General features: G+C 44.4%; 1 long non-coding RNA gene across 1 annotated transcript; it reads right to left on the bottom strand.

Annotated features, from left to right (window-relative positions):
• Positions 1-7,760: 7,760 nt before the first annotated feature.
• Positions 7,761-22,884, bottom strand: LOC115900859. The gene is made up of 3 exons (XR_004060509.1): positions 22,774-22,884; positions 14,978-15,121; positions 7,761-10,317 (listed from the first exon to the last, which is right to left on the bottom strand). It is a non-coding gene; the product is annotated as an uncharacterized LOC115900859 (long non-coding RNA).
• Between the last annotated feature and the right edge of the window lie 44,975 nt (positions 22,885-67,859).

Genomic DNA, 67,859 nt, shown 5'->3' with positions numbered 1-67,859 from the left:
AGGCAGCTGAGGCAGGAGAATAACCCAGAAGGCAGAGGTTATAGTGGGCCGAGATCGCACCACTGAACTCCAGTCTGGTAACACAGTGAGACTCTGTCTCAAAAACATAAAAAATAAAATTAAATTAAAAAATTCTGGTCAGGCATGTTGGCTCATGCTTATAATCCCAGTAGTTTGGGAGACCCAGAAATGAAGACTGTTTAAGCCCAGGAATTTGAGACCAGCCTGCACAACATGCCAAAAACACATGTCTAAAAAATTTTTTTTAATTAACTGAGCATGGTAGCCTGCACATTTATTACCAGTTATTCAGGAGGCTGAGGGAGGAAAATTGCATAAGCCCAGAAGTTGAGGCAGAGTTTGCATTTAGCAGAGATTGCACCACTGCACTCTAGCCTGGGCAACAGAGAAAGACACTGTCAAGAAAAAAAAAGCAAAAAGAAAAGAAATATATTGGCTTGGTTCAGAAAGGCGGGACAACTCAAAGCGGGTGACTTCCAGGTAAATTTAAATATTTTGTGGTTGACAATTGGTAGAATTTATCTGAAGACCTAGGATCAATGAAAAGGAAGGTTTAGGTTAAGGTAAAGGATTATGGAAACCAAGTTTTATTGTACAGAGGAATCTCTCAGATAGGTGACTTAAAAGAGAGAGCAGGTTGTAAAATGTTTCTTATCAGACCTAAACAGGTGCATGGCTCTTAGTTGATTATCTCCTGCATCTGCAAAAAGAAAAAGGAACATAAAGGGGGAAGGGGATTCTCTACAGAATGTTAATTTTTCCCAAAAGAGACTTTGCCAGGTAATTTCAAGGTATGGAAAGGAAATACATTTTGAGTTTAAATATTTTTTTCTTGTCTCATAATGTTATGCCAGAGTCAGACTGAAAAGTAAGTCCTGACACATAAGGTCAACTAAACCCCATCTGATGAGAATTTGTGGTTTGTAGGGCATGAATCCCTAGACCCCTTACATAAGAATCTGGGCAAAATAAAAAAATTAGAGGGCAGGCACGGTGGCTCACACCTGTAATCCCAGCACTTTGGGAGACTGAGGCAGGAAGATCACAAGGTCAGAAGTTCGAGAGCAGCCTGACCAACACGGAGAAACTCCATCTCTACTAAAATTACAAAAATTAGCCAAGTGTGGTGGCACACACCTGTAATCCCAGCTACTTAAGAGGCTGAGGCAGGAGAATCACTTGAACCCAGAGGCTGAGGTTGCAGTGAGCCAAGATTGTGCCACTGCACTCCAGCATGGCGACAGAGTGAGACTCCATCTCAAAAAAAAAAAAAGAAAAAAAAAAAAGAAAAAACAGAGCTTAGTCCTCAGTCCCTCTTCTTGGCCAAAAAGCATTCCACAGAATGCATATGCAGGCCAACAGCAGCAGGTCCCATGGCACTAGGAAGGGTTACTCCTAGAGTTGTCTGATCTGGTCATTAGGTGAGGTCCCACAATGCTAGGAAGGCTCAATCCTAGAGTAGTCTAGCTGGTGGTAATAGTTTTAAATATTAGCAATCTGGATAATGCAGGGAGCACATGGTATGACCTGATGTAACAGCCAATTGTTTAAGGGGTGAGATGGAGTCAGGTCAAGGGTATAATCAAAAACAAAAATAAAAGAAAAAAAATGCCAGATCAAATCTATTTTCTGAGCTATCATGATTCAGGTCTTTAATTCTGCCTTTCCTTCTGCTGTATCTGGCATGATATTTACAAGAAACATATAAAAAGATAGCAAGGATTAGGCAAACAAGATTATAGGTAGAGTCAGAGGGCAGTAAACAGCCTAACCAACCAAAAAACCACTGCATGCATCTTCATAGTTTTTGCTCAGACTCACAGTGCATTTACCCTTCTTATCAAGTTATTTGGATCTTGTGATAAATGTTGAGAATTGTAGGACCAACATTAAATTAGAATTGAATAAATTTAATCTCTTTTCCAGCCAATTTATCTCCATAGGTATAGCATCCTGAGGAGTGTATAAATTCAATGCAAGAAATGCCTGGTCCTTGGTGTCTAAATTGTTATAGACTTGTTAACAGTACACAAATATATTTTTCCCCCAACTTTTGTATTGCACAGTATACTGGTATTTGGGATAGAAAAGGTTTTGTCACAGGAGAAGTCATATAATTCTAGTGTCAGTTTTCCCTTGGCAAGATTCCCTATGGCTGAGGGCCTTAAGAGTCAAAAGACTTATAGCCAATTAAGTGTTCCAGGGCAGATAGGAATGGATGTAGACAGGCATTTTTTACTTCTTAAAGTTATTTTAAGTAAAATGTACAACGGCAAAACCAAAAGGAAAAGTTACAAGACTGACTTATATATTATTTTTCTTTTAGACAGAGCAGTGGCATGATCCCGGCTCACTGCAACCTCTGCCTCCCGGGTTCAAGCAATTCTTCTGCCTCAGCCTCCTGAGTAGCTGGGATTACAGGTGCCCGCCAACATGCAGGGCTAATTTTTATTTTTTTTAGTAGAGATGGGGTTTCACTATGTTGGTCAGGAGGTCTCGAACTCCTGACCTCATGATCCACCTGCCTCGGCCTCCCAAAGAGCTGGGATTACAGACGTGAGCCACCACGCCCAGCCACAACTTTTTGAATGTCTGATAGAATTGAGCTGTAAATGGATCTTGTCCTGAACTTTTCTTTTTGGCAATTTTTTTTTCTGAGTTTTGCTTTGTCACCCAGACTGGAGTGCAGTGGCACAATTTTGGCCTACTTCAACCTCCACTTCTTGGGTTTGATTTTCCTGCCTCAGCCTCATGAGTATCTGTTACTACAGACACAAACCACCGTGCATGGCTAATTTTTGTAGTTTTAGTAGAGACGGGGTTTTGCCATGCTGGCCAGGCTGGCCTGAAACTCTTGACCTCAGGTGATTCACCCACTTTGGCCTCTCAAAGTGCTGGGATTACAGGCATGAGCCACCATGCCTGTCCCCTTTACTCCTTTTTCTAAGCCTAGCTGTGAGAGACACTATCTCTTCTATTGGCTGGTACAATGTATTAGAGCCATCATCAAACCTATGAGCTGGGCCGAGATATATGTTACCAACGAACTTGTTGGCAGAAAGCACCCAGGAGAGTCACATCACCTGGATGCTGGGCCAATGATATGTAAATTTTTTCCCTGAGGGCTGTGGCAAGGCAGGGGAGTCACATCATCTGGGTTTACACCCAGTGGCATGTTACAATTTTTTCCTGAAAGTTATGCACATGCAGGAGAGACACATCACCTGGTGGCTGGTCCCTGCAGTGTGTCAAAATCTTTCCTGTGGGCAGAGTGCAGGCAGAAAAGTGTAGGGGTGGCCTGCCCCTCCACACTTGTGGGTCTTTCTCGTTAGGTGGAATGAGAGACTTGAGAAAAGAAATAAGACACAGAGACAAAGTATAGAGAAAGAAAAGCGGGGCCCAGGGGACCAGTGCTCAGCTTACAGAGGACCCACACCAGCACCGGCCTCTGAGTTCCCTTAGTATTTATTGATAATTATCTTTACCATCAAAAAGATAAGGGAGTGGCTGGACAATAGGATCATTGTAGGGAGGAAATCAGCAGTAAGACATATGAACAAAAATCCTTGTAACATGAATAAGTTTAAAGGAAAATGCTGTGCCTTGAGATGCATATGCAAACATCTCCATAAACCTTTAGCAGCATTGCTCCAGCAAGTCCCACCTTATTCCTAAAGGCGGTTTTCTCCTTGCTCAGTAAACAAAGCACACAATGGGTTTTTACCCGGATATGTTCCATTGCCCAGGGATGGGCAGGATTTTTAGCCAGCAAGCTTCCTTCAGGTACTTGTTTAACAAAGATACATCCTGCACAGCCCAATATCCATTAAACCTTGAGTCACCACAGCGCATGTTTCTTGCAAGGACAAGGTTGGGGGTAGGGTCACAGATTAACAGCATTTCAAATACAGAACTACATGGAGTCTCTTATGTCTACTTCCTTCTATATAGACACAGTAACAGGCTGATCTCTCTTTCTTTTCCCCACAGAAAAGGCATCATATCCTTTATGTAATGGATGCAGATACATATCACAAGAACACGTGTAGGCAGGGCTGAGGCAGGAGCCTCCCAATTTTTAAGTGTTTTGCCCACTGAAATGTCACAATATTCAGAATATGTGGTTGCTAGATAGAGGAGTCACATGACCTAAATTCTGGTTTCAGTGATATGTCACAATCTTTCTTTTTCACAGGGTTCAGGGAGGACAGAAGTCATATCACTGAGATGATGAACAAAAATAAATGTCCCAATAACCCCATGCTTGTGGTACATGTGAGAGAGCTGAATCACACATGTGTTGAACCCAGTGACATGTCAAAATATACAACTTATGCAGGGCCCAGGCAGGAGAAGACAGTATCTTCACCTAAGTGTCAAGCCCAGTGATACATCACAATACCTTCTGTGACAGAGTCCAAGCAGTGGGGAAAAGTCACATTACCTAGATGCTGAGTCCAAAAATATGTCACAAAAATCACTGAGGGGAGGGCCCAGACAGGATAGTCAAATTACCTAAATGAGGGGCTCAGAGATATGTTGCAATGACCTCTGTGGGTAGGACTCAGGAGAAACAGGAGAGTCACATTATCTAGGTGCTGAGTAAAGCTGTATGCCACAATCACCCAATTTGATAGACCCAGGCAAGAGAAGAGAGTCATATCACATAAGTGCCAGGCCAAGTGATGTGTCACATTCCTCATTATGGACAGTTCCTAGGAAGAAAAGGAGAATCGCATCATCTAGGTGATGGGCCTAGAGAAGTCACAATAAGTTGTATGAGCTGGGATCATGCAGAAAATTCGAATCACTTGTGTGTTGAGCCTAGTGATAAGTCACTCTCTTTTCTGTGGGCATGGGCCAGGCAGGGGAGGAGAGTCATAATACCTAGGTGCTGGGCCCAGAGATAGATCACAATCTCTACTACTGGTAAAGCCCAGGCAAAAAAGGAGAGTCACATCAAATAGTTCATGGGCCAAGAGATATGTCACAATGCCCCCAGTAGGCAGGGTTTAGGCAGGAGGCAAATTACATTGGTGCTGATCACTACTATATGTCACAATGTGTTTTAAGGGCAGGACCAGGCAAAATAACTTGCTGATGGGCGTAGTGATATGTCTTTTTTTTCTGGGCAAAATCTAGGAAAAAGAGACAAGTCACATCAGCTCTATGCTGAAACTAGCAATAGACATCATTATCCCACAGTGAACAAGGACCAGGCAGGTGAAAAGATTCACATCACCTAGGTGATTGGCACAAACATATGTCAAAATATCCCTGGAAGGCAGTGGCCAGGCAGGAGAGCTACAACACCTGGGTATTGAAATTAGCTATACTTTACCATAGCCTAACTAGACAGGGCACAGGTGGCAGAGTTCCATCAGGCAACTGTAGGTGCTGAGGCTGGGTGCTGAGCCCAAGGATATGTCACAATATTTCTGTGGGCAAGGCTCAGGCAGGAGAAAAAATTCTTCTTCCTCTTCTTCTTTTCTTAGATGTAGTCTTGCACTATCACCAGTCTGGAGTGCAAAGTCTCAATCTCAGCTCATTTGCATTTCCCAGGTTCAAATGATTCTCCTGCCTCAGCCTCCCGAGTAGCTGGGATTACAGCCACTTGCCACCACACCCAGCTACTTTTTGTGTTTTTAGTAGATACAAGGCTTCACCGTGTTGACCATGCTGGTCTTGAACTCCTGACCTCATAATCCATCTGCTTTGGCCTCCCAAAGCGCTGGAATTACAGGCATGAGCCACCTTACCTGGCCTGAGAGGAGAGTCACCTCTTTCTAGGTGATGAGGCAGGAAACATGCCACAAAGTCTCCTGTGGGCAGTGCCCGGGCAGGAGCCTCTCATCCCCTAGGTGTTGGGCCAAGAGATACGTCACAATACCCTTAATATTCTATGCCCTGGCAATAAAGGTGAGTTACATCACCTAAGTACTAGATCGAGGGATATGTCACAATTCCTCTTTCATGAAGGCCCAGGCATAAGTGGAGAGTCACAGCACCTGAGTGATGAATGAAAAGATACATCATCTTACCCCTGCAGGCAAAGCCCATGCAGGAGTTACATCACCTAGGTTTTGGCCCCAGTGATGTGTCAACATAAATAAAGTAAGCAGGGTTTAGGCAGGAGAAGAGTAGCATCACCTAGGATCCTGGCCAAGCAATACATCAAACTCTCTTTTTGGGTATATTTCAAGCAGTAGAGAGTCACATCACCTAGGTTCTCAGTCTAGCAATTATGTCACAGTGCCCCCTGTGAAAATGACTGAAGAATAAGAGAAGAGTAACATAACCTAGAAGCTAGGCCATGCTGTGTGTCACAATCACACCTGTGAGCAAGGCCTAGGCATGAGAGGAGTGTCACATCAAGTTAAGTACTGGGCCATGCGACATATCACAATCCCCATGTGGACAAGTTCCAGGAAGACATCACCTAGGTGCTGGGCCCAGGAACATGTGACTATGTCTCTTACAGGCAAATGCACGGTAGGAGAGGGGAGGGGATAATATCAAACATCTGATGGGCCGAGAGATGTGTTACAATGCCCCCTGTGGGCACAGTCCAGGCTGGAGACACATATCACCTTGGCGTTGGGTCCATGAATATGTGACAGTGCCTTCTGAGGTCAGGCCCAAGGTAAAAGAGTAACATTATGCTGCTGGGCCCAGCAGTTTGTTACAATCTCTGCTGCAGTTGAAACCTAGAAAGAAGAGAAGAGTCAGGCTGGGTGCAGTGGCTCATGCCTGTAATCCCAGTACTTTGGAAAGACAAGACGGAGGGATCACCTGAGGTTAGAATTTCGAAACCAGCATGGCCAACATGGCGAAACCCCGTCTCTACTATAAATACAAAAATTAGCCAGGCGTGGTGGCACATGCCTGTAATCCCAGCTACTTGGGAGGCTGAGGCAGAACAATTGCTTCAACCCAGGAGGCAGAGGCTGCAGTGAGCTGAAATCACGCCAGTGCACTCCAGCCTGGGTAACAGAGTGAGACTCCATCTCAAAAAAAAAAAAAAAAAAGAAAGAAAGAAAGAAAAATAAAAGAAGAGTTACACCAGCTAGGTGGTGTAATATGTCACATATTACACATGGGCCTAGCAATATGTCACAAGATGTTTTGTGAGAAGGAACTAGGCAGTAAAAGGGAGTCACATCACCTGGGTGATGAACACAGAGATATGTAACTCCTGCAGGCAGAACCCAAACAAGAGAGTTACATTACCTGGGTTTTAGACCCAGCAGTATGTTACAATGACCCATGTGGGCAAAACAGAGGCAGGAGAGTAACATAACATAGGGGGGATTGAAGGGGTGGCCTGCCCCTCCACACCTGTGGGTGCTTCTCGTTAGGTGGAACGAGAGACTTGAGAAAAGAAATAAGACACAGAGACAAAGTATAGAGAAAGAAAGGCGGGGCCTAGGGGACCGGTGCTGTGCTTACAGAGGACCCACACCGGCACCGGTCTCTGAGTTCCCTCAGTATTTATTGCTCAAAAGATAAGGGAGTAAATCAGCAGTAAGACATACATATACACGGAGATGTTCCATTTCCCAGGGACGGGCAGGAGACAGATGTTTTTCTTTTACTGAGATTTAAGAGAATGGTGATGGCCTTTAACCACAAGCAGCCTTTAGGCATTTGTTTAACAAAGCACATTCCTTACAGCCCAAAATCCTTTAAACCTTAAATCACCACAGCGATGTCTCTTGCAAGGACAAGGTTGGGGGTAGGGTCACAGATTAACAGCATCTCAAATACAGAGCCAAATGGAGTCTCTTAAATTTACTTCTTTCTATATAAACACAGTAACAGGCTGACCTTTCTTTTCCCCACAGGGGATGACAGCGGTATTTCACAATTCTCACTGTGGACAGCACCAAAGCAGGAGAGAAAACACCCATCACTTGGATGCAAGGTCCAGTGATATGTCACAATGTCCCATATGAAAACACAAAGGCAAGAAAATAGAGTCACATCACCTAGTTTCTGATCCAGCGATATGTCATGATTCCATCTTTGGTTTAAATCCAGACAGGAGAGTAAACTCACTCAGGTTCTACACAGAGGTATGTGTCACAGTCACACGTACAGGAAGGTCCAAGATGAAATTAACAATCCTGTACATATCCCGCTTCTGTGTGCAGCAGCAAGGCAGGAGAGGAGACTCACAATACCTGGGTACAAGGCTCTGAGATATGTTATAATGTCTTTTTCGGGTAGCACCCAAGGGAGAAGAATAGTTATATCACTTAGGTGCTGGGTTCAGCAGTATGGCACAATCCTATTTCTAGGCTGGGCCAATTCTGAAGAATCACATTACTCAGGTACTGGGCAGAAGTGTGTCAAAATCGCACCTGAAGGAAAGACCTGAGATGAGATTAACAATCCTATACACACCCTAATTCTTTGTATGAGAGTCAACACCTCCTGTATGTTGGATCTAAGTACACAAGTCACAATTTTTAGAACGAATTGAATCACTTAATGAGAAACTCAATCCCTCTTACTGGCTGTGTCACCTTAGTGGAATCAGACAAACAGGTGTGTTCAATCTTGGTCTGAAAGTCACCAACTTACCTTTGGACTGGATTCATTTACGAGAGTAAATTTTCCAACTTGCGACTGTCTCTGCATATGAGATTCAGAACCTCCAGTGGACTGTTCTTGTGAAAAAATGATAATCTTTACTGTCAGTTGGGTGTACATGAATGTCAAAACCTCAACTGTACACTGAGTCTAGTTAGAACACTCTCTGTACCAATCGAGGAATTTATAAGGTATGCATGAGAGTTGCAATCTTTTGTGACCGGGAGACATTTGTGCTGCTATGGACCCATGATCATACCTGTGGCTCTATGCCCAGATATGAGAGTTAACATCTCTGTAATGGCTGGGTCCAGATATGAGAGTTGTCACCTGCCTATAAGCTAGGCTTACTGAGTCACCACCTCATGTTACCTGATGTTCACATATGACAGTCACAATTTTAACTCTGCACTGCATCCACATGTAAGATTTAAGACCTCACCAGTGGCCTTTGTCCATGGATGAGGGTGACAATCTTAACAACTGGGAAACTGTGTGTATATAAAACAATCTCATCTGTTTTCTGGACCCTGTTACGACAGTCTCTGTACCACTTGAGGGCTTTATACAATATGTGAGAGAGTGTAATTTTCTTTGACCTTCCTGCAAAGGGGAGAGCCAGAATCTTACCCATTTTCCTAAGCCCAATATGAGAGATAGTATGTTTCCTGTTGACTGATTTCAAATATGAGAGTCAACATCGCACCTATAATCTGAACAAAGACATATGTCACAATCTCCCCTGTGGATAGGGAGAGAACAGAAGACTTATATCATCTGCGTAATAGGCCAGGTATATGTCACAATCTTCTCTGAGAACAGGCACAAGGCAGAAGAGTTAAAAACTGGGTGCTTAGTCAGGCACATAGATTTTCTCCTGAAACCAGGGCATAGACAGTAGAGTCACATCACCTGGGTGCTGAGACCAGTGATATGTCACAATGTTCCCTGTAAACAAAGCTCAGGCAGGAGAAACACATCACTTTTCTGTGCCAGAAGATAAGTCACAATCTCTCATATGAGGAAAGTCTTGGTATAAAAGGAGAGTCACATCAAATAGTTGATGCTCTTAAAGAAATGTCACAATGCTCTGTTGTTACGGTCCATACAGAAGACTCATGTCACCTTGTTGCTGGGCCCAGCAATATGTCACAATGCCTTTTCAAGTCCAGGCCAAGGCAAAACAGTGATGTCACATTGGTGTAGAGCTCCACAATATGTCTCAGTCTCCCTTGCCAGCAGAACTTATGATGGAAGAAGAATCACATTGTTTGGTACGGAGCCACATGATATATCACAAACTCCCCTGGTGAGCAGGCATCAGGTAGAAGACAGTCATATCATGAAGGTGAGGTGTGAAAATACATGTCACAATGCTCCTTGTGGGCAGTAGAGTTGCATTACCAAGGTGTTGGACCCAGCAATATGTCACAATTGCTTATGTGGTCAGAGGACAGGCAGGAGAGTCACAAAACCTGGGTGTGGGGCCCAGAGATATGTGACAATGCATTCTGTGGGCAGTACTGAGGCAGGGGAGGAGACTCTCATCACCTAAGTGCAAGGCCCAGCGATATGTCACAATGCCCCCTGTGAGCAGCACCAATGTAGAGAAATAGAGTCATATCCCCTCAGTTCTGGGTTCAGCAATATGTCACTATTCCATCTGTGGGCTGGTTTTAGGCAAGAGAGATCACTCAAGTGCTGGGCAGAGAAAAATGTTACAAGTAAACCTGTGAGAAGGTGCAGGGATGAAATTAACAATCCCACACATGTTCCAGTTTTAGGTATAGGTTAACCCTTCCTATATGTTGTATCTAAGGACAGGAGTTACAATCTCAATGGTGAACAAAATTTGTGCCTGACAGCCTATACTCCTGCTGTGGACTTTTTCTAATTAGTGAAGTCACAGTGTCATAGGTATGCTGATTCTTGCTCTGAGTGTCACCAACTCACCTGTGGACTGGATCCAAATATGAGAGTCAATTTTTCCACCTTTGACTTCCTCTATGTGTGAGATTCAGAACTCACAATGATGATGTGTACTGTTTGATGGGTGTTCATATAACAGTAAAAGTCTCCCCTGTGTGCTGGGTCTTGTTAAGTACACTTTTTTTTTTTTTTTTTTGAGACGTAGTCTCATACTGTTGTCTCTGCTGGAGTGCAGTGGTGCGACCTTGGCTCACTGCAACCTCTGCTTCCCGAGTTCAAGTGATTCTCCTGCCTCAGCCCTTTGAGCAGCTGAAATTACAGGCGCTTGTGAGGGATCAGTCAGAATAGTAAGAAAAACTATAAGGAAAGGACACAAACCTTCTGAAAGGTCAGAAGGTTCTGCAAAGCCCCAGGGGAGAATAGCTGAAGGCAGCTGTTCTATAACCGTGAGGCAGAGGGCCAGGAGTAGGTACAGCGGAGTGTAGGGGAATTTATCTTAAACAGGCTCGTTTACTTATATTGACCAGGAACTGACCTTTCATCATTCACGGGAGTGACATTCCCTGAAAGGGTAACAATAAATGTTAATTACCTACAGGTTGTGTTTGCTCCAGGTTTTTGGCATTGTGCCTGCACTGAATGAAACCAAGCAGCTCCAGCTTCTTGGGGCAGCTCTCTGGCCACTGGAGCCAGGCCATTATCTAGCTGCTGTTACACTGCATACCTGTGTCTGAGTACTAATTTTATCCATCGGCCAGGGCCTGCAGGACAGACCCAGCAGGCGGCCACCACCACGCCCAGCTAATTTTTTGTATTTTTAGTAGAGACAGGTTTTCACCATGTTGGCCAGGCTTATCTCAAACTCCTGACTCATGATCCACCTGCCTAAGCCTCCCAAAGTGCTGGAATAACAGGCGTGAGCCATGGCGCCCGGCTAGTACACTCTCTATACTATTCAAAGTCTTTATCCAGTATAAATAAGCGTCACAATTTACTCTAAAATCATGTTTGTAAGTACCTATGACCATACTTGTGGCTCTAAGCCCAGGTATCAGAGCCAACATCTCTCCAGTTGGTAGGGTTTGTATAGTAGAGTCCTCATCTGCTATGTTCTGAGTTTAGAAGTGTGTCACCATCTCAACTGTGGCTGGAGGCTCACATATGACAGTCACAATTCCAACTCTGGACAGTGTTTGCATTTGAGATTCAAGACCTCAGCAATGGGCTATTTTCATGTGTGAGGGTGATAATCCTAACGGCTGCTGAGGTACGCATATAAGAAACAATCTCACCTTTGTGCTGTGTGACCTGGGATAACACTCTTTGTAACACTCGAGGGCATTATATGATATGTTGGAGTGTGGCAATTCTTTATGACCTTCATAAAAAGAGAAGACCAAGAATGTGACTCGTTTTTCTAAGTCGAGCTATGAGAGACAGTATTTCTTCTAATAGCTGACTAGAGGTAATGAGAGTCATCATCACACTTATAAGCTGACTATAGTACATGTCTCCATTTAAACTGTAGGTAGGGAGTTAGCAGGAGAGTCACATCACCTGGGATTTCAGCCAAGGGTATCTCACGAGCTTCCCTGAGGGAAGCAACCAAGCAGGAGTGTCATATCACCTGAGTGTTCAGCCAGGGATATGTTACAATTCTCTCCCGAAAGCACAGCACAGGCAACAGTCACAACATCTAAGTGCTGAGCTCAGCATTATGTCACAATGCTCCCTGGGGGCAAGACAGAGGCAGAAGAGCCACATCACCTGGTGTCTCATTCCAGGGATATGTCACAATCTTTCCTGTGCAGGGCAGGTTGTAGGCAAGAAGTGTCACATCTTTTAGGTCATGGATGCAGATATATGTCACAAGGTCCCTGTGGGCAGAGCCCAGGCAGGAGCATACAATCCCATAAGTAGTGGGCCTAGTAATATTTACAATACCTATAATATGTGAGACCAAGGAGAAACCGGAGAATTGCATTACCTAGTTACTGGGTCCAGTGATATGCCACAATCCTCCCTTGCCCTCTGTGAAATGAGAATAGACTCACATTACCTAAATGCTGGGTCCAGCAATAAAGCACAATCCCATCTGTACATTGGGCTCAGGCAGGAAAGTCAAACTATTCAGATGCTAAAAAATGTGTATGTCACAAACACACCTGAATTAAGGTCGAGGTATGAGATTAACAATTTCACACATTTTTTAGTTCTAGCTATGAGACATAACACCCTCTGTATGTTCGGTGTAAGTACATGAGTGACAATCTCAATGATTCTCTGAATTTGTGTATGAGAACCTCAATCCCTCCTGCAAATTGTGTCATTTTACTGAAGTCAATGACTCACAGGAGTGTTGAATCTTGGTCTCAGAGACACTAACATCTCTATGGACTGAACTAACATATGAGATTAAATTTTCCAACTTTTGACTGCATCTGCATAAGAGCTTCAGAACCTCAATAATGAGCTGTGTTTATGTGGAAAGATGACAGTGTTTACTGTTGGCAGCTATGCATATGAGTGTCACAACCTCTCCTGTGTGCTGAGTTCTGTTAGGACATTCTCTGTACCTCTTGACAACTTTACACAGTATGTGAGAGAGTGTGAATTCTTTATGATCTTCATACAAAGAGGAGATCCAAGACATAACTCATTTTCCTGACCCTGGCTATGAGAGATAGTGTATCTGCTACTGGTTTTTTCGAAGTATGAGAATCATTATTGCACTTTTAAGTTTGGACAAGGTATGCATCACAATCCCACCAATGAAAAGGGACTGGCCAGTAGACTCACATCACCTGTGTTTTGGGGCAGTGATATGTCACAATATTCTTTGAGGACAGGGACAGGGCAGAAGTGTCACACCACCTGGGTGCTTGATTGGGGATATATTACAATCTCCTCCTGAAAGCAGAATACAGTCAGCAGAGGCACATCACCTGGATGCTAGGCCCAGTGATATGTTACTGTGGGCAAGGACCAGGCAGGAAAAACACATCACCTGATTGCTGAGAATAGTGATTCATCACAATCTTCCCAGTGGTCAGGGTGCAGGCACAAAAGGGGGGTTAAATCTCCAAGATAATGGATATAGAGATATGTCACAAGGCCACTTATGTGCTGGGCTCAGGCAGAAGCCTCCCATCTCATGTGTGTTGAACTCAGTGATACGTCACTATATCCAAAATATGTCAGAAACAAGAAAAATAAAAGGGTCACATCATCTAGGTGATGGAAAGGAGTTATGTCTTAATACATCTGTCGGCAGTTCCCATGCCATAAAGTTGTATCACCTAGGTGCTGAATCCAGGCATATGTCACAACACACAATGCATGCAGGGCTTAAGCAGAAGAGGATAGTCATAACACATAGGTGGTAAGTCCAGCAACACATCACAAATCCCTGCTTGGGCAAAGCCATAGAAAATAATCGCATCACCTATGTACTGGGCTCAGTAATATGTCACGCTACCCGCTTATGGGGAGGGCCCATGCAAGAGAGTCACATCACCTATGTAATGGGTTCAGCAATATGGCACAGTATCCATTCTGGTGCAAAAGAGTCACATCTTCTAAATTATGGGCAACAGAGCCAGACTCCATCTCAAAAAAAGTAGTCACATCACCTAATAAGGGGTCTCAGAGATAAGACACTATGGCCCTCATGGGTAGGGCTAAGGAAGAAGTGTGCAGTCACATAACCTTTGAGCTGGGCCCAGCTCTGTGTCAAAATTACTCCAGTGGGCAGGGCCCAGACCTAAGAAAAGAGTCCTATCATGTAGGTACTTGGCCAAGCAATATGTCACAATCCCCACTGTGGACAGGTTCCAGGAGAAGCGTCACACAATCTCAGCAATTGGCCCAGATATATCTTACAGTGACTTTTGGGAGCCAGCAGAAGAATACATCATCTGTATGCTAACCTCAGCAATAAGTTACTCTCTCTTCTGTGGGCGAGGCCCAGGCAGGAGAGGAGAGTCAAATCACCTTGGTGCTAGGCCCAAAGATATGTCACAATCTCTTTTTGGGCAATGTCCAGGTAAGAGAGAAGAGCCACATAAAATAGTCAAAAAGGGCCAAGTGAAATGGCTTACCCTGTAATCCCAGCACATTGGGAGGTTGAGTTGGGCAGATTGGCTGAGGTCAGGGGTTTGAGACCAGCCTGGCCAACATGGTGGTACCTTGTCTCTACTAAAACTTCAAAAATTAGCCAGGCATGGTGGTGCACACCTGTAGCCTCAGCTACTCAGGAGGCTGAGGCAGGAAAATCACTTGAACCCAGGAGGCAAAGGTTGAAGTGAGCTGAGATCACACCACTGCACTCCAGCCTGGGTGACAGAGTGAGACTCTGTCTCAAAAATAAAATTAAAATAAATAACATAAAATAAGTAAAATAGTCAAAGGCCCCAGATATGTTACAATATACCTTGTAAGCAGGATCCAGACAGGAGACTCATATCACATTTGTTCTGGGCCCAGAAATACGTCACCATGCCTTCTTCTGATGGCAGTGCCATGACAAGAGTAATGTCACCTTACTATTAGGCCTAGTGACATTTCACAATATCCCCTGCAGGCAAAACACAGGAAGAGGAGAAAAGTCACGTTAGTTAGGTGCTGAGCCCAGTGATACGTCACAATCCCTTCTCTGAGCAGGGGCCAGGCAGGAGAAGAGAGTCACATTACCTGTGTGATGGGTGCAGGGTTATGTCACAATGTCCTCTGTAGGCAGGACCCAGGCAGTAGAGTTACATCACCTGGGTGTTGGACCCAGCAGTATGTCACAATGGCCTACATGGACAGGGCACAGGCAGGAGACTCACATAACCTATGTGTGGGGCCCAGCGATATGACACAATGCCCCCTGTGGAAGAGCCAAGGCTGGAGAGAAGATTCACACCACCTGGGTACAAGACCCAGCGATATGTCACAATCCATCACTTTGGTGCTGGGTCCAGTGATATGTCACAATCCCTTCTGTAAGCTGGGCAGGAGCATCAGCTCACTCTGATGCTGGGTAAAGTCATATGTCATAACTACATTGTCAAAAATGTTCAAGGATGAGATTATACATCTGGACTGGGAAGAATCAACTCATCAAAAATATGACCAGACCACGCAGGGTGGCTCCTGCCTGTAATCCCAGCACTTTGGGAGGCCAAGGCAGGAGGATATCTGGAGCCCAGGAGTTTGAGACAATCCTTGGGGCCACATGGTGAGACAACACCTATATTAAAAAATAATAAAGTTAAATATATATATAAATATATATAAAGTTAAATATATATATATATATATATCCAGAGCCTGAAAAACATAGCAAGAACACGTCTCTGTCAAAAAAAAAAAAAAAAAAAAAACAGAAAAAAGAAAAAAAGATAGATGATTAATTGATAGACAGATAGATATAGATAGAACCAGTCATGGTGGCTCACACCTGTAAGCTCAGTAATTTGAGAGGTCGAGACCAGCAGATTGCTTGACCGCAGGAGTTTGAGATCAGCCTGGAAAACATGATGGAACCCTATCTCTACAAAAATAAAAAGTAAAATATACAAAATAAAGCGCCGGCGTGGTGGCGCACGCCTTTAGCCGCAGCTACTGGGAAGTGTGGTGTCTGAGACAGGAGGATCACCTGAGCCCAGGGAGGTCGAGGCTGCAGTGAGCTGTGATCATGCACCCACACTTTAGCCTGGGTGAAAGAAATTGAAAACAACAGCAACTGCAGTGTACAGGAAGGAGCACAAGAGAGAGCAAGAAGAAAAAAGAAAAAACCAACAGAACTCAATGTACTGTGAAAACAAATTCAAAGTGAGGCGAAAAAAAAAAAAAGAAAAGAAAGAAAAGAAAAAGAAACAGAAAGCTCCTGAGAGCCCCAGCTATTTGGGAGGCCAAAATAAGAGGATCACGTGGATGAGCCTAGGAAGGTGAAGAGCACAGTGAGCCATCACTTAACTCCTCTGCTGGACCTAAGCTGTACGGCCCCGGTGAGGGCCATCTGGTCCACCTTAAACATTTCCAGCTGGCGACCAAGTCCTACGCTCGTGGCCGACATCCTGTAGACCTGGCAGCCAGAAAGACAAGCCAGCCGGTGGTGGAGGCAGAAGCAGAAGCCCACCAGATCTACCCTACAGGCCATGTGTGGCGCTCGCGGCCTGAAGCTGTCCCCATTGGAACCTTATTACCGCCAAGGCGGCCCCCCTCGACAGTCAGCCTCTAAGTCCGCCGACCTTTCTTCCTAAGTTTTGAATCCCTGGTCCACCCAAACGAGAGGCCAGTAGCCACGACTACTGGCCACAGCTAGCCACCCACATCTGGTCACCTGGCGGCCTGACCGAGAAGCCACCGGATCCACCCTGCAGGCCATGTGTGGCGCTCGCCCCTGAAAATGTGCCTCTGGCGTCTAAGTGTGCGAGCTTCCCATCACTCCCTGGGCGACAGAGCGAGACTCCATCTCGGGGAAAAAAAAAAAAGAAGAAGAAGATAGAGAAGGAAGGGAAGGAGGGAGGGAGGGAGGGAGGAAAAGGAAGAATGAAAAGGAAAAAGAAGAAAATAAAAGAAGACAGAGTATGGTGGCTCCAACCTGTAATCCCAACACTTTGGGAAGCTGAAATGGGAGAATTGCTTGAGTATAGAAGTTTGACACCAGCCCCTGGAACACAGCAGAAGGAAAGGAGGGAGCAGAGAAGAAAGAAAGATAGGAAGGAAGGAAAAATAAAACCAAAAAAGTTCAGGGAACATCATTTGCACGGATGATCAAAGGTCAGTTCCTGGTAAATAAAAGTAAACAAGCCAGTTTAAGATAAATTCCCCTACACTGTTGTACCTACTCCTTGCCTTCTGCCTCAGGCTTATAGAACAGATGCCTTCAGCTAGTCTCCCTGGGGGCTTTGCAAAACCTTCCGACTAAAAATACAAAAATTAGGCGGGCCTCGAGGTGCCTGCTTGTAGTCCCAGCTACTAGGGAGGCTGTGGCAGGAGAATTGCTTGAATCTGGGAGACAGAGGTTGCAGTGAGCCGAGATCATGCCACTGTACTACAACCTGAGTAACAGAATGAGACCCTGGCTCATAAATAAATAAACAAATAACTTCTTACCTAAATCTAGATTCATCATATTTTACAAAATCTAGAAACAACCTCAGAACAATAACAACTCCATTTCCAGAAAGAGCCTCCCAACCCCACCTTTGTGCCAATCCCAACTGCATCTGCCTGTGGATTTCAAGGTTTTCAGGGCTTTGTGGCTTCTCTAAGTATAAAGTATAAAGGCTCTATCCATGGCTATTTTGAGCAGGCCACGACATCTGCAGGGGAGGCTCCTCAGGCAGGACGGCTGCTTTTTCAATGATCTCCACTTGCAGGCAAAACTATCCTTAGCTTCTAGTTCAGGCTTCTACTTCCCATTCAGGATTATTCACTTAGTTTGAAATAAGAAAATGACCAATGTATGGCCAGACGCAAAGGCACATGTCTGTAATCCCAGCACTTTGGAAGGCTGATGCAGGCGGATCACTTGAGGTCAGGAGTTCGAGACCAGCCTGGCCAATATGGTGAAACCCCATCTCTACTAAAAATACAAAAATTAGCCAGGCATGGTGGCATGCGCCATAATCCCAGCTTTTCAGAAGGCTGAGGCATGAGATTCCCTTAAATCTAGGAGGCACAGGTTTCAGTGAGCCAAGATTGTGCCAATGCACTCCAGCCTGGGCAATAGAGTGAGACTCAGTCTCAAAAATAAATAAACTAAAAAAAAAAAATGACCAATGTTTTAAAAAGTACAAAATCACTCCAACACACTGTTTATAGAATAGTGTAAGGAAATTATAAGACTTAAATTTTCTACTACAATATAAAAAGCTTAATTAAGGCTGGGCATGGTGGCTCGCACCTGTAATCCCAGCACTTTGGAAGGCCAAGGCAGGAGGATTGCCTGAGGTCAGGAGTTTGAAACCAGCCTGGCCAACACTGTGAAACCCATCTCCACTAAAAATACAAAACTTAGATGGGCATGGCAGTAGGCAACTGTAATACCAGCTACTAGGGAGGCTGAAGCAGGAGAATCACTTGAATTCAGGAGGCAGAGGTTGTACTGAGCCGAGACTGTGCCACTGCACTCCAGCCTGGGCAACAGAGCAAGACTCTATCTCCAAAAAAAAAAAAAGTATCTGTTCTTTTCAGATGATAAACATCTCATTTAAATATTTCCATGATAATTTAATAAACAATCATATGTGAACATTTCTAGATGTCAAGTTCCATCTCAAAATTTAGCATTAAACTTGGACAGCTAGACAACAGAATACAGAACAGAGATATCCACCATTACAAATTCTAGACTCCGCAAAAAAGAGGAGCTGATGGTTTGAGAAATATTTGCAATGCACCAAATAATCTATCACATTTGCTTGTGGAAATGATGTATTCGTTTTGTATAGCCATAATTAAAAAAAGATTTTTCCTATTTCTCTTCTCTGGTAGCATTCCCAAAGCAAAGCCCTGGGGTTCTATTTAAAATCATGCAACCAGGAAAAGCAGACATGAGAAATTTGCTACACTCACTCTGGAGAAGATAAAGGTAAATAAGAATCTTTAAGAAATAAAATATATAATATACCTTTCGTAGTCTGACTTTTTAAACATCTTTTAAACTCTTCTGATAGAATGTAATTTACAGTTATTAAAAAACTGAAATAGAAACAAGTGAAAAAATCTTTCCAAGGTGACAAACTCAGGAAGAAGCACATGTCACAATGCCTAATTTTTTGTATTTTTAGTAGAGACGGGGTTTCACCATGTTAGCCAGGCTGGAAATAATTTTTTACTCTGGGGATGGGCATGGTGGCTCACGCCTGTAATCCCAACTACTTGGGAGGCTGAGGTGAGAGAATTGCTTGAACCAGGGAGGTGGAGGTTGCAGTGAGCCGAGACTGCACCACTGCACTGTAGCCTGGGAAACAGAGCAAGACTCTTGACTCAAAAATATATATATACTCTGCACCAGCAGCATTAACACAAAAAGTTCTATTAAACCCTGACACCCATTCAAATGTCACCTCCTCTATAAAGCCCTCCTTGATTTTCCCACTGCTATGTCACTGGCAGAATTGATCACTATTACCATTCAGCTCCTCAATACTTTATCTTTTTATGTACAAGTATTGTTCTCCAGAATAAATTCATCATTTACACAGCTATCCATGCTAATGAACTATAAACTCCTATAGGGCAGGTATGTTGAACCCTGTTCATCTGTGTAATCCAAATGTCTGATACTTAATAGGTGTCATATACACATAAAATCAAAATGCTGTCAGGGAATTATTGGAAAAGCTACCAAATTATTTTAAGTTCAAGGGTATATGTGCAAGCTTTTTACACAGGTAAATGTGTGTCATGGGGGTTTGTTGTGCAGATTATTTCATCACCCAAGTATTAAGGCCTAGTACCCATTAAATACTTTTCCCGATATTCTTCCTCCTCCAGTAGGCCTCAGTATGTGTTCCCATTATTTGACTCTCACTTATAAGAGAGAATATGTAGTAGTTTGTTTTGTTTTGAGATGGAGATTCGCTCTTGTCATCCAGGCTGGAGTGCAGTGGCACTGTCTCAGCTCACTGCAACCTCCGCCTCCTGGGTTCAGGAGATTCTCCTGCCTCAGTCTCCTGAGTAGCTGGGATTACAGGCACCTACCACCATACCCGGCAATTTTTCTGTATTTTTAGTAGAGATGAGGTTTCACCATGTTGCTCAGGCTGGTATCATACTCCTGACCTCAGATGATCCACCTGCCTCGGCCTCCCAAAGTGCTGGAATTACAGCTGTGAGCCACCGCATCCAGCCAGTATTTAGTTTTCTATTCCTCTGTTAGTTTGCTAAGAATAATGTCTTATGGCTCTATCAATGTTCCTGCAGAGGACATGATCTCATTTTTTTTTTCATGGGTGCACAGTACTCCATGGTGTACATGTACTACACTTTCTTTATCCAGTCTATCATTAGTAGGCATTTAGGTTGATTCCATGTCTCTGCTATTTTGAATTGTGCTGCAATGCACATAAACATGCATGTGTCTTTATAATAGAATGATTCATACTGCTTTGGGTAAATACCCAATAATGGATTGCTGGGTCAAATGGTATTTTGTCTCTAGGTCTTCGAGGAGTTGCCACACTGTCTTCCATAACGGTTGAACTAATTTACACTCCTACCAACAGTGTATATGCGTTCCTTTGTGAAAAAATAATTTTAATTTTCTAAGAGGTTAGCTTTTTAAGACAAATGGTAAACAAGGAAACTGTCCACAGGCCTAGGCCATCCAGCTACTCTTCTGAGAGGCTACACTCTTACTCCTCAGGCTGTCCTCTAAGAGATGATCCAGGGGATAATATTCATTAGATATTCCAAGAGATACGGCCACTGTGGGCATCTTGGGTTATCTCAGATAGTTCTGAAAATCATGGACAAGAAAAGACTGGAGGTCTGCTGCAAAGGGCCCTGTAATTTCTCCAAGCAAAACTTCAACCAAAAGACATAAGGTGTGTGTGCCAGGGAACATAAAAGGAGGAGAGTCACAGAGATTTTTTTTCAACAGTGGAGTTCCAGAGGATTATTTTCTATTTTTTTCTCAGGTAAAATGTTTACAGACTTCGGAGGCTGAGGCGAGTGGATCACCTGAGGTCAGGAGTTCAAGACCACACTGGCCAACGTGACAAAACCCTGTCTCTCCTAAAAATACAAAAGTTAGCCCGGCATGGTGGTGGGGAGCTTGTAATCCCAGCTACCTGGGAGGCTGAGGCGGGAGAATCGCTTGAACCTGGGAGGCGGGCATTGCAGTGAGGTGAGATCACGCCACTGCACTCCAGCCTGGGCAAAAAGAGTGAAACTCCATCTCCAAAAAAAAAAAATTTTTTATACAGACAGAAAAACAATTCTTTTAAAATCTGCCATCCACTGCTGTGTAAAAACATGATTAACAAGTAAAACACTGTGTTTGAAATGTAAAACAAAGGACAAATAGTTGATAGTGTTGTAAATTGGAGAGAGGAAGTTGTCCTCATTTCCACATTGGAGAATGTAGGAACAAAGGTGGAAATGTATAATTTTACTGCAAGCCTGAGTTAAGCTAGGATAAAAGGGTAGTGGATTAGAAGTCCTGCTTGTCATACATTAGTAAGTCACGGAGAAAAACGAGTCCTCCTGTGGAGTGTTAATTAAAAAGCAGGAAATTAGACTGAAGGTGCTCTAGTGCCCTGTGTTCATAAGTAAAAAATGTAAAACCTGTCTCGAATTCATTTCTTTTAAATTATTTTAGGCAGAAACAAAATTCAGGTTTTAGCGACCATAAACCTGCAATCAACCTCTGATTACATAACCAGGAAATTTCCACCTGAATCATACAAATAAGGTGACTACATAACTGTAACCAATTCTTGAATTTGGTTTGCCTTCTCACACGCCCTTATAAAACCCTCCCCTTTTTGCCTTTCAGGTGACCCAAATATTATGGCTGGGTGCTTTCCATTTCACTAATCACTGCTCAAATGAACTCGTTAACGTTTTAACATTGAATCCCTTTACTTTTACAAGAGAAGAGGCTGGGCGCAGTGGCTCCTGCTTGTAATTTTAGCACTTTGAGAGGTCGTCAAGGGCAGATCAATTGAGGCCGGGAGTTCCAGATCAGCTTCCACCAAGGCGAAATCACTTCTCTACTAGAAATACAACAATCAGCCAGGCGTGGTGGTGCAGGTCGGTAATCCCAGCTTCTCGGGGAGCTTAGGCACAAGAATCGCTTGAACCTGGGAGGCGGAGGTTGCAGTGATCACGCCATTGCACTCCAGCCTGGGCGACAGAGCAAGACTTTGTCTCAAACAAAATGTTTAACAAAAGAGACTGTGAGCCCCACTGGCCACTGCTCTTCCTACGCACACGCGAGTCGGGATTCTGCCCTGATGACCCACCTGGCACCCCTGAACAATCTGGGAAATACTCGGGGCTGCGTGCAGAGTTGCCCAGAGAGCTCCAGACAGGGCGCGGCAGGGACTGGACGGGACGCGGGGATCCTGGCGGCGGGCCCAGCCACCATCTGGCGGCCAAAGGGACCTGGGGCGGAGCTGCGCCAACAGGGACTCAGGTCGGCAACCTAGGAGCTGTGAGGAGGCCAGTCCCGTCGGTTTCTCAGTCAGCTCTCCCCTCTCGGGATGCCCAACCCCGCACACTCACCCTTTCCCACCTTCCAGGATGTCTTTGGCATCTTAGCTGTGCATGTCCCAGGACCTGCAGATCACAGGGCAACAGAGGCTGTGACAGTCACGGGGTGGCGGGGGTGGCGGGGCCAGGGCAGGGGTGCAGTACTTTAAACAGCAGAAAGGGATCCCAAGCTTTGGCTGCACCAAGAGACAAATGCCCGACCAATGCCGGATGCCACGCCCACTTCTCCAACTGCACCACTGATTGGATAAAGCACCAGCACTCTCCCCGTACCACTCCCCCCACCCCCAGGAAATGAGGCTAAAGTAGGTAGGGTCAACCATAGGAAATTACAGCTAATTAAGAAGTAAACTGATACTTGAAGTGAACTAGATCTTTCCCTTACCTGGGTCTGCTTGTATAATGCATCTTATTTGCTACTTAAGGGTAAGAAAAAACATTTGGACTATTTTTGTTTGTTTTGAGACTGAGTTTTGCTCTTATTGCCCAGGCTTGAGCACAATGGTGTGATCTTGGCTCACTGCAACCTCTGCCTCCGGGGTTCAAGTGATTCTCCTGCCTCAGCCTCCCCAGTAGCTGGGATTACAGGCGCATGCCACCACGCCCGGCTACTTTTTGTATTTTTAGTACAGATGGGGTTTCGCCATGTTGGCCAGACTGATCTCGAACTCCTGACCTCAGGTGATGCACCCGCCTCAGCCTCCCAAAGTGCTGGGATTGCAGGCGTGAGCCACCATGTCTGGCCCGTTTGAACATATTTTAACAACTTTTTAATCATTTTGATAATGCAGGAAAGATCCTCCCATCCCTGAGCCTGTCTCTCACCATGCTGTACCACACTGCTGACCACATCGTAGGATGGTCATTAGGAATGGGGCAGGGGTGGGGGAAAGCGGTGGCTGAGAATGGTTAAGCAAAAATTATGTTACCCAAATTTGTTCATCTTAGAAATGTTCCTCAGTCATTCTGTATGAAGTGTGTATTCCAGGGTAATTGTGTCCTGACTGCACTGCATCTCAGTCTGACTTCTCTTTCGTAAAATCCCTGGATTACACTCACTAATGGGGTATTTTATTTTCTATTTTATTTCTATCTGAAAATGGCCAACTATCCTTTGTGAGTGTCCTGATTTGATTTGATGGTTTAGACCCTGGAGATGAGGGTGAGGAAATACGGGGCCACATCAGAATAACTATTCTCAAGTAGAGAATATATAGCAATTTTTTTTTTAAAGACGGAGTTTTGCTTTTGTCGTCCAGAAGGGAGTGAAATGATGTGATCTTGGCTCACTGCAACCTTCTTCTCCTGAGTTCAAGCGATTCTCCTGCCTCAACCTCCTGAGTAGCTGGGATTACAGGCTCCCACCACCATGCCCTGGGTCTGTCAGGGTTTCATCATATTGGCCAGGCTGGTCTTGAACTCCTGACCTCAGGTGATCCACCTGCCTCAGCCTCCCAAAGTGCTGGGAATAGTTATGAGCCACCACGCCCAGCCAGGAATTTCTTAGTAACATATAACAGTTTTCTCAATACTCATTATATATATATGTACACACACACACACACACATATATATACACACACACACATATATATATTTGCCCAGGCTGGAGTGCAATGGTGTGATCTCAGCTCACCTCAACCTCCACTTCCTGGGTTCAAGCGATTCTCCTGCCTCAGCCTCCCAGCCTTCTGAGTAGCTGGGATTATAGGCATGTGCCACCACACCCGGCTAATTTTGTATTTTTAGTAGAGATGGGGTTTCTCCATGTTGGTCAGGCTGGTCTTGAACTCCTGACCTCAGGTGATCTGCCCACCTTGGCCTCCCAAAGTTTTGGGATTACAGGCATGAGCCACCGCACCCAGCCAATACCATTATATCTAACAGTGATAGCTTACAGGGCAGGAAGGGGACACATAGGACACAACCTTAGAATTTTAATTTGGTCATAAGTTTTGTTTTGTTTTGTTTTGTTTTGTTTTTGGAGACAAGGTCTCACTCTGGTGCCTAGGCTGGAGTGCAATGGCACAACCATAGCTCATAACTTGGTTGTAACAGTTCCTTAAAGAATATTTTTGGCTGAGTTTGATGGCTAACACCTGTAATCCAAACACTTTGGAAGACCATGGTGGAATGATTGCTTAAGCCCAGGAGTTCAAGACCAATCTGAGCAATGTAGTGAGATTCAGTCTCAACAAAAATTTTAAAAATTGGCCTCGTATGGTATTGCATGCCTGTAGTCCCAGCTACTCGAAAGGCTGAGATGGAAGCATTACTGGAGGTTGAGGCTGCAGTGACCCATCATTCAGCCACTACACTCCAGCCTGGGTGACAGTGAGACCTCTATGTGTACACACACACGCACACATGCACAGAGACACATCCATATATATACACACACACATATATATGTATCCTATATATATAATCAATATGTATGTTGAAAGAAATGCAAGCACACAAGAAAAGTGAAAGACCCTGGTGGGGAATGTGGTAAAAGATGAGTATGGCTCTTACAGCTCAGTGAGATTTGTTTTTCCATCTTGAGGAACCGCCCTCCCACACTGAAACCACAACCCAGAACATGCCAGTTCTCACACTGTTTATACTTTGCTCAAAGGCAGCAGAAATAGGCCAACATCATGGTTTCCAACACGGAAGTCTATTCCCCACTGAGACCTTTTAAAAATGTTGTTGTCTCAAGCCCTCTTCCTTCTAAAAAAGTCTATACAAATACACACATAGAAGCCTGAAACTACTCTAAATAAAATATCAGATTTTTAAAATCCCATAAAGAAACAAGCAAACACAAAATCAACCACTTTGATTGAGGAGATAATGAGATGGAGGGGGTTAGAAGGCTGCCCGCATCACCTCCCGGCCCCATGTGGAGGAGGGGATGGAGTCTAGGGAAACCCTGGGGAGTCACTTGTTCTGACTGGGCTTTCTCCTAGCTTGACACTTTGCTAACCATTTCCTGGCAAGAGCTTAGGAAACTCCTGTCCTCTAGTGAGGAAGGGCCTCCCCTCAGGGTACTGGCAAGGAGGCATTCTGAGACTGTGACTGAGAAGCTAGCACAGTGCTTGACAAGTACCTGTGGGAACTGTCCTCCTCTGTAACCATCATGTGGCCTTGGAGTGTTCAGATGGCCTGGCCTGTACTGGGACTTGGCGGAGTTGTTTGAGGGTCAGCTGCTTTAGGTTCCCACTTTCTCCTCAATCAAAGTGGCTGTTTTTGTGTCTCTTTGTTTATTTATGGTTTTAAAAACTGGATATATAAATAGGAAGTGCAGCCAGAGGTGCCGAGGCTCAGTGTCTAGAACTTTGCTGCTTGGGCTTGCTTGCTGGCCTGTGGCCAGGTGAACTCTGGGTGTGAGGTGGTTCCCACCCTGGATCTACAATCCCCACCACCTCTCCCAGACCCTGAGTAACCAACACAAAGAAGTACTAAAGAGCGGGTGAGTGACAGGCATGAAGTCCATCAAGGAAGATTTGAATGCTATCTGGACTGGGGCTGTCAGGGGTAGGAACTATGGTGGCCTTGTCTTCTCATGGCCCCACCCACAGATGTGAGTGCCCTGTGCTGCTTCTCCAGCAGCCAGGTGTCCATGGCCCTGAGCCTGTCGTACCATGCTTGCTTCCTCATGCTGTTCATGTTTGGAAAAAAAAAAAAATTCTGAGATGGCGCTTTTGCATGTGAGTGCTGGAAATGGGGAGGTACCTTTGTCCTAGGGAATTAGGAGCTGACCAGATACCTCCTGAGTACCCCCCAGAACAAGTAGGGGGTGGTGCTGCACTAAGTGATGCCTGCCCCCCATCCAAAATGTATTTGCATTGGCTCAATGAATATACAATGCAGTGACTTAAATGAAGACACATGAATGGTGTATGTGGACATCAACTTGCAGCTGGGAAACAGGTGCCTCTCATTCTCCCTTGCAAGTGTGGAATGTGTCCATGCCCATGAGTGCATAGGTCTGTCCTCCTTAACTTGTTCACAACTCCAGATCAGTTCTAAGTGAATGATGTGCTGATGAGATTTCTTAGGTCATTTGTATGTTTGACATTGTGGCTGCTGCTTTTGCTTCCACTACCCCCAGGCCTAACCTGGCTTGAAGTCTAGGCTTTAGGTAAAAAAGATGAGGGGCTTCCTGTGCTCTGGGATGGGAAGTTGGAGATCTGTGGTAAGACTGGGGGTTGGGTTACACTTAAGTTTTGTGCACGATGACAGCTGCAGTGGTTTTATTAGTTGTGATTGACCTGGCCTGGTTTTAGCTCTGGGTGGAGGAAGGAATCAGCAGTGGTAGTTCCCCAGACATCCATGTGCTCAGCCCTGGCTTTCCTGCCCTCAGGCCCAGCAGTAAGCACCACCACACAGTCTGACTTGCCTCCCTACTCCCTAAACCCCCGATGGGAATACCTTGGAGGCTACAATCTGCTTGTGTTATTCTTTCTGCTTTAACCAGACCTGCCTAACACACAATGAGGGAGTGAAGGTAGGATGCGTGGGGGGCCTGGGGAGAACCAGAGTGGAATCATAAATCCTTTGAAAAAGTTAAAGATACAGAAGTGATGGTAACTTCTCCATGAAGCCCAGCTCCCTACCCCATTCTTGCCACACAGCCGCTTCTACAGTCACCAGCTCTGGGAGTGGTTGGGGATCCCTATAGGCCCGGGCTGCCCTCTGTACCCACCTGCCTGTGCTCCCTCTCTCTCTCTCTCTTTTTTTTTTGAGATAGTTTCACTTTTGCTATCCAGGCTGGAGTGCAATGGCACGATCTTGGCTCACTGCAACCTCCACTTTCTGGGTTCAAAGGATTCTCCTGTTTCAGCCTCAAGTAGCTGAGATTATAGGCTCATGCCACCATGCCCAGCTAATTTTTGTATTTTTAGCAGACAAGGGGTTTTGCCATGTTAACCAGGCTGTTCTCAAACTCCTGACCTCAGGTGATCCGCCCACTTCGGCCTCTCAAAGTGCTGGGATTACAAGCATATGCCATCATGCCCAGCCCCTGTGCTCCTTCTCTTTGCCTGATGTCAGGGCCCTAACATGGAGAAGGAGGCAGGCCCGCAGCCTCAGGTATGGCTGAATGCCGTTTGGAGTGTTTGAAGTATGCTTTATGTCTTCGAAATTCTAAAAAAGTAAGATGAATTCCAATTCTAATGTCCGTTAGCTTTCCTGAGCCAACTGGAAGAAAAGTTTTTTTCACCTGAAATTTTTAAGTGACACCCAAGGATAGCCACCAGTGTCTTGGCCAGGGAAGGCTCCGACGTGCTTCTTGCATCCAGTTTGATCTGCAACCTCATGATTGTGTTGTCCTGAACATACTTTCTTTGGTGAACATGGTTCACATGGTTAACATCACTTCATGAGAGGGGAGCATCATGTAGAGCTGAGAATGGATTGTCTTTAGTTACCATTGTGCCTCTTTGTCACCTGAGAGGCCCATTTTTCCTGGCTGATTCTTTAAATGTGTTACTGTGGTCAGACATCACTGGACAATTCAAATCACAAGGGGCTGTTGTTATATAAAGCAAGCAAAGGCTTTAGATGTGAAATACTTCTTTTCTTTTTCCCTTCTTTTAGGGGAAATACTTCAATTTATTTTTTAAGAGTAAAGAGTGGTATCTCAGCAGATTTAGTGTGAGAATTTGCAGGTGCTAGGTGGTGGTTTCAGTGTGGATGGGCACTTTCCCAAGATGGAGAACCAGGTCTTACTGAATTGCAGGAGCCACACTTCCTCTTTTTCACACCCCCCACCATGTGCACGTGTGTGTGTGTGTGTACACATGTAGGTCTCACTCTATCAACCAAGCTGGAGTGCAGTGCTGAATAATGGGTCACTGCAGCTTCAAACTTTTAGTCTTAAGCGATTCTCCAACCTCAGCCACCCCAGTATCTGGGACCATAGGCCTGCACCACCATGTCTGGCTCTTTTTTTTTTTTTTTTTTTTTTTTTTTTTTTGGTATTTTGTTAAAGTAGAGACAGAGTATTGCCACATTGCGTAGGCTGGTCTTGAACTCCTGAGCTCAAGTGATCCACATGCATTGGTCTCCCATCATGCTGCAATTATAGACATGAGCCACTGCACCCGGCCTAGTTTTATTATCTGATTACACAAGTGTATTTCTTCATAACAATTCACTGGGCTTTACATGAATGAATAATTTGTGAATGTATTTCTCTATGCTTGTTACATATCAATAAAAAGTTACATACTATATATTTGCCCGTAACGTGAGCTCAGTATCTCAAAATAACAGCAGCATTTTTATTTGTTTGTTTCATGGTGAAACACACTCAGAACATGATCATACATCTTTGCTATCATGACACCCTAACTTAGTTCACAGTTTTCTTACGGTTCTACAAAGAACAGAAATTAAAAAAAAAAAAAAAAAAAAAAAGCAGTCTTGGGCCGAGCGTGGTGACTCACACCTGTAACCCTAGAATTTTGGGAGGACGAGTCAGGAGGATCATGAGGTCAGGAGTTCAAGACCAGCCTGACCAACATGGTGAAACCCCCATCTCTACTAAAAATACAAAATTAGCCAGGTGTGGTGGTGTGCACCTGTAATTCTAGCTAGTTGGGAGGCTGAGGCAGGAGAACCATTTGAGTCCAGAGGGAGTGGTGGTTGCAGTAAGCTGAGGTCAAAGCACTGCACTCCAGCCTGTGCAACAGAGCAAGACTCCGTCTCAAAAAAAAACAAAGAAAAGAAATTTATTCCCCACAATAGGGATCTACAGAAGATATACTGTAAAGGCTATGGTTACACAATAGATTTTAAATGTACTTACTAAAGTGGTGTTAAATAATATTTCTTTTAATTACTTACTAGATGAACAGAGAAGTACTGTGAAGCTGTAGTTGCACATGGAGAAATACATGGGTAGATTCCCTGAGCCTACTCTGCATCCACAGAGATGCAATTGTGGAGGATTAATGAACAGTGTGTTTGGTTGAAATGAGTAGAGCACTTATCTAGCTAAATATTTGACCTATTTAATTTTGGTTGGTTGTTCATGGGGACCCTGGCTAAAAAGCATGCTTCAAACCCTTGGTATTATCTTCCTGATAGTCAAAATGGTAGTCTCCCTACTGTACTGTATTCTCTCAAAAGTTATAAATTTTTGCATGTGGTCATCTCTAGAATGTCAGGTGGCCTCTTTTTAACTGGAATGACAGAAACTCAAAGATGTATGTGACTATGAAGACACTGTAATCTATAAATGACATGACAAGGACAAAATTCCAAAATAGGCCAGGTGTGGTGACTGAGGCCTGTAATCCCAGAACTTTGGGAGACCGAGGTAGGTGGATCAAGAGATCAGGAGTTCAAGACAATCCTGGTCAACATAGTGAAACCCTGTTTCTACTGAAAATCCCAAAATTGGCCAGGCACAGTGGCTCATGCCTATTATCCCAGAACTTTGAGAGGCTGAGGCAGACTGATCACGAGGTCAGGAGATCAAGACCATCCTAGCTAACACGGTGAAACCCCGTCTCTACTAATACTACAAAAAATTAACCAGCTGTGGTGGCATGCACCTGTAGGCCAGCTACTCAGGAGGCTGAGGCAGGAGAAGCGCTTGAACCTGGGAGGCGGAAGTTGCAGTGAGCCCAGATTGAGCCACTGCACTCCAGCCTGGGTGACAGAGCGAGACTCAATTTAAAACAAGCAAACAAACAAAAATACCAAAATTAGTCATTAGCCAGGCGTGGCGGCATGCACCTGTAGTTCCAGCTAATCAGGAGGCTGAGGCAGGAGAATCATTTGAACCCAGGAGGCGAAGGTTGCAGTGAGCTGAGATAGTGCCACTTCACTCCAACCTGGGCGAGCGAGCAAGATTCAGACTAAAAGAAAAAATATATATATGGAAACAGAGTGGCACTAAGGCCCTGAGTTTTAATCACACTGTGACCTATGTGAGAACTTAAACAAATGGGGTAATTTTTTTTTTTAATTTAAAAGTAAACTTTAATGTCGAAAATGCAAACTTGGGGAGGGCAGAAAGATCACACACAAGGCTGTCACTTCACACTTGGAGGGTTGCACAGTGGCGGGGCAAAGGTGCTCCTCACTTCCCAGATGGTAGGGTGACCAGGCAGAGGTGCTCCTCACTTCCCAGACAATGGGATGGCAGAGCAGAGGCGCTCCTCACTTCCCAAATTGGGTAAATTTTTTAAGCAAAATTATTTATGGCCATCACTCCGGACTGAGCATGTGCACTCATCCCAGACAGAACAAAGCAAAACAAAATGAGTCACTCATGCTAAATGTGAGATAATCAAACCTAAAATTTAAGAAAATACGCAGATCTTAAAACAGACCAGTTTTTCTTTGGGAGGCCAAGGCAGGAGGATCACCTGAAGCCGGGAGTTTGAGACCAGCCTGACCAACATAGAGAAACACTGTCTCTTTGAAAAATACAAAATTAGCTGGCCATGGTGGTGCATGCCTGTAATCCCAGCTACTCAGGAGGCGAAGGCAGAAGGATCACTTGAACCCGGGAGGCGGAGGTTGCAGTAAGCCGAGATCACGCCATTGCACTCCAGCCTGGGCAACAAGAGCAAAACTCCTACTAAAATAAACAAACAAACAAATAAATAAATAAAACAGACCAGTTTTTGTTTTCTTCTGTAAAGAACAGATTTCAAAACAGGGAGATCCCCTGTACTCTAACCCTTTAAAAATATTAATAGTAGCCGGGCATGGTGGCTCATGCCTGTAATTCTAGCACTTTGGAAGGCCGAAGTGAGTGGATCAGGAGGTCAGGAGATGAGACCATCCTGGTTAACACGGTGAAACTCCGTCTCCACTAAAAATGCAAAAAATTAGCCAGGCATGGAGGCACACCCCTGTAGTCCCAGCTACTCTGGAGGCTGAGGCAGGAGAATCGCTTGAAACTGGGAAGCAGAGGAGGTTGCAGCGAGTCGGGATCGCACCACTGCACTCCAGCCTGAATGACAGAGTGAGACTCTGTCTCAAAATAATAATAATTATAGTAATAAAATAACAACCCGAAGTTCTTGTTTCCATTTAACAAACCCCACAGTTCTGCTATGTCACAGTGAGATTTGAGACTACGTAAGTACATTTCGGATGGTGACAGAGTGATATCAATGTCTAAAGTTTTGGTCTATTTCTGCCAGGGGCAGTGGCTCATGCCTGTAATCCCAGCACTTTGGAAGGCTGAGGCGAGTGAATCACCTGAGGGCAGGAGTTCGAGACCAGCCTGGGCAACACAGTGAAACCCCGTCTCTACTAAAAATACAAAAATTATCCGGGCATGGTGTTGCACACCTATAGTCTCAGCTACTCAGGTGGCTGAGGCAGGAGAATTGCTTGAACCTGGGGAATGGAAGTTGCAGTGAGCCGAGATCCTGCCACTGCACTTCAGCCTGGGTGACGGAGCAAAACTCTGTCTCAAAAAAACAAACAAACAAACAAACAAACAAAAAAACAAAAAGGTTTGGTCTATCTCTCAAAATTGAGAAGACGACCAATAGGGAGAAATTGTTAAATTAATTATACCCTAAAGCTGCCCCCTTTCCTGTTTAATTTAGTCAACGGTTTTTGCTTTTTTGTTTGTTTACACAGTAAACTGAAACCTAACTGGATATGTAAATGGACTGTACCCATTCTTGTACCAATCGCTGTGGTTTGGCCAATAATAGGATGTCAACTCTTCAAACCATGTTCAAATAAGGCGAACCCCAAGCTGTGATCAATCTGGCTGTTTCTGTACTTCATTTCCATTTTCTGTATGTCACTTTGCTTTTTCTGTCCATATGTCTTTTTCCACCACGTGGCTATGCTGAAGTCTCCCTGAGCCTACTCTAGATTCACAGGCTACTCAATTTGGAAATCACTCTTTGCTCAATTAAACTTTGTTGTATTTAATTTCTCTAATTATTTTTATTTTTTAAAATTTCCTCAAATTTTTTCTATCATTAAAAATGAATAATATGTCCTTGAGGTTTGATTTTCTAAACTCATCCCTCAGCTATTTTCCCAAATTATTTTGTCCTTTCAAAACGCTTCTGCAATTTTTTTTTTTTTTTTTTTTTTTTTGTTTGTTTGTTTGTTTTTGAGACAGAGTCTCTCTGTTTCTGTTGCCCAAGCTGGAGTGCAGTGGTGTGATCCCAGCTCACTGCAACCTCCGCCTCCCAGGTTCAAGCGATTCTCCTGCCTCAGCCTCCCAAGTGGCTGGGACTACAGGTGCATGCCACCATGCCTAGCTAATTGTTTGTATTTTTAAAGACAGGGTTTCACCATGTTAGCCAGGATGGTTTCGATCTCCTGATCTCGTGACCAACCTGCCTCAACCTCCCAAAGTGCTGGAATTACAGGCATGAGCCATTGCACCAGGCCTGCAATTTTTTATTTTATGACACAGAGTCTTTCTCTGTCACCCAGGCTGGAGTGCAGTGGCATGATCTTGGCTCACTGCGACCTCTGTCTCTCAGGTTCAAGAGATTCTCCTTCTTCAGCTTCTCAAGTAGCTGGGACTACAGGCATGCACAACCATGCCTGGCTAATTTTTGTATTTTTAGTAGCGATGGGGGTTTCACCATGTTAGCCAGGCTGGTCTTGAATTCCTAGCCTCAAGTCATCTGCCTGCCTCAGACTCCCAAAGTGCTGGAATTACAGTAAATTTTTTTTCTTAAGACAATGTCTCACTCTATTACCGTGGCTGGAGTGTAGTGATGTAACAAATCATGATTCCCTGCAGCCTTAACCTTCCAGGCTCAAGCAATCCTCCTGCCCCAGCCACCTGAGTAGATGCCACTAGAGGCATGAAACATCATGCCTGGCATATTTTTTCATTTTTATATTTCATAATGAAAGGATTTTACTATATTGCCCAGGCTGCACTTAAACTCCAAGCTCAAGTAGTTCTTTCATCTCAGCCTCTCAAAGTGCTAGAATTATGGGTGTGAGCCACTGTGTGCTTCTGCAGTTTTTCAAGAGAATTATTCCCAATAATAAACTGTACTATGTGTGGGCACAAATCTAAAAGAAATCTGGCTTCTACTGTAGAATTGTCACTCTCCAGGATTTCAAGGATCTGTGGTGTCTACTTTAGTATTATAGTTTGATATATGGAGGTGCATGGGAGTTGGGGTCAGAGAGAGTTGATCCTGAGTCTCAGCCTCACCATTTAGCAGTTGTGGGTCTTTAAAACAGTTTTGTTTTTGTTTTTGTTTTTTTGAGAGGGAGTCTCACTCTGTTGCCCAGGCTGGAGTACAGTGGCGTGAACTCGGCTCATTGCAGCCTTCGCCTCTCAGGTTCAAGCAATTCTGCCTCAGCCTCCTGAGTAGCTGGGATTACAGGCATGCGCCACCATGCCCAGCTAATTTTTTGTGTGTTTTGAGTAGAGACGGGGTTTCACCATATTGGCCGGGCTGGTCGCGAACTCCTGATCTTGTGATCCACCCTCCTCAGCCTCCCAAAATGCTTGAATTACAAGTGTGAGCCACTGTTCCTAGTTGAACAAGTTTCTTGATGTGAAATAGTTGTATAAACCGCATATGCAAAATGCCAGAATGATAGTGATTTCAAAAATCGTAACAATTGTTGTTATTGTTGAGACAGAGTTTTACTCTTGTTGCCCAGGCTGGGGTACAGTGGAGCGATCTTAGCTCACTGCAACCTCTGCCTCCCAGGTTCAAGTGATTCTCCTGCCTCAGCCTCCTGAATAGCTGGGATTACAAACTCCCACCACCATGCCCAGCCAATTTTTTGTATTTTTAGTAGAGACGGGGTTTCACCATGTTGGCCAGGCTGGTCTCAAAATCCTAATCTCAAGTCATCCACCCACCTCAGAGTCCCAAAATGCTGTGATTACAGGCATGAGCCACTCTGCCTGGCCTCATTTTTTTTAACCTCTTTTATATTGATTTCCACATGCTTTCACAGCTCTTCTCATTGAAATACAGAATCTGGTTTCCAAACCCTATATCTGGCTGGCCTTATTTGCTCAGGGCAATGGAAATGTGAACATGAAAGTGGGCTAGTTTGGGGTCTAGGTTCAAAAGGTTTTGAATGCTTCTGTTTTTCTTTCAGAATGCTGCCATCTCATTGTGTAAAGCCCATGTTAGCCAGATGGAGGATAAGATAACATGGGGAGGAGAAGCAAGGTGACAGTCCCAGAAGAAGACTCTTACCTTCAGAAGCACAGCTACCTAGTCAACAAACAGCTGATGATAAATGTCTGAAGGAGCTCAGCTGAGGCCAAAAGAATGGTCCTACTGAGCCTAGCATAAATGGCTGACAATCTCAGTTATGAGCTAAAAAGTTTTTGGCTGGGCGCGGTGGCTCAAGCCTGTAATCCCAGCACTTTGGGAGGCCGAGATGGGCGGATCACGAGGTCAGAAGATTGAGACCATCCTGGCTAACCCGGAGAAACCCCGTCTCTACTAAAAAATACAAAAAAAACTAGCTGGGCGAGGTGGCGGGCGCCTGTAGTCCCAGCTACTGGGGAGGCTGAGGCAGGAGAATGGCGTAAACCTGGGAGGCGGAGCTTGCAGTGAGCCAAGATCCGGTCACTGCACTCCAGCCTGGGCGATAGAGCGAGACTCCGTCTCAAAAAAAAAAAAAAAAAAAAAAAGTTTTGGATGGTTTGTTGTGTTGCAGTTCCTAACTAATACATGCACCCAGTGCAGACAGGATGACAGGATTCAATGACAGGTTGATTATTAACTTCTAACAATGGGCACCCTAAAAGTATGGATTTTTTTCCTCTAAAGTTGGATGACTTGTGAAATAACATTGAGTAATGAAAATATATATGCAGATGTGTATGCATGTAATTGGTCCTTATACTCACATAGTCACTCACTCCACAGGAGAAAACAGATAACCACAGTCTGACAATTAGGGCCAAGGCCAAATAGCAAAATAAGTTTGCCTTAACCTATTTTCTTCATATCTGAACACTGGAAATCAAGACTGTGGACAGATCTGAAAACAAAGAGTTTTCTCTTCTTTGGCCCCAGCATTTATTTTTATTTTTATCTATTTATTTATTTTTTTGTTCACTGGAAGAAAGGTGGGCAACAAGTGACCAGCAGTGGTGCACCTGTGGTTATTTTATTCTTGCTACCTTCTGCTCTTTCTATGGCCACTATCTGTTTCACCTTGGTAACTGAAGAAGTTGGTAGGGAGAGGCTTCACCTGTGGCAGAAAAGGGACATTCAGGCTCTTCACCTCCACTGACATTGGAGCTGTACTTCATTGTGGCAGCTATTGGCCATTTGTGGCTACTGGGTGCCTGGAATGTTCCTGCTTTGAACTGCAATATGCTAAAAAGGTAAAATACAGAGTTGGTTTTGAAGATTTAGTTCCAAATATATACACTTCATTGCTCATATATTAAAATAACAATATTTTGGGGGCCAGGCGTGGTGGTTCACACCTGTAATTCTAGCACTTTGGGAGGCAGAGGTGGGTGGATCATCTGAAGTCAGGAGTTCAAGACCAGCTTGGCCAACATGGTGAAACACTGTCCCTGCTAAAAATACAAAAAAATTAGCCAGGCATGGAGGCGGGCACCTGTAATCCCAGCTATTCAGGAGGCTGAGGCAGGAGAATTGCTTGAACCCAGAAGTGGAGGTTCCAGCAAGCCTAGATTACGCCATCACCCTCCAGCCTGGGCAACAAAAGCGAAACTCCGTCTCCTAAATAAATAAAATTTTGGATATGTTGGGTTAAATTGTTAACAATCAATTTCACCTGTTTCTTGATTCATTTAAAAGTTTGGCTACAATTGATGGGTGCTGACGAGTTGATGGGTGCAGCACACCAACATGGCATAAGTATACATATGTAACAAACCTGCACGTTATGCACATGTACCCTAGAACTTAAAGTATAACAAAAAAAATAAAATAAAATTAAAAAAAAAAAAAAAAAAAGTTTGGCTACTAGAAAATTTAAAACTGTGGCTCACACTTTACTTCAGAGGCCTGCCTCCTTTTTTAAAATCTCGGGATCTGGATCACTATCAAAATCACTATCAAAAAGCTCGAAGGTCCAGAAACCAGGACGGTCATAAAAGCTAAAATTTTTAAATAATTGTTATAATATATATTTTTATTTTGGAATACCCATAAAGTATATTATTTAAAATGCATATGATCTCACAAACAAGGTTAAATGCAAATACCCTCTTGGGTGGGCCTGGTTAAGCTCAGGGAGGTAGTCCTGTCTGAAAAAGCTGCAGCTTAGATCTTTAGTCTTCTTTCAGCTCAGTTACCTATCACATCTTCTGTCACTCAGGTCCTGAGGGGGCGGGGCTTTAATCATTATCCACTCAGGGACCCTGTGCTGCAAACTGACCAATCAGGCTTCCGAGTTTGGCGGGACCTTTGTCTCTGGCTGCAGCCGCAGCTCCAGGTCTTCTCATTGCTGTGTCCTCTGCTCCTAGAGGCCCAGTCTCTGTGGCCCTGTGACCTGTAGGTGTTGGAAGATCCATAGCTAAGACGCCAGGACCCCCGGAAGCCTAGAAATGGTGAGAGTGCTGGGTCCAACATTTCGAGAGAAGGAAGGGGCTGGTTGGAAGGGGTGAGAAGTAGCTGTGGCGGGATTCAGGCCTCCCTGCAGTCAGCTCCACAGTCTGCGCCCCGAGTTCTCCTTGCCCAACTCGGCCTCATTACCCTTCATCCATACGTTGGCGGCTGCACCGACACCTGGGTCCCTGGGCGTTCTGTCTCCTCCCTGTGCAGTGACCGGGCCTGGAGCCCTATCTGCGCAGCTCTGCACCTGCAGCGCCGCATCTCTCCCAGATTGTTCAGGGACCACTGGAGGGTCTTCAGGGGAGAATCCTTACGGGTGCTGGGTTCATGAATGGGAAGACTTTGTTTCGTGGCGCTCCCAGATTTTCTTCCCTTTTATTAAAAATTTATGGGAGTCAAGGCCGGGCGTGGTGGCTCACTCCTGTAATTCCAGCACTTTGAGAGGCCGAGACGGTCGGATCACGAGGTCAGGAGTTCGAGACCAGCCTGGCCAACATAGTGAAACCCCGTCTCTACTAAAAATACAAAAATTAGCCAGGCGTGGTGGTGGGTGCCTGTAATCCCAGCTACTCCAGAGGTTGAGGCGGGAGAATCGCTTGAAACCGGGAGATGGCGGTTGCAGTGAGCCGAGTTCACTCCAGGATACTCCAGCCTGGACAATAGAGTGAGACTCCGTCTCAAAAAAAAAAAAAAAAAAAAAAGGGAGTCACTCATAAGTGCATGCTTGTAATTTCAGCTACTCAGAGGCTGAGGCCGGAGAATTGCTTGAACCCAGGAGGTGGATGTTGCAGTGAGCTGAAATCACACCATTGCATTCCAGCCTGGGTGACAAGAGTGAAAACACTGGAGCAAAATCCTGGCATTCTAAAGGGATAGACGTCCAGCAGAACCCAGGGAGTCTAACAGTAGAGACACCTGGGCAACCCAGGCATCATAATGGGAGAGACACCTGGCCAACCCCAGGCAGTCTAATAATAAAGACACCTGGAAGATCCCAGGTATTCTAATGGCAGAGACTCCGGGCCACCACCAGACATTCTAAAGGAAGACACTCCTGATCGACCACAGGCAGTGTAAAGATAGAGACATCTGGGCCACTGCTGGAAATCTAACGGAAGAACCTTCAGGCCGACCTCAGGCAGTCTGATGATAGAGATACCTGGGCGACCCCAGGAATTCTAATGGGAAAGACTTCTGGTGGACCACAGCCAGACTAATTACAAAGACACATGGACGACCCCAGGGATTCTGATGGGACAGACTTTCCGCTGACCTTTGGAATTCTCCTAAAAGAGACTTCACACTGACCGCAGAGAATCTAATGTTAGAGACAACTAGGGGACCCCTGCATTCTAATGGGAGAGGCTCCCAGTCAATCCCCAGTTGAATGATAGAGACACCTGGGCGATCCCAGGCATTCTAATGAGAGAGATGCCCGGCCAACCCCAGGCATTCAAATGAGGGAATCACCTGGGCGACCACAGGCGTTTTAAAGGGATAGCCTCCCAGGCGACCCCAGGCAGTCTAATGATAAAGACACCTGAGCGCCCCCAGGGATTTTAATGGGAGACACTCCCACCCGACCCCAGGCATGCTAACGATAGAGACAACCTTGACAACCACAGGCATTCCAGTGATAGAGACACCTGTACTACTCCAGGCATTCTAATGGGAGAGACTCCTTGCAGACCCAGGGCAGTCTAATGATAAAGACACATGGGTGACCCCAGGCATTCTGATGGGAAAGTTTCTCGGCCGACTCCAGGCAGTCTAATGATAGAGACACCTGGGCAACCCCTGACATTCTAATCAGAGAGAATCCCAGCCAACCCCAGTCATTCTAATGGGAGAGACTCCTGGTCCACCCTAGATAGTCAAACACCAGGGTGACACCAGGCATTTTAATGGGAGAGACTCTTGGCTGACCATAAACAGTCTAATTATAAAGACGTGGGTGACCCCAGGCATTATAATGGGAAAGACTCCTGGCCAACCTCAGGCAGTCTAAATGTAGAGACATCTGGGTGACCCAAGGGATTTGGGAGGAACCCCTGCCATTCCCAGGCAGTCTAATGATAGAGACACCTGGGCGTCCCCAGGCATTTTAATGGTAGAGATTCCTCTCCGACCCCAGTTTAAATATAGAAACACCTGGAAGACTGCAGGCGTTCTAATGGTAAATGTCCCCAGCCCCCCAACCACAGGCAGTGTGAGGATAGAGATTCCAGGGCAACCCCAGGCATTCTAATTGGATAAACTTTTGGCCAACCCCAGGCAGTCTAATTATAAAGACACCTGTGCAACGACAGGCATTCTAATGGGAGAGACAACCAGCTGATCCTTGGCATTCTAATGATAGAGACACCTGGGCAACTCTAGGCATTCTAATGGGAGGGACTCGTGGCCCACCACAGGCATTGTAATGGGAGTGACACCTGGCTGACCCCAGGCGGTCTAATGACAAACACCTGGGGGACCCCAGGCATTCTAATGGGAGAGACTCCCACGGAACCCAGGCAGTCTCATGATAGCAGGCATTCTAATGGAAGAGAATCCCGGCTGACTTAAGGCAGTCTAATGATAGATACACCTTGGTGACCCCAGGCATTCTAATGGGAGAGACTCCCACGGAACCCAGGCAGTCTCATGATAGCAGGCATTCTAATGGGAGAGACTCCCGGCTGACTTAAGGCAGTCTAATGATAGATACACCTTGGTGACCCCAGGCATTCTAATGGGAGAGACTCCCGGCCGACCCTAGACAGTCTAATGATAGATACACCTTGGTGACCCCAGGCATTCTAATGGGAGAGACTCCCGGCCGACCCTAGACAGTCTAATGATAGAGACACTTAGGTGACCCCAAATATTATAATGGTACTCCTGGCCAACAAAAGGCAGCCTAATAATAGAGACACCTGGGCAACCCCAGGCATTCTAATGGGAGAGAATCCCAAGCGACCTCAGGAAGTCTAATGATAGAGAAACCTGGTCGACCCCAGGCATTTTAATGGGAGAAACTCCCAGCTGACCACAGGCAATCTAATAATAGAGACACCTGGGTGTGCAAAGGCATTCTAATTGGAGAGACTCACAGCCAACCCCAGCCAGTCTAATGATAGAGACACCTGGGCGACAACAGGCATTCTAATGTGAGAGACTCCCGACCAACCCCAGGCAGTCTTATTGTAAAGACCCCTGGGCGACCCCAGGCATTTTAATGGGAGAGACTCCTGGGCGACCCCAGGAAGTCTAATGATAGACTTGGTAACCTTAGGCATTCTAATGGGAGTGACTCCAAGCCAACCGCAGGCAATCTAATGATAGAGACATCTGACAAATCCCAGACATTCTAATTACAGAGACACTTGAGCCACCCCTGGCACTCTAATGGGAGAGAATTTCAACTGACCACAAGTAGTTTAATGATAGAGACACCGGGCCTACGCCAGGCGTTCTAATAACAGAGATTCATGGCTGGCCCAAGGCAGTCTAATGATAGAGACACCCGGGTGACACCAGGCATTCTAATGGGAGAGACCTTGGCGGACCCTAGGCATTCTAACAGAAGAGAATCCTGGCCTACACTAGGCAGGCTAATGATAGAGGCACCTGGGAAACCCCAAGCAACACATTGGGAGAAATGCATGGCCAACTCCAGTCTACTGATAGAGACACATGGGCCATCCCAGGTATTCTAATGAAAGAGACTACTGGCAGGCCAGAGTTTTTAGTTTGTTTATTTGTTTTGTGAAAAATATTTATTCTGAGAATCTAAAATCTGGACAAAGAATATTGAACTTTAGAAAAAGCCTACACAAAATTATCTTATTTCTTCCCTAATACATTAATAATCTAATAATGAGGTGAAAAAAAAGTCCTTTAAAAATAACATTGCTCCAGTTTGCAAGTTTGTGATTTAAAATGTCCCTGTGCCATTGAGGTATAGGCTGCAAACTTTGGTAAAATTAGAAAAATACAAAAACAAAAACAACCAAATGCTAACATCTTTCTTGATACACATACAGTAACTACAAAAACTTAATTTAGAAAACTTGTTTATTAAAAATCCCTCTTGTAAGTTCTCAATTGCAGAGTTAAAAAATTGAATTTAAATTATCTATAAGACTCAAACTGTTCCCAAGCACCGACCCAGTTTCAGGAAGAACTGAACACAGTTTCTAGAATCTGGTTGGCATTTTTAATAATTCAGTGCTAACAACAAAGACTGTCATCTTTACAAAGAAGGAAGGCCAGGTGCGGTGGCTCACGCCTGTAATCCCAGCAATTTGGGAGGCCGAGGCGGGTGGATCATGAGGTCAGGAGATCAAGACCATCTTGGCTAACACAGTGAAACCCCATCTCTACTAAAAATACAAAAAAATTAGCTGGGCATGGTGGCAGGTGCCTGTAGTCCCAGCTACTTGGGAGGCTGAGGCAGGAGAATGGCATGAACCCAGGATGCAGAGCTTTCAGTGAGCCGAGATCATGCCACTACACTCCAGCCTGGGCGACAGAGCGAGACACCATCTCAAAAACAAACAAACAAAAAAAAAAAAAAAAGGAAGGAAGCAAAGGCATTTGAGCATGGCTTCATGTGCTGGTGTTCATCCGTGGCCACCTTCATCAGACAGCATCAGCCACGTACCTGGCCCCAAGTGAAGCAGAGTGCAGAGTCCCCTTGACGCCATTTCTGCCTCTAATAATAGAGACACCTGGGGACCCTAGGCATTTTAATGGGAGAGAATCCCAAGAGACTCCAGGAAGTCTAATGGTAGAGAAACCTGGTCGACCCCAGGCATTTTAATGGGAGAAACTCCCAGCTGACCCCAGGCAATCTAATGATACAGACACCTGAGAGCACCAAGGCATTCCAATGGAAGAAACTCCTGCCAAACCCAAGCAGTCTAATAGAAACGTTCTGGCAAAAGTTTGGCATTCAAATGAAAGAGATTCCCAGCTACCCCAGGCAGTCTAATAATAGAGATACTTGGATGAACCAGGCATCATAATGGAAGAGAAACCTGGCCGAACAGAGGCAGTCTAATGATGGAGACAGCTGGGTGACCCCAGGCATTCTACTGGGTGAGACTCCTGGCCTACCCTGGGCAGCCTAATGATAGAGACAGATGGGGCATCCCAAATATTCTATTGGAAGAAACTTCTGGCCACCCCAGGCCATCTAATGATAGAGACACCTGGGAGACCCCAGATATTCTAATGGGAAAGACTCCTGGCCACCCTAGACAGACTAATTATAAAGACATGGGAAACACCAGGCATTCTAATGGGAGAGACTTTTAGCTGATGCTAGGAATTCTGATACAAGAAACTCCTGGCTGACCCCAGGAAGTCTAAAGATACAGACACCTGGGCCAACCCAGGCATCTTAATGGGAGAGACTACTGGCCAACAGCAGGCAGTCTAATAACAGAGACACCTCGGCTACCCCTGGCATTTTAATGGGAGAGACTCCCGGCTGACTCCAGGCAGTCTAATGATTCACTCAGGCAATCCCAGGCATTCTAATAAGAGAGACTCCAGGCTGACCCCAGGCATTTAAAAAATAAAAACACTTGGGCAACCACAGGCATTCTAAAGAAAGAGACTGCTGGGCGACCCTAGGCAGTCTAATAATAAAGACACATGGGCCACCTTAGGCATTCTAATGGGAAAGACTCCCAGCTGACCCCTGGCATTGTAATGACAGGGACACCTGGGTGACCTCAGGCGTTCTAATGATAGAGACACCTGGGTGACCTCAGGCATTTCAATGGGAGAAATTTCTGGCTGACTCTAGGCAGTGATGATAGAGACACTTGGGCCACACCAGGCATTCTAATGAAAGAGACTCCTGGCTGATGCCAGGCATTCTAATGGGAGAGACTCCTGGCAGACCCTGGCAATCTAAGAATAGAGACACCTAAGGAATCCCAGGCATTTTAATAGGAGAGACTCATGGCTATCAGCAAACAGTAATGATAGAGATAACTGGGCAATAACAATGCCTGGGCAACGCCAGACGTTTTAATGAAGGAGACTCCTGGCCAACCCGAGGCTTTCTAATGGGAGAGATTCCAGCCCAACCCCAGGCATTATAATTGGAGAGACTCCTGGGTGACACCAGGCAGTCTAAAAATAGAGACTCAGTGGTGACCCAGGCATTCTAATATTAAAGACTCCCGGCCGACCACAGGCATTCTACCTGGGCGACCACAGGAATTCTAATGAGACTTTTTGCCAACCTCAGGCATTCTAATAGGAAAGACTCCTGGCCAAACCCAGGTAGTCAAAAGATAGAGAAACCTGGGTGACACCAGGCATTCTATTTTTTGTTGTTGTTGTTGTTGTTATTATACTTTAAGTTCTAGGGTACATGTGCACAACGTGCAAGTTTGTTACATATGTATACATGTGCCATGTTGGTGTACTGCACCAATTAACTCATCATTTACATTAAGTGTATCTCCTAATGCTATCCCTTGCCCTTCTCCCCTCCCCACAGTAAGCCTCGGTGTGTGATGTTCCCTTCCTGTGTCCAAGTGATCTCATTGTTCAATTCCCACCTATGAGTGAGAACATGCAGTGTTTGGTTTTCTGTTCTTGCAATAGTGTACTGAGAATGATGGTTTCCAGCTGCATCCATGTCCCTACCAAGGACATGAACTCATCCTTTTTTATGACGGCATAGTATTCCATGGTGTATATGTGCCACATTTTCTTAATCTAGTCTGTCACTGATGGACATTTGGGTTGATTCCAAGTCTTTGCTATTGTGAATAGTGCCTCAATAAACATATGTGTGCATGTCTTTATAGCAGCATGATTTATAATCCTTTGGGTATATACCCAGTAATGGGATGGCTGGGTCAAATAGCATTTCTAATCCTAGATCCTTGAGGAATCGCCACACTGTTTTCCACAATGGTTGAACAAGTTTACAATCCCACCAACAGTGTAAAAGTGTTCCTATTTCTCCACATCCTCTCCAGCACCTGTTGGTTCCTGATTTTGTAATGATTGCCATTCTAACTGGTGTGAGATGGTATCTTATTGTGGTTTTGATTCGCATTTCTCTGATGGCGACAATGATGAGCATTTTTTCATGTGTCTGTTGGCTGTATGAATGTCTTCTTTTTTTTTTTTTTTTTTTTTTTTTTTTTTTGAGACGGAGTCTCACTCTGTCACCGGGGCTGGAGTGCAGTGGCCGGATCTCAGCTCACTGCAAGCTCCGCCTCCCGGGTTCACGCCATTCTCCTGCCTCAGCCTCCCGAGCAGCTGGGACTACAGGTGCCCGCCACCTCGCCCGGCTAGTTTTTTGTATTTTTTAGTAGAGACAGGGTTTCACCGTGTTAGCCAGGATGGTCTCGATCTCCTGACCTTGTGATCCGCCCGTCTCGGCCTCCCAAAGTGCTGGGATTACAGGCTTGAGCCACCGCGCCCGGCCATTGAATGTCTTCTTTTCAGAAGTGTCTGTTCATATCCTTTGCCCACTTTTTGATGGGGTTGTTTGTTTTTTTCTTGTAAATTTGTCTGAGTTCTTTGTAGGTTCTGAATATTAGCCCTTTTCAGATGAGTAGGTTGCAATCTAGCAAAAATTTTCTCCCATTCTGTAGGTTGCCTGTTCACCCTGATGGTAGTTTCTTTTGCTGTGCAGAAGCTCTTTAGTTTAGATTCCATTTGTCAATTTTGGCTTTTGTTGCTGTTGCTTTTGGTGTTTTAGACATGAAGTCCTTGTCCATGCCTATGTCCTGAGTGGTATTACCTAGGTTTTCTTCTAGGGCTTTAATGGTTTTAAGTCTAACATTTAAGTCTCTAATCCATCTTGAATTAATTTTCGTATAAGGAGTAAGGAAAGGATCCAGTTTCAGCTTTCTATTTATGGCTAGCCAATTTTCCTAGCACCATTTATTAAATAGGGAATCCTTTCCCCATTTCTTGTTTTTGTCAGGTTTGTCAAAGATCAGATGGCTGTAGATGTGTGATATTATTTCTGAGGGCTCTGTTCTGTTCCATTGGTCTATATCTCTGTTTTGGTACCAGTACCACGCTGTTTTGATTACTGTAGCCTTGTAGTATAGTTTGAAGTCAGGTAGTGTGATGCCTCCAACTTTGTTCTTTTGTCTTAGGATTGTCTTGGCAATGTGAGGTCTTTTTTAGTTCCATATGAACTTTAAAGCAGTTTTTTCCAATTCTGTGAAGAAAGTCATTGGTAGCTTAATGGGGATGGCATTGAATCTATAAATTACCTTGGGCAGTATGGCCATTTTCATGATATTGATTCTTCCTATCCATGAGCATGGAATATTATTCCATTTGTTTGTGTCCTCTTTTATTTCACTGAGCAGTGATTGTTGGTTCTCCTTGAAGAGGTCCTTTACATACCTTGTAAGTTGGAGTCCTAGGTATTTTATTCTCTTTGAAGCTATTGTGAATGGGACTTCATTCATGATTTGGCTCTCTCTTTGTCTGTTATTGGTGTATAAGAATGCTTGTGATTTTTGCACATTGATTTTGTATCCTGAGACTTTGCTGAAGTTGCTTATCAGCTTAACGAGATTTTCGACTGAGACGAAGGGGTTTTCTAAATATACAATCATGTCATCTGCAAGCAGGGACAATTTGACTTCTTCTTTTCCTAACTAAATACCCTTTATTTCTTTCTCTTGCCTGATTACCATAGCCAGAACTTCCAAGACTATGTTGAATAGGAGTGGTGAGAGAGGGCATCCCTGTCTTGTGCCAGTTTTCAAAAGGAAAGCTTCCAGTTTTTGCCCATTCGGTATGATATTGGCTGTGGGTTTGTCATAAATAGCTCTTATTATTTTGAGATACGTTCCATCAATACCAAATTTATTTAGAGTTTTTAGCAGGAAGGGCTGTTGAATTTTGTTAAAGGCCTTCTCTTCATCTATTGAGATAATCATGTGGTTTTTGTCTTTGGTTCTGTTTACATGCTGGATTTCATTTATTGATTTGTGTATGTTGAACCAGCCTTGCATCCCAGGGATGAAGCCCATTTGATCATGGTGGATAAGTTTTTTGATATGCTGCTGGATTCGATTTGCCAGTATTTTATTGAGGATTTTTGCATTGATGTTCATCATGGATATTGATTTAAAATTCTCTTTGTTGTGACTCTGCCAGTCTTTGATATCAGGATGATGTTGACCTCATAAAATGAGTTAGGGAGGATTCCCTCTTTTTCTATTGATTGGAATAGTTTCAGAAGGAATGGTACCAGCTCCTCCTTGTACCTCTGGTAGAATTTGGCTGTGAATCCGTCTGCTCCTGGATTTTTTTGTTGGTAGGCTATTAATTATTGCCTCAATTTCAGAGCCTGCTATTGGTCTATTCAGAGATTCAATTTCTTCCTCGTTTAGTCTTGGGAGAGTGTAAGTGTCCAGGAAATTATCCATTTCTTCTAGTTTTTCTAGTTTATTTGCATAGAGGTGTTTATAGTATTCTCTGATGGTAGTTTGTATGTCTGTGGGGTCAGTGGTGATATCCCCTTTATCATTTTTTTATTGCTTCTATTTGATTCTTTTGATGAATGATGTTTCCAGCTGCATCCATGTCCCTACAATACGTGTCCACTGTAGGGACCTACAGAATGGGAGAAAATTTTTACAATCGATCCATCTGACTAAAAGGCTAATATCCAGAATCTACAAATAACTTAAACAAATTTATTAGAAAAATAAAACAATCCCATCAAAAAGTGGGCAAAGGATATGAGCAGACACTTCTCAAAAGAAGACATTTACGCAGCCAACAGACATATGAAAAAATGCTCATTATCACTGGTCCTCAGAGAAATGCAAATCAAAACCACAATGAGATACCATCTCACGCCAGCTAGAATGGTGATCATTAAAAAGTCAGGAAGAAGGGGACGCCCAAGACGGCCGAATAGAAACAGCTCCAGCCTCCAGCTCCCAGCATGAGCGACACAGAAGATGGGTGATTTCTGCATTTTCAACTGAGGTATGGGGTTCATCCACTGGGGTGTGCTGGCCAGCGAGTGCAGCCTGACCAGCAATAGCTGAAGTAGGGCAAGGCATTGCCTCACCTAGGAAGCTCAAGGGGTGTGGGGAAAAGAAAGAGAGATCAGCCTGTTACTGTGTCTATATAGAAGGAAGTAGACATAAGAGACTCCATTTAGTTCTGTATTTGAAATGCTGTTAATCTGTGACCCTATCCCCAACCTTGTCCTTGCAAGAAATATGCGCTGTGGTGACTCAAGGTTTAATGGATATTGGGCTGTGCAGGATGTGTCTTTGTTAAACAAGTACCTGAAGGCAGCTTGCTGGTTAAAAATCCTGCCCGTCCCTGGGCAATGGAGATGTGCTTTGTTTACTGAGCAGGGAGAAAACCGCCTTTAGGAATAAGGTGTGGCTTGCTGCAGCAATACTGCTAAAAGGCTTATGGAGACGTTCGCATATGCATCTCAAGGCACAGCATTTTCCTTTAAACTTATTCATGTTACAAGGATTTTTGTTCATATGTCTTACTGCTGATTTCCTCCCTACAATGATCCTATTGTCCAGCCACTCCCTTATCTTTTCAGTGGTAAAGATAATTATCAATAAATACTAAGGAAACTCAGAGGCCGGTGCCGGTGTGGGTCCTCTGTAAGCTGAGCACTGGTCCCCTGGGCCCTGCTTTTCTTTCTCTATACTTTGTCTCTGTGTCTTATTCCTTTTCTCAAGTCTCTTGTTCCACCGAACGAGAAACACCCACAAGTGTGGAGGGGCAGGCCTCCCCATCATCTGGTGCCCTACGTGGAAGCTTTTCCCTAAGGTGAAGGTATGCTGGAGTGTGGTCATTGAGGACAAGTCCACGAGAGACTCCCGAGTATGTCTACAGTCAGCCTTGCGGTAAGCTTTTGTGCTCGGAAGAACCTAGGGTAACAATGGGGCAAACTAAAAGTAAATATGCCTCTTATCACAGCTTTATAAAAATTCTCTTAAAAAGAGGGGGAGTTAAAGTGTCTACCAAAAATCTAATTACGCTCTTTCAAACAATAGAACAGTTTTGTCCGTGGTTTCCAGAACAGGGAACTTTAGATCTAAAAGATTGGGAAAAAATTGGCAAAGAATTAAAACAAGCAAGTAGGGAAGGTAAAATCATCCCACTTACAGTATGGAATGATTGGGTCATTATTAAAGTAGCTTTAGAACCGTTGCAAACAGAAGAAGATAGCATTCCAGTTTCCGATGTCCCTAAAAGCTGTGCAGTAGATTGTGGAAAAGAGGCAGGGATAGAATCCCGGGAAGGAAAGGAAAGTTCACACTGTAAATGTGTAGCAGAGCCGGTAATGGCTCGGTCAACGCAAAATGTTGACAATAATCAATTATAGGAGGTAATATATCCTGAAACGTTAAAATTAGAGGAAAAAGATCCAGAATTAGCAGAGCCATCAGAGTCTAAACCACGATGGCCAACTCCTCTTACAACAGCTCAGATGCCTGCAACCTTACAACCTCAAATGCAGGTTAAACAAGTACAAACTCCAAAAGAAGATCAAATAGAAAAAGATAGAGTCTCTGCCATGGCAATGCCAATCCAAATACAGTGTCCACAATATCAGCAGGTAGAAAATAAGACCCAGCCACCAGTAGCCTATCAATACTGGCCACCAGCTGAACTGCAGTATCGGCAGCCCCCAGAAAATCCGTATGGAGAGCCAGGAACATTTCCAGTGCCACAGGGCAGGGCGCCATATCCTCAGCCACCCACCATGAGACTTAATCCTACAGCACTGCCTAGTACACAGGGTAGTGCAATACATAAAATTATTGATGAGGCAAGAAAACAGGGAGATATTGAGGCGTGGCAATTCCCAGTAATATTAGAAGCAAGACCACCTGGAGAAGGGGCCCAAGAGGGAGAGCCTCCCGTAGCTGAAGCCAGATATCAGTCCTTTTCTATAAAAATGCTAAAAGAGATGAAAGAGGGAGTAAAACAGTATGGACTCAACTCTCCTTACATGAGAACATTATTAGATTCCATTGCTCATGGACATAGACTCATTCCTTATGATTGGGAGATTCTGGCAAAATCCTCACTTTCACCCTCTCAATTTTTACAATTTAAGACTTGGTGGATTGATGGGGCACAAGTGCAGGTCTGAAGAAATAGGACTGCCAATCCTCCAATTAACATAGATGCAGATCAACTATTAGGAATAGGTCAAAATTGGAGCACTGTTGACCAACAAGCAATAATGCCAAATGAGGCCATTGAGCAAATCAGGGCTATCTGCCTTAGGGCCTGGGAGAAAATCCAAGACCCAGGAACCGCCTGCCCCTCCTTTAATACAATAAGACAAGGCTCTAAAGAGCCCTACCCTGATTTTGTAGCAAGACTTCAAGATGCTGCTCAAAAGTCAATTACCGATGAGAATGCCCATAAGGTCATAGTGGAAGTTGATGGCATATGAAAATGCCAATCCTGATTGTCAATCAGCCATTAAGCCATTAAAAGGAAGGTTTCCCACAGGATTAGTTGTAATCTCAGAGTATGTTAAAGCCTGCGATGGAATTGGAGGAGCTATGCATAAAGCTATGCTTATGGCTCAAGCAATCACAGGAGTTGCTTTAGGAGGACAAGTGAAAACATTTGGGGGAAAATGTTATAATTGTGGTCAAATTGGTCATCTAAAAAAGAATTGCCTATTCACAAATAAACAAAATGTAACTACTCAAGCTACTACAACAACAGATAAAGGGCCACCTGGCCTATGTCCAAAATGTAAAAAGGGAAAACATTGAAGTATTCAATGTCGTTCTAAATTTGATAAAAATGGGCAACCACTGTTGGGAAATGAGAGGAGGGGCCAGCCTCAGGCCCCACAACAAACTGGGGCATTCAAAATTCAACCCTTCGTTCCTCAGGGTTTTCAGGAACAACAACCCCCACTGTCGCAAGTGTCTCAGGGAATAAGCCAGTTATCACAATACAGCAATTATCCCCCGCCACTAGTGGCAGTGCAGCAGTAAATCTATGTGTTTTACAAGCAGTCTGTCTGCTTCCAGGGGAGCCTCCACAAAAAATCCCCACAGGGTGTACAGCCCATTGCCTGAGGAGACTGTAGGACTAATCTTAGGAAGATCAAGTTTAAATGTAAAAAGAGTTCAAATTCATACTGGTGTGGTTGATTCAGACTATGAAGGCAAAATTCAATTGGTTATGAGTTCCTCAATTCCTTGGAGTGCCAGTCCAGGAGACAGGATTGCTCAATTATTACTCCTACCTTATATTAAAGTTGGAAACAGTGACATAAAAAGAACAGGAGAGTTTGGAAGCACTGATCTGGCAGGAAAGGCTGCATGGGCAAGTCTGGTCTCTGAGAGCAGACCTGTGTGTAAGGCCATTATTCAAGGAAAACAGTTTGAAGGGTTGGTAGACACAGGAGTGGATATCTCTCTCATTGCTTTAAATCAGTGGCCAAAAAATTGGCCTAAACAAAAGGCTGTTACAAGACTTGTCGGCGTAGGCATGAGATAGAAAGCCCCTAAGGGAAAAATTCTAAACATACATACATGCATGTGACCACCCCCCGGGCTTACACAAACAACTTATCTAGAAAACCCCTAGCCGTTTGAGGCTGCAACATATATGCATGTGACCACCCCCCAGGCTTACACAAACAACTTATCTGGAAAACCCCCAGCCGTTTGAGGTTGCAAAAAAGGTGGGAACCAACCAGAAACTGCCGAATGTTCAAATTTAAATGTTAACCAATAATAAGCTTGTAACTACTGTTTCTCTGTGACTTGTTTGTATCTCGCTATAAAAGAAACCCTAAAACAGCAGCCGGGGCCTCTCTCTTTACCTGCCATTGTATAAAGCAGAGAGGTCCGGGTTCGAGCTCGTAATAAAGCGACCCCGGCTATTTGGCTTTGACTCTGGACTCTGGTGGTCACTTACTGGGGTCTCGCGACTTCGGGCACAACATTTGGGGGCTCGTCCGGGATTCCCCTAAGCCCACCAGACCCCAGGTCAACGGGTCGTCGCTGTGTGCAGATTCGGTAAGTCGGCCAGCTTGAGTCTCTGTGTTGTCTGTAGTCTCTGTGTCGTCTGGAAAAATCCCGCGGGGTCTTTATCGGTGGTCGGCATAGTCTTGGTGGATGCGCTACAAGACAGCCACCGGGGGTCGGTGGGAGACGTCCCCCGGCACCCGTCTGGGGCTCTGTATTTATTAGCCCATCTGGTTCTGATTGGGAGCTAAACCCAAGATGTGCTGGCGACTATTGTTATGTTAATTACTTAACTTACTTTCATTTATCAGGACCTACTTGGCAGGAAAAAAAAAAGAGTACAATACTTCTGGTTTTACTCTTTTCTCTATCTCTCTTTTCTATATATCTCTTTTCTCTATCTCTAGGATTCTACTACCATGGGTAATAGCCAGAGTACTCCACTCTCCATTCTTATAAATAACTTTAAAGATGTTAAGGCAAGGGGCCATGACCTTAGCATAGAACTCAGAAAAGGGAAATTGGTAACTTTCTGCCGCTCTGAATGGCCCACCTTCGGTGTAGGGTGGCCAGCTGAGGGGACCTTCTGTCTCCCCATTATCATTAAGGTAAAATCAAAAATTTTCCTGCCGGGGCGGTCAGGACATCCTGATCAGATCCCTTACATCCTGGTGTGGCAAGACCTTGTGGAAAACCCACCCCCTTGGCTAACTCCTTTTGTGCTGATGCCAGAGCCATGTAGGGCTCTGGTCGTACAGTCGACAGAACACCCCCATAGGCCAAAAACACCGTCCGCTCCCCCACCCCCTGTGTTAGAAGACAGTCAGGATCCCCTGCTTTTAGAACCCCCGCCTTAACATCCCCCTCCTGGCCCTCAGCCCCCAGCCCCCCCAGGGGACCTCGAAGAGCAGGAAGCAGCAGCAGCTGCTGCAGCCAGGGCCGTCGAAAGTGAAAGTAACTCTGGGGGGCTGGCGGGGCGGACGCGCAGACGCGCTCAACGGGAAATAAGCTCGCGCTCCCCTGATTCCACTGTGGCTCTCCCCCTGAGGGAAATAGGACCCCCCAATGACACGGGCAATCCTAGACTCCAGTACTGGCCATTCTCCACTAGTGACCTGTACAATTGGAAAACCCAGAATGCTCGGTTTTCTGATAACCCTAAAGATTTAACAGCTCTTTTAGACAGTGTTATGTTTACCCATCAACCAACCTGGGATGATTGTCAACAACTCCTCAGAATTTTGTTCACAACAGAGGAATGAGAAAGAATACAGGTAGAGGCCAGAAAACTGGTTCCGGGAGATGACGGCCAACCTACCGCCAACTCTGACCTCATTAATGCTGCCTTTCCCTTGACCAGACCTGCATGGGACTACAACACGGCAGAAGGTAGGGGAAGGCTACTCGTTTATCACCAGACTCTAATGGCGGGTCTTCGGGCTGCCACTCGCAAGCCCACCAATTTGGCCAAGGTATATTCCGTGTTACAGGGAAAAACAGAAAGCCCAGCTACCTATCTAGAAAGATTGATGGAAGCCTTTAGACAGTTTACCCCCATGGACCTGGAGGCACCCGAAAACCAGGCAGCTGTTGTCATGTCTTTTGTAAATCAGGCAGCTCTGGACATTAAAAAGAAACTCCAAAAATTAGAAGATCTAGAGGGAAAACAAGTCCAGGACCTCCTCCGAATTGCCCAAAAAATATACAATAATAGAGATCTCCCAGAAGAGAGACAGATTAAGGCCACTGAAAAAATGACCAAAGTCTTAGCCGCAGTAGTTCAGAAAGAACAGTTACAGTCAAAGGGCGTCCAACCCAAGCGTACTCCTAGACACAACTTAAAGAAAGATCAATGTGCATACTGCAAGGAAATGGGTCACTGGGTAAAAGATTGCCCCAAGAAAAAACGGTGCCAACTGAGGCAAGAACAATGGCAGCCCAAGGCCTCATCAATATTAGTAACCCAAGATGACTAGGGAAGACGGGGTTCGGACCCCCTCCCCGAACCTAGGGTAACTCTACAAGTGGAGGGGTCCCCGGTTCAGTTTCTGGTCGATACCGGGGCACAGCATTCAGTCTTGGTCAAGCCTTACGGGAAATTATCTAATAAATTATCCTGGGTACAAGGGGCCACAGGATTTAAAAGATACCCTTGGACAACTCAAAGAACTGTAAATCTGGGAATGGGAGAGGTAACCCACTCCTTCCTGGTTATTCCCGAGAGCCCTTGTCCTCTATTAGGGAGAGATCTGCTGACAAAAATGGGAACCCAAATCCATTTCCAACTGGGGTCCCCAAAGTAACTGATTCTCAAGGTAAGCTAATATCTGTCCTCACAATTGCCCTAGAAAATGAGTATAGACTCCATCAGGAACCGGCACCTCCTGACCAGAATATTGGCCCCTGGCTACAGCACTTCCCAGAGGCCTGGGCAGAAACAGGAGGTTTGGGACTGGCAAAACACCGTCCTGCCATATTTGTTGAAGTTAAACCTGGGATGGATCCTGTTCGGGTACGGCAGTACCCGATACCCCTAGAAGCCAGAGAAGGTATTACACCACACATCTGCTGGCTCCTAGATCAGGGAGTTCTATGCACCTGCCACTCAGCATGGAACACCCCTTTGCTGCCAGTACGCAAACCTAACAGTAAAGATTATAGGCCAGTACAAGACCTAAGAGAAGTCAACAAAAGAGTCATGGACATTCACCCCACTGTGCCAAACCCATACACCCTCTTAAGCACCTTAAGCCCTGAAAAACAGTGGTACACCATCCTGGATTTAAAAGATGCCTTTTTCAGCCTGCGTTTAGCCCCTAAGAGTCAGGAACTTTTTGCATTCGAATGGACAGATCCCGAGAGGGGCATAAATGGCCAGCTAATGTGGACCAGGCTACCACAGGGATTCAAAAACTCCCCAACTCTGTTCGACGAGGCCCTCCATGAAGATCTGGGTGAGTGCGGCGACAGCACCCTGAGATCACTCTTTTACCGTATGTTGATGATCTTTTAATAGCAGCTGAATCCCCAGAGGCCTGCCTACAAGGAACCGAAAGCCTCCTAAAGGCGTTGGGAGATCTAGGCTACCGAGCCTCGGCAAAGAAGGCTCAGATCTGCAAATCAGAGGTAACCTACCTAGGATACCTGTTAAAAGGGGGGCAGCGCTGGTTGACGGATGCCCGAAAAGAGACTGTTCTACGTATCCCTAGACCCCAATCAACACGACAAGTAAGAGAGTTCTTGGGGTCAGCAGGGTTCTGTAGACTCTGGATACCGAGCTTTGCTGAATTGGCTAAACCACTATACCAGGCAACAAAAGAGCAGCAGCCCTTTAATTGGACAGAAGAGGCTGAGCTGGCTTTCCAACAAATCAAAACTGCTCTGCTATCAGCCCCTGCGTTGGGACTCCCTGATGTCTCCAAGCCATTCCACCTATACGTGGACGAAAGCCAGGGTGTAGCCAAAGCAGTATTGACTCAGTATTTAGGTCCTTGGTGGAGGCAGGTTGCATATTTGTCGAAGAAACTGGACTCAGTGGCTGCTGGGTGGCCTCCTTGCCTCCGGGTAATCGCGGCCACTGCCTTAATGGTCAAAGACGCTGATAAACTGACCATGGGCCAAGAATTGCAGGTCACTACCCCACATGCCATTGAAGGCATACTCAGACAGCCACCTGATCGGTGGCTTAGCAATGCCCGGCTCACCCACTACCAGGGACTGCTAATAAACCCCCTCAGAATAACTTTCATGCCCCCAACGGCCCTAAACCCCACGTCCCTACTGCCAAATCCGGACTTGGAGAGCCCACTCCACGACTGCTCTGAGATATTGGCCCAGGTACACGGAGTCAGAGAAGACCTACAGGACTGGCCACTGCCAGACGCTGACCTCGTCTGGTTCACCGATGGAAGCAGTTTCGTCCACCAAGGACAAAGGTACGCGGGAGCGGCAGTAACCTCAGAAACCAAAGTCATTTGGGCAGAACCCTTGCCCCCGGGAACATTGGCCTAAAAGGCTGAACTGGTGACATTGACTCAGGCCTTAAAATTGGGGAAAGACCAAAAACTAACGGTATATACTGACAGCCGATATGCCTTTGCCACCACTCACATACATGGAGCAATATATAGGGAAAGAGGGCTCCTCACGGCAGAAGGAAAACACATTAAAAACAAAAAAGAAATCCTGGCCTTATTAGCTGCCCTCTGGGAACCCAGAAAATTGGCGATTGTCCACTGTCCAGGACACCAAAGAATAACTGACATGGTCTCCCGGGGAAATAACCTGGCTGATCAGACTGCTAAAAATGTGGCTCAAACCCCTTCACAGCTCCTAGCCTTTCAGCTGCCTGACCCAGGGCCCCCAGAGCTACCCTCTAACCCGGGGTACTCAGAGAGCGACCTCCAGTGGATAAACGAACTCCCTATGGCTCAGATCCACGACAAGTGATGGAAAGACTGTAAAAACAACATTATTCTCCCAGACAAATTAGGACAAGGGGTACTAGAACGAATCCATCATAGTACCCATTTAGGCTCAAGGTAAATATTGGACTTAATAAGACACTCAAAACTAAAAATCAGAGATGCTTCTAAAAAAGTTGAACAAGTGACTAAAAATTGTGTAGTATGCCAACTCAATAATGCAGGAAACCAACCCCAAACCACTGGAAAAAGACAAAGAGGAAATAGACCTGGGGCTTATTGGGAAATTGACCTCACTGAAATAAAACTAGGAAAATATGGATACAAATACCTACTAGTTTTTGTAGATACTTTTTCAGGATGGACAGAAGCCTTCCCAACCAAAAAGGAAACTGCCCAAGTCATAGCCAAGAAAATCCTAGAAGAAATCTTGCCCAGCTATGGCTTCCCAGCTATGATAGGGTCGGACAACGGGCCGGCCTTCATCACCGAGGTAAGTCAGGGTCTGGCTTCCATTCTCGGGTCAAATTGGAAATTACATTGTGCATATCGCCCCCAAAGCTCAGGACGGGTAGAAAGAATGAACAGAACATTAAAGGAGACCCTAACTAAATTGACCATGGAGACTGGCGCTAACTGGGTAGTCCTTCTCCCCTACTCCCTGTTCAGGGCAAGAAACTCCCCTTACAGATTAGGTCTCACCCCTTATGAAATAATGTATGGCAGACCTCCCCCTATTGTCCCTAACCTAAAAGACAATCTCATCAAATCTGATGTCGATGATGGTGTTGAACTCTTATTTTCCCTACAAGCCTTACAGAAAATTCATGAAGAAATCTGGCCTAGACTAAGAGAACTACACAAAACAGGACCTCCACCCGTTCCACACCAGATCCGGCCAGGAGACTGGGTTCTCGTCAAGCGACACCGACAAGAAACCTTAGAACCAAGGTGGAAGGGGCCATTCCAGGTGATCCTAACCATGCCAACAGCACTCAAGGTAGAAGGAATCGCTGCCTGGATCCACTACACCCACACCAGGCCAGTGGACCCCCTCTCAGACTTCGTCGGGCCCTCCACAGAAAAAACCGCAGCCTGGACAATTGACCGGACTAAAGACAATCCTTTAAAACTCACCCTGCGCCATCAACAACCGTAATTATGGTGTCCATCTCCTTTGTGACACTCTTGCTTTTGCAGGCCTTCAGATGGAAAATCCAAGCACAGCAGGCTTCATCCCCATTTGCCTGGCGTTTTTTCCTGACAGAGAATTGTACCAACTACGCTCAGACACAGGTACAAGGCCATCTTCTGGCCACAGCTGATTGCCCCCCTCAAGGTTGTAGCTCTCCTATCTATGTTAATTTTACTGATTTCCAGGCACAACCGGGAAAAGTCAACCCAGCTATTTGCTTTCTCTTTGACCAACAAATCCCCTATTGTAAAAACACATGGGTTGAACAAAGCGTCAGTTGCCCCTATAGCTCATGTAAAATCCACACTGTCAAGACTCTCACGGCCTCAGAAACCCTCCCGAGCCAAGTGTGGAATTCCCATAATTTTTTAAAACTGCCACAGGCTTATCTGGGATCCCTGGGACTCCTGTTGGACCTCCCAACAGAAGGGGACCATGTACATGACATCTGGGACAAAGTGGCCTAGCAGCCGCCTCTATCTATGGCGCTCACTTGTTCAGATCCAAACCACCCTCCACGCTAACATTCAGAAACAGGAAACAGAACTAAACAAACAACTCTCCACTTTAACCTCCTCCCGCCCTTTCTCCTGGTTATCTCTGCTGAGGGAGGGGTTACTTCTCGTGAACGCCACCAGTCTGGGAAACCTCTCTGCATGTTTCTTTTGCACTACCCTAGGACAGCCACCCCTGATGGCTGTCCCGCTCCCAGCCCCCTTCAATAATTCCCTAACAACTTCCAGCCAAGGATCCTCCCCCATCTCAGATGTTCCTTTGTTCTTAAACCCCGAACAAACACAGGTTTTATTTTGCTATTCAAACACTAGCACCTCCCTTTGCAACATAACCTCTCCTCCCAACTCCACTCTGTACACCCCTCATGGCTCATTCTTCTGGTGTAATGGAACTCTCTATAAAAATCTCACTGTTCAGGCCACTAAGAGCCTCCTATGTCTCCCTGTTACAATAGTTCCCCAACTAACCCTGTGAACCTCTGCTGAATATCTAGAAGGAGACTACGTGCTTTCCTTCAGGACAAAAAGGGCTGTATTTCTTCCCTTAGTAGCCGGTGTCTCACTCACCACATCCGTAATAGCGGCAGGGTTAGCAGGAGGAGCCCTAGGCCACGCTCTCGTTACTACCGCTAAGCTCTCCCAACAATTCTCCATAGCAATGGAAGCTTCAGCCGAATCCCTAGCCTCATTACAAAGGCAACTGACCTCCCTCGCCCAAGTTACTTTGCAAAATCGGTGCGCCCTAGACCTGCTTACTGCTGAAAAAGGGGGAAATTGCCTTTTTCTCAAAGAAGACTGCTGTTTTTACATAAATGAATAGTAGAGACGCGGGTCCAACAGCTACACAAACTCAGCCTAGAACTACAAAAACAAAAATTCAATTCCGCAGCTGATAGTTGGTGGAGCTCCTCCATGTACTCCCTCTTAATGCCCCTAGCAGGACCATTGCTAAGCCTACTCCTCCTCTTCACCATAGGGCCATGCATACTAAACAGAATAATAAACTTTGTCAAAGATAGAATCAACACTGTCCAGTTAATGGTCCTTAGAACACAATATCAACCCATCATCAATAAAACAATTGAAACAGACATATAAGACCCAAGATTGGCTCTTGAAGACACAACTAAAAGGGGGGAATGAGATAGAAAGCCCCTAAGGGAAAAATTCTAAACATACATGCATGTGACCACCCCCTGGGCTTACACAAACAACTTATCTGGAAAACCCCCAGCTGTTTGAGGTTGCGAAAAAGGCTGGAACCAACCAGAAACTGCCGAATGTTCAACTTTAAATGTTAACCAATAATAAGCTTGTAACTACTGTTTCTCTGTGACTTGTTTGTACCTCGCTATAAAAGAAACCCTAAAACAGCAGCCGGGGCCTCTCTCTTTACCTGCCATTGTATAAAGTGGAGAGGTCCGGGTTCGAACTCGTAATAAAGCGACCCCGGCTATTTGGCTTTGACTCTGGACTCTGGTGGTCACTTACTGGGGTCTCGCGACTTCGGGCACAACAGGCAGAGCTTCAGAAGTGTATGAAAGTACAATGATTTTACATTGTTTAGGGCCAGATAATCAACAAAGTACTGTTCAGCCAATGATTACTTCAATTCCTGTTAATCTATGGGGTCGAGATTTGTTACAACAATGGGGTGCAGAAATCATTATGCCCACTCCATTATACAGCCCCATGAGTCAAAGAATCATGACTAAGATGGGATATATACCAGGAAAGGGATTAGGAAAAAATGAAAATGGCATTAAAGTCCCAATTGAGACTGAGAAAAATCAAAAAAGAAAAGGAATAGGATATCCTTTTTAGGGGCGGCCACTATAGAGCCTCCTAAACCCATTCCATTAACTTGGAAACCAGAAAAACCCAGTATGGGTAAATCAGTGGCCACTACCAAAACAGAAACTGGAGGCTTTACACTTATTAGCAAAGGAACAATTAGAAAAGGGACACATTGAGCCTTCATTCTCACCCTGGAATTCTCCTGTATTTGTAATTCAAAAAAAATCAGGCAAATGGCGTATGTTAATGGACTTAAGAGCTGTAAACGCTGTAATTCAACCCATGGGGCCTCTCCAACCTGGATTGCCCTCTCCAGCCATGATCCCAAAAGACTGGCCTTTAATTATAATTGATCTTAAGGATTGCTTTTTTACCATTCCTCTGGCAGAGCAAGATTGTGAAAAATTTGCCTTTACTATACCAGCCATAAATAATAAAGAACCAGCCACCAGGTTTCAGTGGAAAGTATTACCTCAGGGAATGCTTAATAGTCCAACTATTTGTCAAACTTTCATAGGTCAAGTACTTCAACCAGTTAGAGACAAATTTTCAGATTGTTATATCATTCACTATATTGATGATATTTTATGTGCTGCAGAAACAAGAGACAAATTAATTGACTGTTACACATTTCTGCAAGCAGAGGTTGCCAACGCAGGACTAACAATAGCATCTGAAAAGATCCAAACCTCTGATCCTTTTCATTATTTAGGGATGCAGATAGAAAATAGAAAAATTAAGCCACAAAAAAATAGAAATAAGAAAAGACACATTAAAAACATTAAATGATTTTCAAAAATTGTTAGGCTATATTAATTGGATTCGGCCAACTCTAGGTATTCCTACTTATGCCATGTCAAATTTGTTCTCTATCCTAAGAGGAGATCCAGACTTAAATAGTAAAAGAATATTAACCCCAGAGGCAACAAAAGAAATTAAATTAGTGGAAGAAAAAATTCAGTCAGTGCAAATAAGTAGAATAGATTCTTTAGTCCCACTCCAAATTTTGATTTTTGCCACTGCACATTCTCCAACAGGCATCATTGTTCAAAATACTGATCTTGTGGAGTGGTCATTCCTTCCTCACAGTACAATTAAGACTTTTACATTGTACTTGGATCAAATAGCTACATTAATTGGTCAGACAAGATTACGAATAATAAAATTGTGTAGAAATGACCCAGACAAAATAGTTGTTCCTTTAACCAAGGAACAAGTTAAACAAGCCTTTATCAATTCTGGTGCATGGCAAATTGGCCTTGCTGATTTTGTGGGAATTATTGATAATCATTGCCCGAAAACAAAAATCTTCCAGGTTTTAAAATTGACTACTTGGATCTTACCTAAAATTACCAGACATGAACCTTTAGAAAATGCTCTGACAGTATTTACTGATGGTTCCAGCAATGGAAAAGCGGCTTACACAGGGCCAAAAGAGCGAGTAGTCAAAACTCAATATCAATCAGCTCAAAGGGCAGAGTTGGTTGCAGTCATTACAGTGTTAGAAGATTTTAATCAACCTGTTAATATTATATCAGATTCTGCATATGTAGTACAGGCTACAAGGGATGTTGAGACAGCTCTAATTAAATATAGCATGGATGATCAGTTAAAACAGCTGTTCAATTTGTTACAACAAACTGTAAGAAAAAGGAATTTCCCATTTTATATTACTCATATTCGAGCACACACTAATTTACCAGGACCTTTAACTAAAGCAAATAAACAAGCTGACTTACTGGTATCCTCTGCATTCATAAAAGCACAAGAACTTCATGTTTTGACTCATGTAAATGCAGCAGGGTTAAAAAACAAATTTAATGTCACATGGAAACAGGCAAAAAATATTGTACAACATTGTACCCAGTGTCAAGTACTAAACCTGCCCACCCAAGAGGCAGGAGTTAATCCCAGAGGTCTGTGTCCTAATGCATTATGGCAAATGGATGTTACCCATGTACCTTCATTTGGAAAATTATCATATGTTCATGTAACAGTTGATACTTATTCACATTTCTTATGGGCAACATGCCAGACAGGAGAAAGTACTTCCCATGTTAAAAAACATTTATTATCTTGTTTTGCTGTGATGGGAGTTCCAGAAAAAATTAAAACTGACAATGGACCAGGTTATTGTAGTAAAGCTTTCCAAAAATTCTTAAATCAGTGGAATATTACACATACAACAGGAATTCCTTATAATTCCCAAGGACAGGCCATAGTTGAAAGAACTAATAGAACACTCAAAACTCAGTTAGTTAAACAAAAAGAAGGGGGAGACAGTAAGGAGTGTACCTCTCCTCAGATGCAGCTTAATCTAGCACTCTATAATTTAAATTTTTTAAACATTTATAGAAATCAGACTACTACTTCTGCAGAACAACATCTTGCTGGTAAAAAGAACAGTCCACATGAAGGAAAACTGATTTGGTGGAAAGACAACAAAAATAGGACATGGGAAATAGGGAAGGTGATAACCTGGGGAAGAGGTTTTGCTTGTGTTTCACCAGGAGAAAATCAGCTTCCTGTTTGGATACCCATTAGACATTTGAAGGTCTAAAATGAACCCATCGGAGATGCAAAGAAAAGCGCCTCCACGGAGACGGAAAAACCGCAATCAAGCAGCATTGACTAGCATGATGAACCAAGTGGTGATATCAGAAAAACAGATGAAGTCACCACGCACCAGGAAGGTGGAGCTGCCGACCTGGGCACAGTTAAAGAAGCTGACACTGTTAGCTAGAAAAAGCCTAGCTAGCACAAAGGTGAAACAAACCCCAGAAAAAATGCTGTTTGCAGCTTTAATGGTTGTATCAACGGTGGTAAGTCTCCCCATGCCTGCAGGAGCAGCTGCAGCTAATTATACCTACTGGGCCTATGTGCCTTTCCCGCCCTTAATTCGGGCAGTCACATGGGTGGATAATCCTATTGAAGTATATGTTAATAATAGTGTGTGGGTACCTGGTCCCACAGATGATCGTTGCCCTGCCAAACCGGTGGAAGAAGGAATGATGATAAATATTTCCATTGGGTATCGTTATCCTCCTATATGTCTCGGGAAAGCACCAGGATGTTTAATGCCTGCTATCCAAAATTGGTTGGTATAAGTACCTACTCTCAATCCCACCTGTAAATTTACTTATCACATGGTAAGCGGAATGTCACTCAAACCACAGGTAAACTATTTACAAGACTTCTCTTATCAAAGATCATTAAAATTTAGGCCAAAAGGGAAACCCTGCCCCAAGGACATTTCCAAAGAATCAAAAGATTTAGTTTGGGAAGAATGTGTGGCCGATAGTGCGGTGATTTTACAAAACCATACATTTGGAACTGTTATAGATTGGGCACCTCGAGGTCAATTCTACCACAATTGCACAGGACAAACTCAATTCTGTCCCAGTGCACTAGTGAGTCCAACTGTTGATAGTGACTTAACAGAAAATGTAGACAAACATAAGCACAAAAAATTACAGTCTTTCTACCCTTGGAAATGGGGAGAAAAGGGAATCTCTACTCCAAGACCAAAAATAATAAGTCCTGTTTTTGGTCCTGAACATCCAGAATTATGGAGGCTTACTGTAGCTTCATACCACCTTAGAATTTGGTCTGGAAACCAAACTATAGAAACAAGAGATTATAAGACATTTTACTCTATCAACCTAAATTCCAGTCTAACAGTTCCTTTACAAAGTTGTGTAAAACCCCCTTATATGTTAGTCATAGGAAATATAGTTATTAAACCAGATTCGCAAACTATAACTTGTGAAAATTGCAGATTGTTTACTTGCATTGATTCGACTTTTGATTGACAGCACCATATTCTACTAGTGAGAGCAAGAGAAGGCGTGTGGATCCCTGTGTCCATGGATCGACCATGGGAGGCCTCACCATCCATTCATATTTTGACTGAAGTATTAAAAGGCATTTTAAATAGACCCAAAAGATTCATTTTTACTTTATTTGCAGTGATTATGTGATTAATTGCAGTCACATCTACAGCCGCTGTGGCAGGAGTCGCATTGCACTCTTCTGTTCAGACAGTAAGCTTTGTTGACAATTGGCAAAAGAATTCCACAAGGTTGTGGAATTCACAATCTGGTATCGATCAAAAATTGGCTAATCAAATTAATGACCTTAGACAAACTGTCATTTGGTTGGGAGATAGAATCATGAGCTTGGAACATCGTTTCCAGTTACAGTGTGACTGGAATACGTCAGATTTTTGTATTACACCCCAAGTTTATAATGAGTCTAAACATCACTGGAACATGGTTAGACGCCATTTACAGGGAAGAGAAGATAATCTCACTTTAGACATTTCTAAATTAAAACAACAGATTTTTGAAGCCTCTCAGAGTCACTTAAATATTGTGCCTGGAGCTGAGGCATTAGATCAAGTGGCAAAAAATCTTTATGGATTAAACCCCACGACTTGGATTAAGTCTATTGGGAACTCTACTGCAGTAAATTTTGGAATTACGTGTCTCTGTTTAATCGGCTTGTTTTTAGTGTGCTGGACCAGTCGAAGAATCCTGCGCCAAAATCGAGAGAACGAACAAGCCTTCATCACCATGGCACATTTATATAGAGGGAAAGGGAGGGAAAATGTTGCGGGAAGTCAGGGACCTTGAACGGAGGGACTGGCTGAAGCCACAGCAGAAAAACATAAAATATGAAGATTTCATGAACATTTTATTAGTTCTCCAAAATTTATACTTTTGTAATTTCCTGTATCTTTACTTTCATCTCTTAATCCCATCATCTTCTTTGTAAGCTGAGGAGGATATGTGTCACCTCAGGACACTGTGATGATTGCCTTAACTGCACAAATTGTTTGTAGAGCACGTGTGTTTGAACAATACGAAAACTGGGCATCTTGAAAAAAGAACAGGATAACAGCAGTGTTCAGGAAACAAGGGAGGTAACCTTGAACTGGCCGCCGGTGAGCTGGACGGAACAGAGCCATATCTTTTCTCCTTTTGCACACAAATAGGAGAGATATCACTGAATTCTTTTCCTCAGCAAGGAATATCCCTGAGAAAGAGAATGCGCTCTGAGGGTAGGCCTATAAACGACCCCCTTGGAGGCGTGCCGCCTTTTACGGTTGAAGCCAAAGGGATGAAATAAGCCCCGGCCTCCTGTAGTGCTCTCAGGCTTATTAGGATGAGGAAATTCCCACCTAATAAATTTTGGTCAGTCAGGTTGTCTGCTCTCAAACCCTATTTCCTGATAAAATGTTATCAATGACTATGTGTGCCCAAAATTTCATTAGCAACTTTAATTTTAATTTTAATACTATCCTGTGAACTCATCCTGCCTCCACTTGCTTTGTGATATTCTATTACCTTGTGAAGTATGTAATCTCGGTGTCGTGATGACAATGGTGGTTTTGTTGAAAAGAAAAGGGGGAAATGTGGGGAAAAGAAAGAGAGATCAGCCTGTTACTGTGTCTATATGGAAGGAAGTAGACATAAGAGACTCCATGTAGTTCTGTATTTGAAATGCTGTTAATATGTGACCCTATCCCCAACCTTGTCCTTGCAAGAAATATGCTCTGTGGTGACTCAAGGTTTAATGGATATTGGGCTGTGCAGGATGTGTCTTTGCTAAACAAGTACCTGAAGGCAGCTTGCTGGTTAAAAATCCTGCCCATCCCTGGGCAATGGAACAACTCCGGGTAAAACCCATTGTGTGCTTTGTTTACTGAGCAGGAAGAAAACCGCCTTTAGGAATAAGGTGGGGCTTGCTGCAGCAATACTGCTAAAAGGCTTATGGAGATGTTTGCATATGCATCTCAAGGCACAGCATTTTCCTTTAAACTTATTCATGTTACAAGGATTTTTGTTCATATGTCTTACTGCTGATTTCCTCCCTACAATGATCCTATTGTCCAGCCACTCCCTTATCTTTTCAATGGTAAAGATAATTATCAGTAAATACTTAGGGAACTCAGAGGCCGGTGCCGGTGTGGGTCCTCTGTAAGCACAGCACCGGTCCCCTGAGCCCCGCTTTTCTTTCTCTATACTTTGTCTCTGTGTCTTATTCCTTTCCTCAAGTCTCTCGTTCCACCAAACGAGAAACACCCACAAGTGTGGAGGGGCAGGCCTCCCCTTCAAAGGGGGAAGGGAATTCCTTTTCCTAGCCAAGGGAAACTGAGACACACAACACTTGGAATATCAGGTAACTCCCACCCTAATACCGTGCTTTAAAAAGGGTCTTAGCAATTGGCACACCAGGAGATTATACCCCACACTTGGACAGAGGGTCCCATGCCTATGGAGCCTCCCTCATTGCTAGCAAAGCAGTCTGAGATCTAACTGGGTACACCTCTGAGATGAAGCTTCCAGAACAAGAATCAGACAGCAACACTCGCTGTTCAGCAATATTCTATCTTCTGCAGTCTCTGCTGCTGATACCCAGGCAAACAGGGTCTGGAGTGGACCTCAAGCAAACTCCAACAGACCTGCAGCTGAGGGTTCTGACTGTTACAAGGAAAACTAACAAACAGAAAGAACACCCACACCAAAACTCCATCAGTACGACACCATCATCAAAGACCAAAGCCAGATAAAACCACAAAGATGGGGAAAAAGCAGTACAGAAAAGCTGGAAATTCAAAAAATCAGAGTGCATCTGCCGCTCCAAAGGAACACACCTCATCGCCAGCAGCAGAACAAAGCTGGATGGAGAATGACTTTGATGAGTTGAGAGAAGAAGGCTTCAGTCGATCAAACTTCTCAGAACTACAGGAGGAACTATGAACCCAGGCAAAGAAACTAAAAGCCTTCAAAAAAGATTTGATGAATGGATAACTAGAATAACCAATGCAGAGAAGTCTATAAATGACCTGATAGAGATGAAAACCATGACACAAGAACTACGTGACAAATGCACACGCTTCAGTAACCGACTTGATCAACTGAAAGAAACAGTATCAGATATTGAAAATCAAGTCAATGAAAAGAAGTGAGAAGTTTAGAGAAAAAAGAGTAAAAAGAAATGAACAAAACCTCCAAGAAATATGGGATTATGTGAAAAGACAAAATCTATGTCTGATCAATGTACCTGAAAGTGATGGGGAGAATGGAACCAAGTTGGAAAACACTCTTCAGGATATTATCCAGGAGAACTTCCTCAACCTAGTAAGGCAGGCCAACATTCAAATTCAGGAAATATAGAGAATACCACAAAGATACTCCTTGAGAAGAGCAACTCCAAGACACATAATGGTCAGATTCACCAAAGTTGTAATGAAGGAAAAAATGTTAAGGGCAGCCAGAGAGAAAGGTCGGGTTACCCACAAAGGGAAGCCCATAAGACTAACAGCAGTTCTCTCGGCAGAAACTCTCCAAGCCAGAAGAGAGTGGGGACAACAGACACATGAAAAAATGCTCATCATCACTCGCCATCAGAGAAATGCAAATCAAAACCACAATGAGATACCATCTCACACCAGTTAGAATGGCAATCATTAAGAAGTCAGGAAACAACAGGTGTTGGAGAGGATGTGGAGAAATAGGAACACTTTTACACTGTTGGTGGGATTGTAAACTAGTTCAACCATTATGGAAAACAGTATGGCAATTCCTCAAGGATCTAGAACTAGATGTACCATATGACCCAGCCATCCCACTGCTGGGTATATACCCAAAGGATTATAAATTATTCTACTACAAAGACACATGTACACGTATGTTTATTGCGGCACTATTCACAATAGCAAAGACTTGGAATCAACCCAAATGTCCATCTGTGACAGACTGGATTAAGAAAATGTGGCACATATACACCATGGAATACTATGCAGCCATAAAAAAGGATGAGTTTGCATCCTTTGTAGGGACATGGATGCAGCTGGAAACCATCATTCTTAGCAAACTATCACAAGAACAGAAAACCAAACAGCGCATGTTCTCACTCATAGGTGGGAACTGAACAATGAGATCACTTGGACTCGGGAAGGGGAACATCACGCACTGGGGCCTATCATGGGGAGGGGGGAGGGGGGAGGAGGGAGGGCTTGCATTGGGGAGTTATACAAGATATAAATGATGAATTGATGGGTGCTGACGAGTTGATGGGTGCAGCACACCAAATGGCATAAGTATACATATGTAACAAACCTGCACGTTATGCACATGTACCCTAGAACTTAAAGTATAATAATAAAAAAAAAAAAAAAGAAAAGAATTTTCAACCCAGAATTTCATATCCAGCCAAACTAAGTTTCATAAGTGAAGGAGAAATAAAATCCTTTACAGACAAGCAAATGCTGAGAGATTTTGTCACCACCAGGCCTGCCCTACAAGAGATCCTGAAGGAAGCACTAAACATGGAAAGGAACATCTGGTACCAGCCATTGCAAAAACGTGCCAAAATGTAAAGACCATCGATGCTAGGAAGAAACTGCATCAACTAATGAGCAAACTAACCAGCTAATATCATAATGACAGGATCAAGTTCACACATAACAATATTAACCTTAAATGTAAATGGACTAAATGGTCCAATTAAAGACACAGACTGGCAAATTGGATAAAGAGTCAAGACCCATCAGTTTGCTGTATTCAGGAGACCCATCTCATGTGCAGAGACACACATAGGCTCAAAATAAAGAAGGAAGATCTACCAAACAAATGGAAAACAAACAAACAAAC

This window comes from Rhinopithecus roxellana, chromosome 12 (genome assembly GCF_007565055.1).
Source record: "Rhinopithecus roxellana isolate Shanxi Qingling chromosome 12, ASM756505v1, whole genome shotgun sequence".
Lineage (NCBI taxonomy): Eukaryota > Metazoa > Chordata > Mammalia > Primates > Cercopithecidae > Rhinopithecus > Rhinopithecus roxellana.
This window is presented reverse-complemented; position numbering and strand designations above follow the sequence as displayed.